Below are 72089 nucleotides of genomic sequence, written 5' to 3' on the forward strand. Positions count from 1 at the left end.
ACAAGTTGAAATAGAGTAAAGTGAGATGAGAAAGTAGAAACTGTACCGGGTGAAGAAATAAAATGATGTTCTGAAATCTCTTTCATGGTGTGGATATCACGCAAAAAAAAAAAATGGGGATGGAGAGTGCTAGAAACAAAACAATCTGAATGCCCATAATAATCAGTATACCAATAAGACATTCATAAAATGATGCAAGGCCTATGACCTTACTGTAGTTTAATCCGTTTTAGAAGGCTGAGAAATTTATGGCAGCATGGCAATTTAGGTATGTGGTTGACTTGATAAATATCTAAAGAAACATGCAAAAAGAAATCTCATGAATAGTTTCTTAAAGATTATTAGGTCCATATAACACTACCTAAATTCTGTATAGTACCCATAATATGCCAGCCTTTATTCAATCTACAAAATAGTTCTTTTTCTGCTTACCCTTCAGGGTCACCTACCGTGTTTTAAGTGTAGGGAGCTGTCCTAATTGGTTCTAAGGTGATATTCCAAAACAGGTTCTGTACACCAATCTAAAAACTATCTATGTATAATTTCCCAAAGAGATTAGAAACTAATCATAACACATTTTGAGTCTTATTTCATATAATTTTATAAAGATGCACACACACGTACATATACACACACATGTATTTATATCTCTTTCAATTCTTCATCCTCCATTAGGTCTGTCTCCTCTATGTTTCTTTCATATTCTCAATTATAACACTTACAATGGCATAATAATAATTTATATACATGGTTTTATTTTCTACCAGTCCATAAGCTTTTTTGAGAATCTGTTTTCTATTTATCTCTCTCATCCCAGGGCCTAAACTACATAACACAACACAACACAGCTCTATATAAAATAAACGAATGAATGAATGGTGTAACTAAGCTTTATGCTAGCACCAGTACTAGGAAATGTTAGGGTTGTAAAGATGAATAAAATCTAAATCATGCTCTGAATGAGGCTACAGAAATTATTATAACATAGAAAGTGATGAACACATCAATAAGAAATTATTATAAGGGTGTGATTAACAGCAAATTCATTTCCATCAGGTGGATATTAAAATCACAGGTTATCTGTATTGGTGAGGACAAGGATTTTTTATTTGACTTGGGTATGTTCACGTTTTAAAATCATACAGAAGTTTTCACATATTGTGAAAGGACTCCTAGTAATAAAAAAAAACAGTGCACATGGGCATGGTAAAATGAGGCAGGAAAGACAGATAGGGAAGCTCAGATTTAGTCTACCCTGTAATCCATATCAGCTCACTGGCAATCCTGAGTGAATGACCAACATCTGCCATTCACAGACAAATCAATCCCATCTGTTACGCCTCCTGTTTGGGTGCACCAATGCAATGATGTGTAGAATACCCTTTGGGATATAACTAGAATAAACATATGTTGAGAAAAGGCCTGAGGCTTGGGAGTAGTCATGGTACTTTGCAAATTATCCACCAAAATAAACAAAACTAGATGATCATAAATTTTCACATACATGATGTAACACGTCAGCGAAAATGCCTTAACTAATTACAAAGTGACTCAAAGCATAAAGAAGAAAATATTTCACAGGAAAGATGACTACATTTTTTACTGGCATCTTGAAATTTGCCTTTCAAAATCTACCCAGAAATCAAAAAAGTACATATGAACTTTATAATAATTTATGATAGATCTTGTTCTCAAATATTAATTACATTATTTATTCCTTACACTTAGCAAAAGCATGCTTTTAAAAAAATGTTGGATGATCTTAAAACTAAAGAACTACTGAAAGCAGTGGCTTATAACTGTGATTACAGTAGGCAGAATGGGCCCTCAAATAATGTCCTCAGACTTGTGAATTTGCTATGTTACATGTCAAAAAGGATTTTGCAAATATATTTAAGGTTATGGACATTAAATAGGGAGATTATCCTGAATTATCTGGGTGGGTTCAATCTAATAGATGAGCCCCTAAATGCAGAGCATTTTCTCTGGCTTGTGGTAGAGAGATGTGGCAGAAAGAAAAGTTAAAAAAATTCTAAGGATGAGAAGAACTCAACACATTGTTGCTGGAGCGGGGCTACATAGGAAGCATAACAAGGAAGTCAGGCCCTGTAGGAGTGAAGATGGCCCCCTGACAGCTAGTAAGGAAAGAGGTACCTCAGTTCTACAGGCACAAGGAACTGAATTCATCCAACATCTGAATGAGCTTCACAGCAGAATCTCTCCTAGAGACAGGAACACAGCCCAGGTGACACTCTGATTTCAGCCCTGCAAGACCTTCAGCAAGGAATACAGTTGAACCAGCTTTGCGTGGACTTCTGCCCCACAAAACTGTGAGATAATAAATGGATGTTATTTTAAGCCACGAAGATTGTGTTGTTACAGCAGCCACAGAAAACTAATGCAGAAGCCTTGTCTCTGAAATCAGAAAATTTACTAATTTTATACAAGTTGGTCAAATTTTACAGCTGAGTATAACGTTGAGAAAGTCAAGCTTCCACTTCAAGGTTTTGTAGTTTCACTTGGAAAGATGAATTAATAAAAGCAATATACCCCTCATAGCCTTTTGGGGGCTATCAGTGAGATACTGCAGGTAATGTGCTTTGCATAGTGCTTGGTATATGATATTTATAATAAATATAAACAAATATTAGCTATTTCTATTGAAAATCAAATGTATTTGTGGAAATATCTAGCTGGATGTATATTTTAGCTACTTTGCAATGTATTTTGCAATGTACCAAAAATAAGTGGATTGATTAATAGAAATAAAGTTAGTTAAATGAATAGATATGTGCAAGAGCAAGCATTATATAGTGTTAATGCCAGAATTGAGGCCATGGGTTTATGGATGTTCACTGTAACATTCTTTCAACATTTTTGTATGCTTGACAATTTTTACTATAAAACTATTGGAACAAAACAAAATTCATGAATACCAGGGACTTTAGGGCAAGGACACATGTTAAGGTGAAACATATTGTTGGCAAAATTGCAACTTTTGAGAGGAAACCTTGGTTGTAGTCATAGCTCCTTCTTTGGCTTTCTCTATCCCATCTTTCTCTGATTTGTTAAGAGAATCAAATTATATAGAGGATGCAAACTCTCAATACAAAATAAAGGGTTTTATGGTGTATTTTCTTACGTGATTAATAATTTTTCACAGTGACACATTTGTATGTCTTAAAATTGACTGATTAAATCAAATTTAAGTGATTCTATAATACTACTGAAGAAATGTAAATTGCATTTAATGACAGCTCCACTACTACTCCAGGTTCCCTACATTTCACTGGATTATCGTTGCTGCTCGACACTGCTTTCATTCATTCCTTACTGACTACCTCTCATCTTTACATTTACATCCTCTGGTTGATGAATTAGTGTGCAAGGTTGCTTCAAATCTTGAATCACTATAAATTCTGGATTACTAAAGACAGAAAAAGTTACTATAAAAATTGACGATAGACTTTATCAACTCTATTATACACCTAGTTTTTCTCCAGAAACCAAATATTTAATAATTATTTTAATAATTAGCTACTTGTAGAGAGTAGGGCAATAAAGAGAGTTTGGTTAATGGATTCAAGATACAGTTAGAAGCAATAAGATCTAGTGTTTGATAGCACAATGGGAAGACTATAGTTAACAATAGCTTATTGTATATTTCAAAATAGCTAAAAGGTTTGGAATATTCGCAACAAAAAAGATGATAAAATATTTGAGGTTATGGATTACCCAAATTTGATCATTACAAATTGTATGCTTGTAACAATGTATCACATATATCCCATAAATATATAAAACTATTATGTACCCATAAAAATTTTAAAAGGAAAACAATATTACAGAACTGAAAAAAAAAACAATTAGCTACCTATAACCAAGGATTTTAATTTAAATTTATTATAGATGGGTTAAGAATTTAGGAAAAACTTGGCAAGTGATTCCAATTATGTCAAATATCTTAGCATGATCCTGAACCCTCAAGTACAAACCATATATAAAATTTTTACTATTTAGCAGTGGCATTTCATAAGAGTGGCCTTACATGAATAAAATGGCAAAATTTAACTTTCAGATTTCACTAAGTCTGATAAAGTTTTTGAAATTTATTATATAAAAATATAGAATCTAGGCCTTATATGCAGATGCAATATATGTAATTCATTCTTTGATGAGATGGGAATTCATTCATTTAATGTCTTATAGAACATATATCCTGTGCAAACTGGGCTAGGCAGTAACAAGAGAGTGATGAAACAAACAGACATGGTCTTGCTTTAAATAGAATAACGGGGATGAACAGTTAATAAAGATACAAGAAAAAAAGATGAAGAAGGAAAAGAAAGAAAAAAGTGGCAACTGGTAGGGGTAGGAGGATATAAGAGAACATATCAGGAGGCATTGACTGATATTAATTCTACATTTCTCAAAATTGTATTGTGATATACAACATGTCTGAAAACATGAAACAAAACATGTCACACAAACGAAAAGCAATCTATCTATTATGGTATCCAGTGATAATTAAAATACAACTGGGCAAATGTCAGAGTCACCTGACAGGTCAGTTATTTTCCACTTAAATATGTATAGCTAAAATTAAAGCATAGTACTTAAAATATAATAAAAAAAGTAAAATTAAAGCATAGTGAACTGCCTATAATAGACATTAAGTGAATAGTTGTTGAATAGAATATTTTGATACTCCAAGGATATAATTATGTTGTGATTCTACTCATACTGTAAAAGCACATGATTAATACATATGTGCATGCTTCTTTATAACACAAAAGGCATCATATTTATCTCTGAAACAAAAACAATACAGTTCAATTGAACAGAAATTATTATTTTAAACATCATATTGAAATTTCAGGAAAATAAGCAGAGATATCTTTGTGATAAATTAAATTGATTAAGTGTGTAAGTTCAGTCCTGAAAGAAGTTTTGATATACCACTATCCTATCCACAGACCTACCAAAAAAAAAAAAGAAGTTATTATTCTCCTTTCATAGTTATATGAAATGTTGGGTTAGAGTTAGAGTGGATTCTGCAAGCCTCTAAGATAAAGAACGCTTTTAAAATAGTCTTCAGTCTTTCCGGAAATATCTATTCATAGATAATGAACTGACAAAATTATACTTAGAGTAAGTTTCTTAAAGCCTACTCTTAGAAAACACTTTCAGCCTAATATAAAATACAATGTGCATTTGCAAGTAATAAAATCATATTTGTTTTAAATGCTCTAAAATTCTGATTCATATTATGCTGCTCCATAGCTAGTCTGATTATCTCCATAGCTAGTCTGATTATCTCCATAGCTAGTCTGATTAAACAGGCTTTATATAATTATAATTACACTCACAGAAAGGAATGGCTTTTAGTAAACCCATTCATAATCAATATCAGATCATTTTTACTTTAAATAAATACAAAATATTTTCCTATTTATACTCTCAAATGTTACACAGCCCAAGTCACTAAGCCAAGATTTTATTGATTCTTATGGCCCAGGGTTACAAATTCCTGTTCCTTTCAGAATCCCTATCCACAGTTACATAGCAAATGTGAATAAGTTCAGGACAAAACAAATGGAGAATAGCAGGGTTCATTAGGCAACATTCCAAGTGTTTGTTTCGGCAAAAATGTAAAATAAAAAAAAATGCCACTGAATCCCTGACCGTCACACGTTCACAGCTCTGTGTGAATGCGATAATGATGGTAGTTAAATTAATGTGTCTCTCTTTGCTACAGGGCAGATCTGTGTTATTCCAGTTGTACATTCAAATATATACTGCATGCAGACTAAAAATCCAACTTTCCTAATATTAATGATGCCCTTAAATTATTTCTAGAGAAAATATAAGAGAGAGATAGATAAATAAATAAATGCTTATATTCAAACTTCAGACATTGTTTTGAAGACAAATATTTTTAGTCCAAGTAGGAATTTACAAACTAGTAGATAATATTGACGTTACAGCAAAATCTGATAATTCCAGAACTTTTAGTGAAAGCTTATTATTGACAATCAAAGATAGAAAGTATAAGAACATTCTACATTGGTTCTGTGAAAAATAGCCTTACCTCTTTGTTCCACACGTCATAGAACTGGTGACTATTACAATAGATTTGATCTCTACCCGCTCATTTCTTCATACCTATGCCCTAACTTAGACCTTTGTAATAACACAGTTTCATTATAAGTCAATATTTCTAATCTTTAATTGTGTGCTATGTATAATGTCACCCTACGTGTACCCAGAGCATGGCCATATTCTAATTTAGCATGGTTTTCCCCTTTGACAAGTCTGTAATCTACTGAGAAAGACCTGATGATTTTGTGTTATGCACACCACACTTACCAACTCCTTTTCTCTAACATCAGAGAAAAATTTCCCTCCACCTAAGACTAATATGTCAAACACTCAGCTCTATTATCCTTTTTTTCTTGGTATATTTAACCTTTCTGTCCACTATAACCTTTTCTACAGCCTACAATAATGCCAAATTTAAAAGATTTTCAAAATACATGAAAATAGAGACACAACATACCAAAACATCTGGGATACCACAAAAGCAGGGCTAAGAGGGAACATTACAGCATTAAATGCCTACATTTTCTAAAAAATCGAAAAATCAGAAATTAATAACCTAATACTGCACCTCAAGGAACTAGAAAAACAAGAACAACCTAAACCCAAAGCTAGTAGAAAAAAAGAAATAACAAAAATCAGAATAGAACTAAATGAAATTGAGACCAAGAAAAAGGATCAACAAAATAAAATTTGGTTCTTTGAAAAGATAAACAAAATTGATAGACCACTAGCTAGACTAACCAAGAAAAAAGATTCAAATAAACACAATCAGAAATGAAAAAGGAGAAATTACAATTGATACCACAGAAACACAAAAGATCATTCAGAGACTATTATGAACAACTATGCTCACCAGCTAGAAAGCCTAGAGGAAATGGACAAATTCCTGGAAACATACAGCCTCCCAAGATGAACCAGGAAGAACTATAAATCCTGAACAGACCAATAATGAGTAATGAGATAGAATCAGTAATAAAAATCTCCCAACAACAATAACAAAGGAAACCCAGGACCAGATGGATTCACAGCTGAGTTCTACCAGATGTACAAAGAAGAACTGGTACCAGTCCTACTGAAACCATTCCAACAAATCAAGGAGGAGGGAATCCTCCCTAACTAATTTTATGAAGCAGTATCACCCTGATACCAAAGCTAGACAAGGACTCAACAAAGTCCCTCCCATTCTTTAAAATGAAGCAATACCTTTGCTTTACTCTGCATGTTCCCACCACAACATTCCCAATCCATTGCCACACTCTCTCCTCTTTCCTTGTCAAATTTGCAATTATAACCTGCTCTATTTTCCTCTTATTCCTTCCCAACTCTTCTTCAACTCACTACAATCAGTACCTTTTGAAAATACCTTTGCCAAATCCACCAGTGACCATCTCTTGCAAAATCTAACACTTTTAGGGCTTCTCTTCTCTCTTCTCTTTGGCCCTCAAAATACTGTCTCAACTAGTTCTCTCCTACCTCATTGACATTTAAGTATGCATCAGTAGATGTTTTTGTCTTTTTGTCTTATAAATACCAACTCCTCAAGGATCTCATCCTCAACTCTTTTTTCTTTACACTCTGCTCTAAGAAATCTCATATAATCTACTGGTTTTAACTACCACCTATACACATAATAAATTCGTTTTACAACTGCATCTGTGTTCCTGGCTTCTTCCCAAAGTTCCAGGATTCTATGAACAGCTGCAAATACTGTATATATGTATACATATTTGTGTTTTCATCTGTCACATAACCAAATTCTTCATCAGACCATGGAAAACATGGACTAACAAAGATTTTTTAAAAAACAAAATGGTTAAAAGAAATAATGACATAATTGTCTGCCTCCTTAGCGCAGTAGAAATAATGACATAATCACATCCATTAAAAACAGCAATATCATAATTAATATTTTGCCCCAAAATATTATGTCCCAAATTATGCATGTGCATTGTCTGTACGTATATCTTAATGCCAAAACCTTTCTATACAGATCATTCATATTTCCGCATGAGAAAAGCTTTACATTCAACATGACCTTTAAAACAAAAAAAAATTATATAAGTAAAACATAAAGTCAGCTTAGATTCCCTTTCTCAGATTACATTTTCATTAAGAAACATTCATCACCATCAAATATTCTCAATTCTTCAGCCTGGGAAGGAATAGCGCATCAGTACCTCTGATTTAACCTTGATACAAAAGAAGTGTGCCTGTTAGCAGTTCACATTATTTTAATAGCTACCAAAATGAACATACAGCATTGAGTTCATTTCCTAAAGAGAAAAATCTAATTCATCAAGATTATGAGCATTTCTGAAAGCCCACCACGAGAATATAGTGGCTTCTTAGAGTGGATTGTCATTGATCAACAGTTACCCATGCTGTGCTCTCACATGGACTGACTCACTGACCTGGACATAAACAGAATCCTGCTAATTTCATTTTTAAAGTAATGTTTATTTTAAGAGGATTGCATATCTGAGGTATTTCTTGACGCCAGAGCACAGCAACTATCTGCATTTTTTGCTGTTGCATTTTGCTTTTGCCAATGGGAAAAAAATCCACTGTAAACAGAACCATTTGCTCATCTTGTACCCACTACAAAAAGCTCTACCACTGATTGTTCTCATGTTCTTAATCATCAGCCTTAAAATATCTTTTTATACATATGTGTTAATTAATAATACCAGTTGGAACAGGAGAACAATAATGCAAGTAGACCTGAGGTTACAAAGTGTTTTTAGACTACCTGTTTTCAGAATCACTTGAGTGCTTAAAGAACTAAAAATAAATATTTTTTAAAATAAATTTCTGGACACTCCAGGAAATTAATTTAATAGAATATTTATGGTAGAGCAAAAGTCCATATTTTAACAGCCTTCCAAGGTGACCCTTGTGTACACTAAAGTTTGAGAACAAGGTATGTTTTTATTGTATTTACTGAGTTGACTTTGGGCAAGAAATTAGAAGAAGGAATTGAAAGCAGAAGGGGTTGTCAAAGATGCTTTACCTATAAGAAAATGGGATTCTGCGCCGGACGCGGTGGCTCACGCTTGTAATCCCAGCACTTTGGAAGGCCGAGGCGGGCGGATCACGAGGTCAGGAAATCGAGACCATCCTGGTTAACACGGTGAAACCCCGTCTCTACTAAAAAATACAAAAAATTAGCCGGGCGTGGTGGCGGACGCCTGTAGTCCCAGCTACTCGGGAGGCTGAGGCAGGAGAAAGGCGTGAACCCGGGAGGCGGAGCTTGCAGTGAGCGGAGATCGCGCCACTGCACTCCAGCCTGGGCCACAGAGCGAGCCTCCGTGTCAAAAAAAAAAACAAAGAAAGAAAGAAAGAAAAAAAGGAAAAAGAAAATGAGATACCGGTTAGAGAAGGTGCTAGTAATACTCACCTGAGAAAATGCCGAAGAATTGAAGGCATTCTAGCATGAGGTCCTAGAGACCTCAGGGACCTAATAAATCACATTATTTACTGTCTACATCTTTAAGATTAGCCTGACTGCCTCTGCTCTCTTTCGAGTTAAAATAACCAACTCATTTCATTTCATTTTGCTGCACAAAAAAAGCAGTCACTTCAAGCATCCAGCTTGGCCCAGATATAATAATAAGGCCATGCCTTGGAAAGGAAGTGAAAAAGAATAAAACATGAACCAAAATTTTACCTCTTCTTCAATGGAAGCTGTGAATTATGGCTAAAGATAAGCCGATAAAACTGTGAGCGATGCTCTGCTTTAAAAACAGCAGCGAGTGAAATAACAATTTGGCAACCAGCATGAAGAATGCAAAATTTTCCCTGAAATGGAGATCACGTTTGAGGATGAAATTTTCTTATGTGAACAAGAATTTTTGAGTGAATTTAGTTCAATTCTAACTGCTTTTCCATATCCATAAATATTACCCTGACTCAGGCTTTCTCTGTCGTTCTCTAAATACATTTTCTGGTGGTAGCTATTATAACTCTTCCCTAGCACCAAGGAGATGTCTAAGCAGAAATATGCTAAAGCCATATTTTCAACCATAAAATAAAATAATATTTGACTTTGAAAGCATGATTTATAATTTTGTCTTTTTTTTAATTTCTGAAGAACCTTGTGACAACATTAATTATTAGACTTTGTTTTTCTTCTAAACCTGTCGGAGGGATTAATAAAGTATTGCAGCAGAAGAAAAACTAAGAGCAAGCATATATTTCAGCCATAAATTCCACATATGTAAAACTGAGGCAACAATATCTTCCTTAATTGCTTCATAGGCTTGATAGGGGCATCAAAGGGCAATATGTATGTCAGTTACTTATTGCTGCAATAACAAACCGCCCTAAAATATAGGCATCAGAATAAGAATCATGTATTAACTAGGGATTCTGCAATTTGGACAGTGTTTAGCTGAGAGATTCCCCTAATGGTCTCCCCTGTGGTCAGTCATGAGGGGGATCTACTGGGCTTGGTTGGGCACAGTGTTCTCATTTACATGTCTGGACTTTTTTTTCTGGGCACTTCTGTTCTTCACATAGCTTCTCCAGCCTACGTCAAGAGAGTAAGTCACATCATGTAAGAATCTATCAAGCCTCTCCTTGCATCAAATTTGCTAATATCCAACTGGCCAAAGTAAGTCGGATGGCCAAGTCGAGGATCATTAAGCAAGGAGATTACACAAAAATGTGGATAGATAGGTGTGATTTTTCAGGGACCATTATTATTACAATCTATCAAATGTGTATGATAATTATTTTGTACATGGCAAAGAATCATACAAATATAAGTAATTTAATAGTAAAAGTTAGAATAGTAAAGAATTATAAAAATAAATTTGAACTAAGTTGATCAATGTCTTCCCTCCCTCGAACATTGATCTTGTTTGCTACCATGTAATAAATTTGATTGATTTAAATTTTATCACGTTAAAAAATATCCTTCAAGGTTTATGTCTGTGGAAACACATTTAGGATACATGTCTACTCATGAATAAATGGAAAAACCAAAAGGCAGGCAGACAAAAAAGAATATCTGATACATAATGACCAAAAAAGAAAAAAAAAGAGAAGAACAATCATAGACTTCAGTGAATTAAAGATTAGAAGTGGAGATGCATAATTTATAAAACTTTTAATGTAATGATTAATGTCATAGACTCAGGAAGATGAAAAGAAATTGAGAGATTTTCTATTTCCTCCAGAACACCACTTAGTATCACGCCAAGAAAAAAAAAAAAAAAAACCTATGCTTTAAAAAAGTGAAGGAAAAAAAGAAAGCCATCTCTTCCATTATCACCACTTAGTAAACAATGATTCTCACTTTGGGAAATACCTTTCTTGTTTCTAACTTCCGCTACTCATGCTAAAACTTGGGCTCATTTTCTTTGCTCTTGTCCTTAGGCAAACTGAATGAAAACTGGTTACTCTCTTCACAAAATTGCATAACCCTGCATACACTTGAAGACTGTTCTTAGACATCTCTTATTTTTTTCTTCTTTGGGCTAAGTTGCAGTTTTCTAACCTGTCCCTCAAATGTTTTATTTTCAAACCCTTCAACCACTTTCACTGCACTCTTCTAAATTCTCTCAAAAATGTCAAAACCCATCTCTAGGGAGTGAGGCTTCTTTATCCTAGGTTGTGATTAACTGGAGAAAACTATAATGCAAAGTTAACCTCTGCAACATTAGATTGTCTTGAGGATTAAATAAATCGATAAAGTTTCTTTAAATGAGCTTAAAACAGTAACTAGTATAAAATAGCAAGTAGTAGTTACAGTAGTAGTGATAGTAATTATTTGACACTTTGATTTTAAATATTATGTGCTGGCACTTTTCCTAACAGAAACACATTTCTGACTAATATGTAGCTCTCTAACCCACACTGACTGCTAGCTCTTCTTCACCTTTATTCAGAAAGAATCAATGATTTCCCATTTAAGCATTCCGTTTTTAAAAATTTATTCATTTATCAAAATCATTCAGAATTTGAATCTATCTTCTTACTTTCAATGCGATGTTTCCATGTTTGAGTAATGTTGTGGCTAATATAAATTTAGTATAGTGTATTGGATAAGCCATGTGGTCCTGAGACTGGGTTGAGAGAAGAACAATACTCTTTAATGAGTATTGCTATGTACCAAAGTAGAAAATTATTACATGCTTTAAGCATCATCTAACGTCACTCAAACAATAAGCAACAGCTAACATGTATTGAGCATTTACCGTATGTCATCCTGTGCTAAGCAAATTATGTGTTATTTCTTTCATCCTCACAAAAATATACTGCCTTAGTATTCACTCATACTGTACTCATTTTATAAATGAGAAATTAGGTCTTAGAGAGGTTAAGTGACTTGCTTAGAGCTACGCAACTAGTAAGAGGGAATACCTGAATTCAAATTCAGGTCAGACTCTAGAAGCTGATTACCTAATCCTTAAATAAACTTCCTGTACAACTGTCACTAAAAATCCTGCAAAGGACTTATCAGCTTCATTTCATGGGTGAGAAAATTAAAGCAGAGAAAGATTAAATAATTTGTCCAAGATCCTACTTTAAATGGCTAACCTAAGACTTGAACACAGTCTGACTTCACGATTAAAAACAAACAAAACAAAAACATAAGACAACTGTGGTCCCAGAAAGGACAAATTTGTAAATGTGAATTTCTCATTATACTATTTAGACAGACTTGTCATTTACAAGTCAAAAATGAAGCTTTGAAAATAAAATAATAATAAAAACAATAAAATCTGTGTGCTAAACAGTTTTTGAAGCCCTCTTGAGTAAGTGGTCTCACTGATAACTATCATTGATTAAACAGGCACTCTACATCCAATATAGCAAACCACCTGCAAGACTTAGTGGCTTACAACAAATCATTTATTTTGCTCATAGATCTGTAGTTTGGGGAGGAACAGACCATTTCTGCTCCATGTGGCATTAGTTGTTGAAGGTTTGAATGGGGTTCCAGAAGATTCACTCATGACTTGAAGATAGGTTTAGATTGTCAGCTGGGAGTCAGCCAGGAATATTGGCTAAGGGCCTCAGCTCCTCTTTTCATGGGCCCCTACAAAGGTTGCTTGTGCTGTCTCACAGCGTGGTAGTTGGATCCAAAAAGTCGCATTCCAAGACAATATACATTAAAGCTAGATTGTCTTTTATGACCTAACCTGAGAAGTCACATAGTGACACCACTATAGCCACAAGTCCGCCTGCTGATATCCAAAGGAAGGGAACACAGACACTACCTGTTGAAGAGAGGAGTGTTAAAGTGATAAAGTATTTATTCCCTTGCACTCCTTTTACTTTAAAAGTTTCATAATTTAACACCAATTAATAATTTTAGGCCCATTCCCAACTCTCAAATTCGAGAGGATGTGGAAAGCCCTGATCAAGCAGTTCTGCATCCTCAGAATGAGTCTGTCTCAGAGGCCTTTAGAAATGATGATGTTAGTGAAAGAATATCATCCTGGAAGTTAGGAAATTCGAGATCTAATTCCAGGAGATTTAACCAATTTGTTATATAATTAAAGCCCCTACAAGTCTCACTTCCCTCATCTATGAAGTGAGGGAGTTGTTCTCGGCAATCTCCAAGGCCTCTGAGATTTATGATCAAAGTAACTTATTTCCTACCTATTCTCCTTTACTTATGTCTCAAACTTCATACTCTACTGCCCATCCAGAAACAGATTTTTTCTGCCCCTGAAAATACATCTCTGTTAGTAGGCACCTGCTGCTACAACCTCTCAGAGGACAACCTGCTTCCCAGAATTTCCATCAAGTGTACCTCTTTCATTCTGCTGCCACACCTGACTAGCAAGGTAGACACTACATTTGGTAACTGATCTGGATGTGGTTCTAGCTCCCTGCCTTTTCTGACTTATCTTCAGATTCAAGCCCTACATGCCTGTTATTAAAATAACAGGCTCTGTCCTTGATCTTGAGCTCTCCTTAACATTCATCTAATCAAAAAGGTTCTAATACAAATCCCAGATTTTATGACATAAAATTTCCCACTGTCATTTGATCCTGGATTCTCATGTTTATTCTTCATGCCTCTCCCTTTCTAGAACTGTATTTTTAAAAAACATCTAGTGAGTTATATTTTTCACTATGACTTTTTCTTCTATCTGCAAAAATAATAGAATACCTTACACAAAATCTTCCGTAACTCAGATTGAAAACTCATATTATGTATAATTTGTTTTGATGGGAGTTTTAATTAGACATGTAAAACTAATTTAAGTGTCAGCAATATTTTTTCTAATATGCATGCAGACATATCCTCCATCTGATAATAAAAATGATGCACAAAAGATAAAGATCATTTTATGGGAGTGAAGATTACCTAGGAAAACATCACCATTCATGGTGAACATCCATTTTTACATGACTGACATTGTATTAATAATTATGACAGTTTCACTTGCCACCAAAAGGGGAAAAAGCAGAATACTAGTTTTATTGTACAAAGATAGGTTCTTCATTTGTATTGCCTGATGAATATTAACAATTATTACTTTTTAAATTAATTATCTTTTCAAAAAATTAGTATGTCATAAGCATCCTCAGAGCACTAACTATTCTGAAATACAAGTTATTGGAAGACATGGGTATATTCCTTACATATCTTTAAAATGCAACATGGTAGGCTTATCATGCATTCACATCATGTGATAGAGCAAATATGATCAGTGAATTAGTAGAGTGTTGTCCCACTAGTACATTAATGTTTTATTCATTAAATTATTAAGTCGTTGGCTACTGCACTAAATTAGGGCCACTAGAACTCCAAAGTATGCTTGTATAGGCAAGTGCAGTGGCGTATGCTTGTAGTTCCAGCTACTTGGGGGGTTAAGGCAGGAAGATCAATTGAGCTCAAGAGTTTGAGACCAGCCTAGGAACCATAGGAAAAGTCTGTCTGTAAAATATATATATACACATTTTTGTGTATGTGGGTGTACTTGTGTGTGTGTGTGTGTGTATATATATATGTACAACACACCAAAAACACATTCCAGAGTTTCTTCACCATTTTAATTTGTCCTTATTTATAGCCTAACCTTATAAATACTTATACCTTGTAAATACTTTATTAACGTCACTGAGCCATCAAAATTCCAGTTGGTGTTCAAACTGAATTGTCTATGGTGAACGGTTTCTTTCTTTTGACATGGACATTATATCACCAAGACTCAGGAAGTAGAGTCTTTCCGTAATGGAAATAGTCAGAGTTCCTCACCAACTCCAAATCTCATTAAACTTATAGTCAAGTGGATGACAGAGTAAAAAAAAAGAAAAAAGGGATTATGCTTATAGAGCCAGCAATGTGATTCTCACAAACCCATTGAGGATATTTTAGACCTGCTCTGATCTTCTGTGTCTTTCTACTGGAAAAATTACTGAGCCAGAAGGCTAAAGCTTTGCAACATCTGTGTGCCGGTTATAAATTCAGAACCAAGTCATTTATCTGCCCACCTCAATTTTCCCGTTCCCAAGCTGAAAGGGTTGGTCTATGTCTTAACTTAGTAAAAACTTTGGATCCTCTCCAAAAAAAAAAGTACCTCAAACAATTTATGTATAAAATTTCAGGAGATTCAAGTGCTTCTTAACACTTCCCCATGTTCTCTTTAGCATAGCATTTTAAACAACCCCAAGTTTAAAATGCCTGGGCCAAATGATTTCTAACACTCTATGAATAAATAAATAAAGCTCTATAAATTTTACGTTGGCTTCTGTTTATTTACATGCTGGGTCTAAGCCAGCTACATTAAGCTCATATCCTATTTTCTTTTCTTTTGTTAAAAAAAAAAAAAAGACATTATCCTTGTAAGAATTGTATAATGATTACTTTCAAAGTCTTTCTACATTTTTCATCTTATTTTATATGACCCAGTTAATATACAGGTTCAACCATTCCTTGATCATCATCTGTTATTTTTTTCAATATTTATTTTCATATTGAGGCTAAAACTGGGGGTAATAATTTAAAATATTTAATCAGTGTCAAGGATAGTAGAAAGATAATTTCTAGTGTCTTCTTGTTGTATATTCTGGTAAATAGTGCTATGTGTATGTACTAAGATTTTTTGGGTGGGGAGGAGAATTAACTGAAATATTTTGAAAATATAGAAAAATATAGAATATGGTAAAATAAACACTTTCATGTCCATCTAGAATTAATATATATTACTGTTGTATTATATTTGTTTCAGATCTTTTTCTTTTGTTGTTTAAGAAATAAAATGTTACAGCTACAACTAAAGTCTTACAATCTTACCGATTTTTTTTTTGGGATGAAGTCTCCCTCTGTTGCCCAGGCTGGAGTGCAGTGGCGCGATCTCTGCTCGCTGCAGGTTCCGCCTCCCGGGGTTCACACCATTCTCTTGCCTCAGCCTCCCTAGCAGCCGGGACTACAGGCGCCCACCACCACGCCTGGCTAATATTTTGCATTTCTAGTAGAGACGAGGTTTCACCGTGTTAGCCAGGATGGTCTCGATCTCCTGACCTCATGATCTGCCTGCCTCGGCCTCCCAAAGTGTTGAGATTACAGGCAACAACCTTACTGACTTTTATTTTTCATCAGAGATAATCACTATACTGTATTTGGTTTATTTCATTCCCATGCAGAGATTTTTAACACGTAGATATACTTACCAAAAAAAGAGATACAATATGTATTACAGTTTTGTGTGACTTAAATAATTTATATAAGTGACATCTCTGGCTGCTCATTTGAATATTACTTTTATGGAACATTTTGATTTTGAGATGTATACATGTTATTAAAAGTAGATCTGGTTTATTAATTTTAACTGCTGTGGAATAGTTTAGTATATGTGTAAACCACACTTTATTTCTTTAATCCATCTGAAATAGATTGGTTCATATTTTTGCTATTAAAAATAGTGCAACAATCACCATGCTTGTGCAAGTGCATGAATTTCTCAAGGATACACACCTAGAAATAGAAATAGAATTGCTAAGTCATAAGATATGTGCCTCCTGAACTTCAATGATTTCTGATAAATTGATCTGCGTAGCAACTGTAACAATTTTAACTTCCACCAGCAGTATGTAAGAATCTCCATTTCCTCACATCTTAGCAACTATTAGTGCCATTAGATGTATTAATCATTTTATGTGTACATAATGTAACCAATGATTGGTTTAATGTGATTCCTGAGGAAACACTTTTCACTGAGCCTTTGAACAATTGTGCTGAGATCTGAGGGAGAAAAATGAGAAAATAAATATAAGCAAAACAAGAAGTACCAAGGATCTGAAAGAAAAATAAAAACCTTAATATTTACACATCATAAGACCTTATACTTAGAAAATACAGGAGAATCCACACAATTTTAGGTGTAATAAGAGAGTTTAGCAAGTTTGCTAGCTATGTGATCAATACTCAAAAATTCTTACCATCCCTTTAAAAATGAAACATTTTCATTTTATTGTGACATTTTTAAATAAATAATTACATTTTGTTGACAATAGCAATAAAAACAATAAGATGCCTAGAGATAAACAAAATGTGTGCAAGATATTTACGGACAGAAACATGAAATTTTATACATTATAAAAAATGACCCAAATAAATGGAGAATTTTTTTTCATGGGAAAGAAGACAATCCTCCTCATACTAATCTATTATTTCAATGAAGCTCTGATTATTAACCAGACAACGTTTTCTTAAAAGTTCACTTTCTTACCATCATATTCACACTGAATATTAGGCTTTTCACTAGACCAACCTATGACCTAATTGACTTAAAGTCAGTTGAATGTGAAAATAAAATTAAAACAATACAAGAAGTGATAGGTTTTAAAAGAATAGGAAAACAAATAAAAACTATAATCATCATCTAAGGTGGTCAGAAACGATGTTTACATAATTAAATTTGGACCTGGAATTTTAGTTAAAACTTAAATAAATAGGATAGGGAAAGTGTCATTCCTGCGAGATGAAATTTTCTGAGCAAAGCACAGACATGACACATGGCTTGGCCAAGACCACAAACCTAGTATTTACGGAAAAAGACATGGATAGATCCTAGGGCTTCTTTCACCACACTCAGACGTTACAGTTTCCAAGCTCTAGCCATGAAGAGACCAAAGTAACCTAGTTTTCAGATATCTAATGTACACAGCAATTAGTGATCTGGAAGATATTTCTGGGGCAGACATTCAAAGTTTAGAGTTTGAAAGGCAACGAGTAAATATAAAAAGTATTATAGTCCAAGCTACAAATACATTTAAATATCAGACTTAGGAGTTTGGACTTCATTATAAAAGCTAAAATTAGCAAAACTTTATTGTGTAAAAACTAAGTAAGGAACATGGGCTATTGATTAAAATTTATAGCATCCAAATTGTAAATAAAAGACAGTACATCTCTCTTTTCCCCATCCACTTTTCTCTACAATGTATACATATATCAGAACATTGCATTGTAGCCCACAAATATATGTAATTATCATTTATCAATCAAAATAAAGTAAAATTTTAAAAGACAGCACTATGTCCTCCAAAGTATACAGTCTATGATTCATTGTCACATGGTCCTAATCTTATCCTTTACATCACTAGTGAAAGAATAAATGAGATAACCTCCACTGAAACTGACAACCATAAGCTCTTCCATGGCTGACATGGGAGCTGTGACAACTATTCATTCAAAATGAGCTCTCAGGAAATATTATCCGCCTTGATTTTCTTTTAATCTAAGCATCCTTAGATCAGGAGGTCTGCCTGCCCCTAGCTGTATAAATGATAAGCTGGAAATATTTTGTTTTCTTTTGTTTTTTCTTCAGCTTATGTCTTCCTATTTATTTTCTTCTTATTTTAAAATAAGAAAGGCTTAAAACTTATTTAAAACAAGAAAGGCTAGCTTAGTGACTATGATATTTCAATATTTCCTTTTGAAAGATTAAAAGAAGATATATGCTGTGTATTTCATGTTATATTTTATAGGTAAAATAAAATTACATTACTTTTTTGTTAACCAAAAACATAAATCAATGCCTATTACTAAGCATTGTTGTGGTTTTATTGCTTCTCATCAAACTTTGGCCAATTTCTTTAAAGAACATTGAAACTTTTTTGGCTTCATATTCCCTAATATCTTTCTAGAAAAGAAGTAATTAGTCAATATTCTGAATTCAGTTTTGTTTTATTTTATTTCTTGTTTTATCTTTGCCTCAATTTCAGCTCAACAATTTGAGGATTTCCCCACCTGGAAATGCAAACCTTTTTTAAAATGGCATTATTTCTTATGTTTTCATGTCACATTGCATTTCTTGATGTAAATGAGTGTGAGCATCATTTTGGTGACTGATGTACAAAAAAAAAGAATCATAGAGGAAATTGAAAACTGATATCATCTCATCACTATCTACCAGAATATTAGAATGTGAAACCCAAGTGATGAATGGTCAATTCCCAATAACTCAATTAATCAAGGCTGAATTTTGGAAATCTCTATCCAGTCATTTAAAAAGTTAATGGTATGGAAAAGTTGGAGGAACTCTGTATTTGTGTCTCTGTGTGTGTGTGTGTAAAGTATGTAATTTATTTTGTAGTTTTCCCACTTATTCTACCTCTTGTAGCAGTAATATTAATATTAATGTGCAAAAGTTAGTGAATCCTGTGTCCACAAATTTCCATTCATGATTCAAGGCTGCATATTAGCCATCTCATTATTTTTTAGTCTTCTGAAGACTACGTATTTGCCTTCCATACAAAAAATGTTAAGTAACATGATGAAAATCAAGAAAATGTATACCATTTTAAATGTGAATAAAATTCCAGGTTAAGCTGAAATCTTCATCTGTAGAAAACGGTTTTCTTGCCAGTCCTCTAAGAAGCCACACTAATGAAAGAAATGATCAGTGGATGCAGTATGTCTGTCCACAAACATTTTAGTTCAAATATTATATTGAGCATTTTTAATCTTCATTACTGCTCAACATTTATACATTAAATAGCCAATATTTGTTTTAATTTATCTTTTGAATTGTGTCCCAGAATTTAAAGTAACACTGGAAGGATCTTAATTACCTGCTTTGAAAAAAAAAGTCTAGTATAATTATCTGATAATATAAAAGGAGGATAACAAATAAAAATACGTAAATATAATTATTAAATTTAGACTGAAAAAATTCAATATCTTCTTACTCAAATCTTGGGGACTTAGCTAAGGGCTGCAATGGAGGATTATTGAGACAAATTCAGTAAAAATTTCCATTTTATTCAACCAACAGAGTCAGTGCTTTTAAAATACTAAATTTGAACATGCTTAGGTTAGGCATGGACATTTTAATTGGCCAAAGTGTCCAGAACTCTTTGGTATTTTGCAATAAGCCATTGCCTGTGACTCCTGAAGTCATTTGATTATACAACCTTGAATATAAACTGACATTCTGCACCTCTATCCAGAGCCTGCTATAACTCATTTCTACTAAATACATATTCCTATGCAAGCTTTACTCATAGGACACAAAAAATTCCTTTATTACCACAAAAATTCAGAAACCTATTTATTCTCAATAATTTGGATGACTCAGAAAAATAAAATAACCTCAATGATCTCTGCTTAACAGTTTACTTTTCACCACACCCTCATCCGTTACACTAACGCACTTTATCTTTTTCAATAATAGTGAGCTCATAGTTCTGTGAAATATATCACACTACCATCCCTGTAGAAAGTCTAGCCTCCAGACTAGAACCATCATCACCACCAGTCCTGATTTATTTACTTGGTGAATGCCTATCAATACACAAATTTCAAGACCACTCTTCTTTTTCTTTCTTTAATCATGAGCACTTTTGCTTAAAAAGTCCACTCTCAAGAGTTCCTTGACTCCCACAGGCAGACTAAGTTGATCTTTCCTATAAGCACCATCAATACTTCCTTGGCATTATATTGTTTTTTATTGCATAGCTATCCATTGCTAGACTGTGAGCACCATCAAAGCAAGAACATCTCAAACATATATCAGCCTATACTATGAAATACAGTCTACAGAAATTAAATATTACATGATTCTAATCAAGATTTTATAGTTATGTTTAATACAAATTGGCAATATTTTATATATTTATTTTTAATAAATAATGCTCTTCTGAATATCAACAATACTTTTGTAACTAGATTTTTCTTTATATGGTTGCAAGAATAAAATGAATGTTATTATAAGAACTCAGCTATGTAAAACGTAACCTTCAAAACCCTAAAGTAAAATTGAGAGATAGATTCCATTTTCTATGCACTCATCGTTCTTGAATTAACACTTAAGATACCTGTTTCCATTAGTATGGTGGATTATATGCCCTACATAAAATCTGGAAGAGGAATAAATATCAAAAAGATTTTTATCTTGACAGTTTTTGCCTGAAGTCAAAAGATTTTGAATTTCCATTTTGTTAACTGGACGGGCTCGGAGATACAAGCTCACCAAAGCCCAAGGCCTTCACGACGCAAGAAAGCTAATAGAAAAACCTTGCATAGAAAATTAAATATAGGAGAGAAACAAATCCTTTATTTGTAAATGAAACCCTTCCATATCGAACAAACATACTGTCTAGATTCTGATTGTGGGTGAAGAGAAAAATAAAGTCCTCCCCTAAGAATCTGTAACCACAGAATAGTCTTCACACAAGTTTGAAGTTGGAATTCACACTACCTGTACAGTATCAAGGTCTTCATTCAGAGAATTTAATCTAAAGCTAAATTGGGTTGGCCCACTGCCAATTGTCTGGCGAAGAAAAAAATGCAAATCCTCTTTGAAGCAGCTCAACTTTAAAACAGACTCCAAAGAATTCTCAAAGATAAAAATTTTAAGAGAAATGAATAGCTCACAATCAAATTTCACAACCTGAATAAAAACTAAGTCATCATAAATGAGAACCAGAAGAATGAAGAATGTAGGATAGTGATTGACATGTACGTGTGTGAGAGAGAGAATATAGATAATACAAAAATTTTAAAAGACAGAAATTATTGGAATTATCATCTACTTCTTTGCTACATTTAAAGCAGTTAGATTTGTAGGCAACATTTGGTATTATCAAGAGTCAACCAGATTTGAAAAAGAACCAAACAGAACTGATAGAAATTTAAAAATATAATGAAATTTAAATTTATTTTAAAGGGAAACTAAAAACATCAGTTTAAGAGAAAATTAGTGAACTGGAATAAACATCTGAGATATTACCTAGAATGTAGTAGAAAGGGTCAAAGAGAAAGTCTAATATATATATATATATAAAATATATTATATATATAATATATTTTATATTATATATTATACATTTTTATATATATAATTATAGGTTAAGAAAGTATTCAATATTGCTGTGAACCTATAATTAATTGCTACAAATAAAAAACACCAAAGTTTTAAAAAGTGCCCAGTAAAAAGAAAGGAGAGCAAATGCTATTCAAAGAAATACAGTAAGGCCAATGACATTTCCAGGAGAAGATCTGAATGACTCAATCCTCAGATTGAGGAAGTTCTACGAATCTCAAGCAGAATTAATAAAAATAAATACATACTTAAACATATCATAAGAAAAAACAAAGAGTATCAAAATGAATAAAAATATCTTAAAATCAACGAAAAAGAAAACACAAAAAATAAACAAACAAAAACAGGTTATTAAAACAACTGGTTTCCAAATAATAATAGAAACCAAAAAAGAATGGTTCCCTTGGTTTACTGAGAGAAAATAATTGTCAACATACAATTCCATGTGTATATTTGGAGCATTTGTATGTTTCAGTCATTTTTCCACAGGTGATTATTAAGAGTTAATGAAAAACATTCTCACTAAAGGAAATTTTTATTTATATCCTTCAAGGCAAAGGAAAATTATTCCAGATATAAGATTGAAGATGGAAAAAAAGTAAGAACATTGGTAAATATGTAGGTAAATCTAAACAAACATTAATCATATGAATTACCAGTAAAAATGATTAATTGTATGTTCATTTGGGGTGGGAAGTAAACAGCTAGAATTAAAGTTCTCAAAAATAATAATACATAAGTTGTTGGAAGGGCCATAGAGTTGGAGAATTCTAAGGTATTTGATTTGTTTCAGGGAGAAGACTCGATGCAATAAATTATGACTCAGTAATTTGGAAGCCTCAAGTAAGGTATGCATATGATGTGTGTAAAGGTAATCACTAGAAAAACAGTTGTAGTACATACAACATTCAAAAATTAGAGGTGAATTATACAATGAAAACATAAATTTAAAAACTCAATTCACCCAAAATGACTGGGTTGGGGGCGACGTGAAAAGCACAAGGGGAGACAGTGGGAAAAGTGGCAACAATAAACATGGATGAATTTTTAGGTATCGTGAAGTAAATTCAGAGAAAAAAATACTGTACTACTTAGTTAACTTAAAGTCCACAAAAAGTCAACACTAAACCATATATTGTTTAGGATTGCCATTTGGAATAATAGAATAAGAGATGGCTATATGTGATTGGGAAGAAGACATGGTGTGTTCCTAAGGTACATGTAATGTTCTATTTCACAGTCTGAGGGAGGTAGCAATGATGTTTAATTTATCATTTTTCTTAAAGTATGTGTATACAGCAGACCCTTGAACAATCCAGGAGTTATAGTTGCCAATCTCCCATGCAGTTGGAAATTTACATATAACATTTGACTCCCCCAAATACTGCATATTCAGACTTGTAAGTGGGAGCTAAATAATGTGTACACATGGATAGAGAGAGTGGAATAGCAGACACAGGAAACTTGGAAGGGTGGGAGGGTGAGAAGGGGATGAAAGATAAGAATTCGCTTAATGGGTACAAGGTATAAAACTTAGTGATAGCTACACTAAAAGCCCAGTCGTCACCACTATGCAATATATCCATTAACAAAACTGCACTTTGTATCCCCTAAATCTATAATAATAATAATAATTTTTAAATATGTTTTTGCAAAAAAAATGAATAGCCTACTGTTGACTGGAAGCCTTACTGATAACAACACATATTTTATAAATGTATTATATACTGTATCCTTACAATAAAGCAAGCCAAAAAAAAGAAATGTTATTAAGAAAAACGTGAAGAAGAGAAAATATATTTATTATTCACTAAGTAGAAGGGGATCATCATAAATGTCTTCATCCTCATCTTCACATTGAGTAGGCTGAGGAGGAGGCAGAAGACAAGGGGTTGGTCTTGTCTCAGGGATGGCAGAGGCAGAAGAGGTGGAGGAGTTGGAAGGGGAGGCAGGAGAGGCAGGCACATTCAGTGTACTTATTGAAAAAAAACTATGTATAAGTGGACCTGCACAGTTCAAACTAACATTGTTCAAGAGTCAACTATAATTTTACACACTCTTATTAGTATAATATATCTCCCAATAAAATTTTACTATCAGGACTCTAAAAAAGAAATATATTTCTATTCCATTGAGTGCTTTCATGATAGGACTGACTAGATAGAGCATGCTGAAGTAGATGACTCCTAGGGGGTCCCTCCTGTCTCTGATATTTATTTATTTAGCAAAACATGCAACTATCACATTTGTTGTATCAGGAGAAATGGTTATGGAAGATTTGGATGACAGCATTTGAAATACTGGCATCTCAAACAAGCAATATTTTTGATACAAAACTGGCTTTATAGAACGAGCAGCTGAGATTTAGGAAACCTTAGTTGAGTTCTCCTTTCCAGGGATCATCACACCTGTCCTCGAAGTTGTCTATTTCTAGACTCCCAGCCTGATGGCCTCATGGAGGTTCAGCAGATTTCATTTTATGCAGTCTTTACACCTTGGCAAATGTCAGGCATCTAGGACTCATCCCCACTGGCATTTGTAGCAAGTAAAAGATAAGCTACAATAAATCAGACTGACTAAATTCCCCAATACCATCTGTGCTGCTACAGCATACATAGATGCCATCATATTTTAAAAAAGAAATCTGACTGGCAATGAAGTGTTTTGAGTCATGAAATGTGTGAGCTGGTCACCCAAATAAGTAGGAAAGGAAAATCACATGAAGCTTTTATAATTCTGAGCTATTTTCATTTGATGTCATTTTATAAATCATATGGTACTGGTGCTATAAAACTAAATACACAGCATATAAATAGATAATATAAAAGTCGTGTGGCTTTCTACAATAGCTACAACACAGCAACTGCCATGCAAGATTTCTTTTACATTTTTGGACATTTTGAAAAACTAATTTTTTTTCTGTCACTGTTCTGTCTTTATTGAGCCTATAAAAAAGTATTTTTCAAGTTTCAACACACTTTTTTACTGATATACTGTGCTACCTGCTTAGTATGAAGAGGACTCCATGACTATCACCAAACAGTTTGGTGCTCACAGAAATACAGGGAAAATAAAAAATTCTAGATTCAATCTCGTCTGTCAACCCTCTCTCCCAAGAAAAAAAAAAGCCCCTCTTTACCATGCCTGCACAAATTTGTGGCTCAAATATTGCAATATAGCCATCAATGCATAAATTGGATGTGCAAATTGGATTAGGGCCTGATTTTATAAACTGAGTAAATTGTATTCTACGATGCCTGTGATGAGTTCAAGTTTTTTCAAGCACTAGACTATTTAAAAGCTAACCTGGAGGCAGTGAAACAAAGCAGAAACAAAGAAAACTAAAAATAGGAATTTTTTCCCCAAAAGTTAGTCTCAAAACAAGCTGTAAACAAATGTCAGGAACAAGTAAGAAGAAAAATAAACTTGCAATCATTCAAGAGAATGAAGTCAGTACAAGCATGATTGTACTGAGTTTCAACCAATTAATGCATATTTCCTTAAAAATCAGTTTGTGAATCAAGAATAGGACAAAATGAAGATAATTTGACTTTATGTTGGCAAAAATTAATATATAATCTTTATTAGAGTTCATGTACTACGTTTGCCCACTGATAATAGAAAATGAGAAGGCTTGTTAAGTCTACAGGTGGCCCTAACTAGAAAGGGTGCTTAGCAAGAGAAAGAACAGAAGATGAATTAATGAATTAGACATTGATCAAGCAGCTGAAGAGCAGCAGAGCACAGTTCACTAATGACAAGGTTAAGGAAGTGCAAAATACTGAACTAAATGCTTTAGATACAGTTTATCAGTTTGTCTCACAATAAGGCTTCAAAGTGGGTATTATTTACAGGGGATGACAATTTGAAATCCCAAAGAAATGGGACTATTCATGAAGAGAGAGAAAACACTGTCATATAGAAGCATAAACAAAAGACAAGTGCCTACAATGAGGCACAGTTTCTTTAAAGGAAGTGGAGTTGGGCTTCATTGTTTAGAAATAATTTTCCAACAGTCTGATTTCAGGTCACCAGGAGAGAAAGTTGTCTATTTCTACCTCAGAGCTTTTAAGAGTAGAGGTATCACAGCCCAAAGAGTGCAGACATCCTGGAAATGTCAGCTTGATGTGTCTATAGTAGCTAGATATAGTACCAAGGTCAAACACATAGGACTTAGAGCAGGAGTCAGCACACTATGACTCATGGGCCAAATCTGACTCTCTGACCATTTTTTTTTGTACAGTTTATAGATAAGAATTATGTATACATTTTAAATGGTTGAAAAAATATCAGAAAAATATTTTATGACACAGAAAAAGGACATGAAATTCTACTGAAATTGAATTTTCAGTGCCCATAAATAAAGTTTTATTGGTTTGCAGTCACACTCATTCTTTTACACAATGCCCATGGCTACTTTCAAGCTAATAGAATTGCATATGCCCCTCACAGCCTAAAATGTTTACTATCTGGCCCATTACACAAAAAGTGTATTGACCCTGCTTTAAAGTCAATAGGTATTAAATTCAAATCTTGATTTTTTTCTAGCTATGTGATCTTAAGGAAGACAATTTCTTTCAACCTCAGTGTGCTTATTTTTAAATGATGCCTACCCTTGAAGGTTTATTGCAAGACAAAACAATAAACTATCTAAAGCACTTAACCTACTGTCTTTCACACAATAAATACTCTAATATAGCTACAGATATTCTACCCAGATAACTCTAACTCCCTATTTAAGTTTGCAGCCTACCATTTCTATAATATGTTTGGGGCTCCAGAAATTCATTTAGAATTTCTTTATATCATTATCATACCCAAATAATATCACACCTAAATAATTCATTGTAGTATCATTTTCCTGTAAAGAAGCTAGTGTACTTATGAGCCAGAGGGTAGCATTGACAAAACTAACACAGTGTAAAGTATTGACTATGCGCTATAAACCAACTAACTTCAAGAAATATTTAGAGACCCCACCATAATCTGGGAACAATCCCAAGTACTGCTCTGGCTTCCCTCTGTGAAGAGCCTGATGTTGCTTACAAATAGTCATTCTCCCTTCTTCCTCACTGACAGAACGTCAGTTTTGTTAGGAGCAACAATGTCAAGGACAGCAAACAAAGCAAAACTCTACATTTTGTAATTGCCTTAAAGTTGGGGATGATTTTGGTAATAAGAAAGTAAATGAAATTCAGTGGGCAAGCTTTCCATTTTTTGTTGGATTGTCCCTTCTGCATTTTGTCCTTAGTCCTTGCCCTTCCTTCTTGCTTAACTTTGTATATCATGGGTGGAACTCTAGCAGTCATTTTGTGGTTATGAGGAAAAGGCTAAAAGAATCACAGAAACCTAAGCTTTGACATCCTTGAGCTGCTGAACCAGCAATTATCTACCTCAGAGTTTCTTGATGAATCAGACAAAAGAAAGCCCTTGCTTTGTCTTTTGGTTTCTTGTAACAAAATTCAATCTCTAACTAATAGATTTATCCTCAAGAAGTTATTTGATCCACATACTTCCTTGGACCTGTGCATCTTTAAACATCGAGACCACAGTTTAGCAATTTTAATGAGTTTGTTTGAGTCATTTGTGCCTGAGTAACATCATATAATCAACTGGTTTTCATGTGAGCAAGGTCATCAAAAGTCCCCATGTGATGGAAAAAGCTTTAAAAATAAGACATGTCATTCCTCAGAGAAAAGGAATTTAAGATGCTAAACTCTGAATGAGACTCTGAATGACTACTGACAGTGATTATTTTAATTAGCAGCATCTCTGATCTGGGAGCTTGAACTCCATGCCACAGATGAAAATACAATGACATTATCACTTAAATATATTTTAAATGGAAACTTCAAACTTTATAAACCTTTAGTTCATCCATTCCTCTGAAAACTTTTTCCCTTAGAACGGTTAAATTAAATGGCCGGGAGTCTTTATTGATGTCAAGGCCATTTAAGTCATTTGCGGCAGGTCACTGATTTAGTTGCATTTGTATTTGGCAAAATTTTATCATTAATCTAATCTTAAAGCCCTTATTTACACAATTTACATTTGAAGTCAATAGAAGTCAGTAGGAGGCTTATTTGTGTTGTCTCATAGCATTTAGTATTGATAAATTTTATCACTCTTTTAGTTTATTAATTTGTTTTCTGAATAAGGCTTTCATCCACCAAACTCAAGTTGTGAAATATAACAGTAATAAAATCAGCATCATTACTTCATAAGCCAAAAAATGTTGTTCTAATTTTCAGAACCAATAGAATCTAACTTCTAACCACGAGTGGGAGGAAAACAGTTATCTGCACAGCTTTATGGACAACTTTAATAAGAATTAAACCATACATATATTTGGAAATCATTAATTAAATTACTGGAGATTATATTTTTAGATACACTTCAGAGAAAAAAGAAAACAGCTGCAACTTTTTAGTTAATAACCAAAACAAAGTAACAGCCTACATTCTCTTGCCTTTACATTGGGTGTAATTTTGGTTTTTCCTACCAAGAGGGCCTGGTGTTTTGAAATCAAAAGCAAGGTTTTTTCATGGTTATGACATTTCCCATGACATTTATTCAAAAAAATCAATCTGGCTTTTAAAGCACTGGAAACAGGGTCTTGTGAAAGGAGGAAACCATAACAAGGCTTCATCCAACAAAGTTACTTTGATTTCTTTTTCCCAAAAAACCTTCTGAGAAGCTTTATCTGAAAATGGATCTGGGTAGTTACACTTCAAAGGGAAAGGCCATCTAAGAGGCTTTTTATTAACAGCAGGGTTATCTTCTACAGATTTTATTTTAGTCCCTTGAGACTTTGAATATAATCAAGTTATAGAGTCGATACTGAACAAAATTTAATTTGGTCTTGTCCTAATCAGGCTCAAGTTATGCAACAGGGATGACAAAAACGTCTTTACAAAGGGCCTGGAAGTGTGGGGTAAATATAAGTCTTTGGTAGGGGTAGAAGGAGTAGCTAAATAGGTGTGTAACACTGTTAAGAAATATCTGAGAACACCTCATGTTCTCACTGGTAAGTGGGAGCTGAACAATGAGAACACATGGACACAGGGAGGGGAACATCACACACCGGGGCCTGTCAGGGGATGGGGGGAAAGGGGAGGGATAGTACTGGGAGAAATATCTAATGTAGATGACGGGCTGATGGGTGCAGCAAACCACCATGGCACATGTATACCTATGTAACAAACCTGCACATTCTGCACATGTATCCCAGAGTTTAAAGTATAATAAAAATAAAATATAATTAAATTTAAAAAAATGTTTAAAAAGAAATATCTGAGCTGTAAGCTGCAAAACAGTGTGGATCTTGTTTCAGTTTTTGCTTTTCCCCCAAAAAAAGTTCCTTAAGTTAAGATAAAACTTAGGAAATATTCTACTGACAGCTTTGGAAACAGTGTATGACTGCCTGTTGCATTCAGAACCTTAGGGACTCAAGTCAAGTGATTTAAGGTTATATCAGTAAATAATTAAATATTTATCAGTGTGGGGGAAATGCAATAAGAAGGCTCAGCCCCACCTTTTACTCAAACCAGCTGTGCTCATCTTGGACTAAGCACTTGAAACTCTCTTAAACTCAATTTCTAACATCACTGGACTAAGAGATTTAACAAACACAAAAGAGCTAAACTATCTAAAAAGCAGCTTACATACATGGCTAGTATTTTCCATTTAATCAGAGGTGTTCAAACCACCATTTCCTTCAGGGAGTTTTTTGTAACTACATATTGCAAGTTCACTCTGAGAGATTCTGACACACTCAGGAGTCTGTATATTTTAAAGTGCTTTAGGTCATTCTGTAGTTCAGCCAAGTTTGCAAATCACTGCAACTATACTACGAGTTAATTGAGGATAGGGACAGTGATTGACCATCTTTGAATCCTCTGTACCTGGCACAAGTGTCTGTCCCAGAGTAGGTTCTATAAAAGTGAGTGCTAACTGAAAAATATATAAATGAATGAATAAATGATAAACACTTTTAGTTACCACTATAGGCTGAGTTGTGTCCTCACAAAATCCATTTGTTGAAGGCCTAACCTCCCCAGTACCACAGAATGTGACTGTATTTGGAGATAGGACCTTTAAGGAGGTAATTAAGTTCAAACAGAATTGTAAGGCTAGGCCCTAATCCCATATGATTGCCACCCTTATAAGAAGCAGAAATTTGGACACAGACACCAGAAATGGACATGTACAGAGGGAAGACCCTATGAGAACACTGCAAGCCAAAGATAGAGGCCTCAGAAGAAACCAGACCTGTCAACACCTTAATTTTGGACTTCTAGTCTCCAGACCTGTGAAAAAAATAATTTATGTTATTTGATCTATCAAGTCTATTTTGTTATGGCACCACTAGCAAACTAATACAGTTAGAAAAAGAAGTATTTGAATTTGCTAGAAACAGGCAATGATGTCAATACTTTGCCCAACATCATACAGCCAGTAAGTTCCCAGGCCAGGGTTCAAACACAGGTTTACTAGTTCTATAACTCGAAAGATTTCTCCACAAATTGCTTTCTATACCACAGTACTGAAATGTATGACTTATAGTAATAAATCCAGAATTATACTTGCCTTCTAAAACAGGATCCCATCTGTAAAATGATGAAGGTGGTTTGTTTAAAAAAGTATGCTTTTCTGGTAACAATGTTGTGAATGTGCATTGATATCCTCTGTATTCAGATTCTCATTCGCTACATCATGAGATAAATATACTCAAGGCTCAATTAAGATCTAAGAGAAATACAAGTATCTAACAGTTAAGTGCATTATCACAGCTTCACAAATAATATGTATGGTAGTTCTTAATGACCAAAAAAAGTTTTAAAACATAATTTTCAAGCATATTATTGATCTTAAATTTTCAAAATCTCGTGAAAAGCAAATTAGACAAAAACAAATTGAAAAGATTATGTGTTTTGTGTGTATACTTAAAGAGAAACTACAATAAAAATAAACCAGAACAGAACGTTGTATTTGCATTTATTACTAGGTTATGTGAAGTGTAAACCTACATATTTGGGTTTTAATTAGCCCATATAACTCAAGGTTGTAGGCACTTTCATAAATTAGGTCTCATGTTGCAAAAATTAATGGATGTTTAGATATCCTAATATATAAACTCAGGAGTGTTTTTTCTTTCAAAAGGTGTCATGAAAGCAATAATAATTATTATGTGGAACTTAGGATTTTCAGAAATAAACTAAAGTATTAAATCTAAAATATTTTTGTAAACATCTGTACATATGTTACTAGAAATACACTTTTAAAATATAAATGATATCTAGTCAAGCATAAACTGATTTTACTCATAGCAGCATGGGAAGCTACTTTCAAGTTGTAGTCCAAAAGCAGAGTTCAAAGAAATGTAAAAATGTTCTGTCAAATGTTGCACTCTGACTGATACCTTTTAAATGAGGAATTCACTTTACCCAGCACCAGGGGCTTTTACAAAATAAGATTCTAAAGTTTTAACAACATGAAATTAAACCATCCCAGCTTCATCTTAATAGAGAACTTTATTGCCATCTTCTCCTCTAGGAACATAAATTTTAAGAAAAGAATTACTCTAATCACCTTGGTAAAATTTGTGGCTCAGTAAGTTTTACAATCTAGAGCACAGCTTGGCCCATTTATAGAAAATGTCGTCTGCATACACTGGAATGTGAATTTCTCCCCTTCAGAGTCACACAACACTGCTTTTAACTAGGAAATATATATTTACTCTCAATTTTCTCACTAAGAAAAAATAGCCTTATTCTCCTATCCATGAAGAATTCCTATGAGACATTAAAGTGTGACAAAAAGCAACAGCAATTAAATAATATATAGGCAGAAATAGGAAGACACATTGAGGAAGAAAGATGCTCTCAGTAACATAACTGAAAGCAACTTAAATTCCTTCAAAGATGTGAATTCTGTGCTTATATTCCCAACATATATACTACCCATTCAATCAACCAATAATACTTGGACCCACCAAGAGCCAAGTGTTAAGTGAGGTTCTATTTGGGATTATAAACAAATAAACAAAGACATTGTAGTCACATTCTCATTTTCTCCCTCCTCTCTTTCCTCTCATCCCTCTCAACTTTAGTGAGCATTTCTGTATGGCAAGCCTTCCATTGAGCCAGGAGTTTACTGTCTCAAGATGTTTTTTTTTTAATTGAAATGTAGTATAAATATCTTCCTGAAATTTATTGAAAACTCAGTTTCTTTGATGGAATATTCAGTCTTAGTTTCTTTATTTATAAATGATTTAGGCTATATGGATTTCAAGGTCTGCTTTTTAAGTGTTTCTAAATGGGCAGGGTTGTTGCTTTCAACCTAATCACGATTTCATTCTATGACACACTGAGTCATCAGCTCAGGGTCTCCTCAGGTTTGTGGGACTCTTTGCCAACACACAACATGGCACCTGATAGATACGGCTTTGGGATTAATAGATTACATCTGTAGTTTTGTTCTTTCTTCTATTACTGTCAGACTGTCAGAGGCTGTGTCTTGATATTTGGACCATCATGACATCCTTTTGCCCTGACCGATGTCACATCTTAAATCACATGCAAATTTAAAATCAGACAACCAAGCCTGCTAAAGCTACATAAAAAGAGGCTTGCCCTGTGAAGAATAAGATTTTGAAGAGAGAAAACAGACTCTTTGCTGCCTACTTATCCTCAAAAAAACCTCTATTTTTCCCTTTCTTGTGGTTGCATTCTTTGGGAGAGGTAACTTAACCCCTCTCCCTACCTGCATGTTAGTGGAAGGTAATATTTTCAGCTCCTTTGAGCAGCATCTATCTGGGACATTCACATGGTCAGTCTATTGACTAGAGATCTAAAAGTCTTAGACCATGACCTGCTTCCTCTTTATTTCCTGTACTTTAAAGTAGGATGCCCTTTCTTTTTGTAAGTTGCCCTCACTAAGCAGACCTATTTGGCTGATTGTAGAAGTGGATCTGCAGATCCAGATCTGTCTCTCCTCGTGCAGACAAGCCTGACCATGTGAGTCAGTATTTGGTTCAGGGGAAGATGGCATGCTCTATTTGCTCTAAGGCCTAAGGCCAGTGATACCGCTTCCCAGCAAAGCCTTGTAAGGGGAGAGAGAGGGAGATTGGGAGGAGAGATGGTTCCAAGAATAAAAGGGTGTGTTGCTGCTATCACGTGTTTTTATGTTAATTAATAAAGCTGATATTTTATTTCCTTAATCTCTGTCATTTTTTGTATATCTAGTTCCGTTGGCCAAAAACTCCAGAGGGAAAATGATTGATTAGGTTATCTCCAGGTAAAAGAGATATTATTGTGGAATCATTATGGAGAATAAATAAAATTGTTGAGAGAAACTTATTATTTAAATGGGATTCGTAAACTTAAAGTCAACCAGATGGTGAAGAACTCTTTTCATTTGGAACAAATGCATTTAAGTTTCTGCACGCTAATAATTTGTTTCCACACCAGCCACTTAACAGTTAAAGACTGCTAAGCACTAAACACAACATTAAGCACACACATATTCCTGTAGAATGCTAAATTTCAAAACTATGAGACAGATATATAAAAAACGTAAAAAATACCTATTGCTACTTACGCACGCCAATCATTTTTGGGTTTCTTTCTAAAGAAGCTGGTGACGTAATCTCCAACGCAATGTAGAAAATCTCAACACTATACTTGGAGACTGATTTCAATGTTTTGAAACATATAGATTATGTAAAAGAGAAGATTAGTGATTTTCCTGAAACCTAAAAACTTGAAATGCTAAGTGTTTATCTTAAAACACTTACAGTCTTGCTAAACTTTCTGTTAAGTAGGCTTGAAATAGGGTCTGTGACCCATTTTGAAACTGCCATGAGACTTGCTGCAAAGTTTGCTGCTGTTACTGTGAAACAAACCCCAGGTGTTCTCAAACTACCTTGGGGAAAATCCTACACTCTCCTTTTTTGGAACTTGCAGGGAACAATATGAAAAAAAGAACCAGAATGGTTCCTGGATTCAGGAGCTCTCAAAGCTCTTTTCAAAGAGTTACCTTTAATAAATACATGACTTAAGCTCCCTGTTCCATGACTAGCTTCACTTTGGTCATTTGAGAAGAATACAGACTCAGGATCCGAGCATCATTAGCCTCTTACGTCTTTTTTGGTTATATATTTTCCTATACATTTTCAGTAGGAGTAATGTTTTGGACTCAGGGCAGTTCTCAAGTGTATGTGTCGGCTTTGCCCATGTTCACTCTGCCAGCCTAACACACCCTAACCTAAAATTGAATTTGATTAACTGCGTTTTGTTCACAATAAATCATCATACACTTTGAAGACTCTGGTTTCATTATCATATGAATATCCCAGGATGTCACAAGTCAATTTGTGACCTCAGCTCCATACATAGTCTAACACATTCTACTGTGCACATTAACTGGAAATTTCCAATTTCTAGAAAACATTCATATTTCTGATACTTTGCCAGTAGCCACTATTCTTGCAGGCTTTCACTTAATGCATTTGGGCACAAGTATTGATCCTCAGCTGGAGTGCATTCTTCTGGACTAAACTGTTGCCAGGTAGAATTCTGGTAACAAACACATTGGGCATCTTCAAGGCGGACATGAATGTTCTCTGGATAAGTAAATTCCAGTCCCTGAAACACTAACCTGTAACAACTGCTATTTCATTTCTTTCCAAATCTATTTTATCTATGAGAATAGCCAATGGAAAGGTACCTGGAGTTTTCTATGTATTATTCATAAATCAAAAATGGTTGAACTAAAACTTTCTGCATTTGCATAAATTATTCAAAATAGAATTAATATTTATTGAATATTCATTATTACTTCAAAAGCCTGTTTAACAAAATCTGTCAATTTTCCAAGTGTGTGCTTCCCTAACATTAGCACCAAAGCATCCGTCAACCTATGCCAGTTATAACCATTGTTTAAGAAGTCAATCCATGGCTGCTGTACATACTTCAATTCCTATTTTATTTCTTAGTGCTTCCAACTTGTTGATGTCAAGAGAGTGATCACCTACAGTTCCTTAGTAATGTCTCACAAATCCATCATACCTATCCATGAAAAATTCTAAGGAGAACTGATAGAGGCAATTTTTATTTTAGAGTATGATTAGAAGTGTTTACAATACCTAATTATTTAATGCTCTTTTGTGTATTTTATGTAAGCATACAAGTGTATAACTTTATGTAAATACATAAAATGCACAAAAGAGCATTAAATAATTAGATATTGTAAACAGACTGTATAGACTAAATAGAGTGGACTTTTTAATCATACACTTAAAGAAATATGCTGTCCCTCAACTCTGCTCTTACTAATCCAAAACATTCTATTTTCATATGTTATCTCAGAGTCACTGCTATATGTATTAGGCAATTAATTGCAGTTAGTCATGAGTTATGAATGATAACTAATTTATACAATAAGATAAATTAGTGAATTGTAATTGTGTGTAGATTCTTATTGATAAATTTAGTTTCTCATTTAATAAGTTATTTTTCTATTATTTTAGCAAATTCAAATGTACATATTTATTTTTCTAATATATTCTACCTCTTCTAAATATAGAGAACAATGATTCAAGATAATGTTAAGTGTTAGGCCCATCAAAATTACATACTACAGAAAGTGGAAAGATATAGTACTTGAAATTTCTAATTGTAGATTATTCAGTTAAGCCTATTTTTCTTAACAGTAAATTATATATATATAGATGTTGATATCTATGTACATTTGCCTAAGTGTTTCATCTATAACAACATACTAATATTTCAAGTAACAGATATCTGGAAGCCCTACATAAATCCAACAGGCTAGCCATTCCATATTTGGGAGGAAACTGATATAAAGATTTGGTTTGTCTGTAAATAAAAACTATATTAAAGTTGATTGAACACTTCAACCAAAAGACAGAGATTGACAGAATGAGTTTAAGGAATGACATAATTCAACTACAAAAGATATTCATATCCAAAGATGCCAAAAAGTTGAAAGTAAAGAATGGAAAAAATATATACCACATACCATGCCAATAGTAATCGAAAGACAGCTGTAGAGGCTCTATGAATATCAGACAAAATAGACTTTAAGGCAAAAATTGGTATGAGAGAAATAAACATTTATAACTGTATCAAATAAAATGATTTATAAATTTATATAATTTTATATATCTAGTGCAGGGATTTTTTAAAGTCAATCCATCAGGAAAATATAAGTAGAAACATATATGCACCTGAACCTGAACCCCAGAATACAGAAGCAAAAACTGACAGAATTAAAGGAAGAAATAGATAATTCAACAATTTCAGTTAGTGACTTCGATATCATACTTAAATAATGGATAGGACATCTAGGCAGAAGATCAAAATGGAAAGAGAAAACTCGAATGGTCTAAAAAAAAAATGTTAGACCTAATAGATGTCTATAAAACATTCCACCAACATCAGCAGAATACACATTTGTGTCAAATGCACATGAAACATTCTCCAGGTTATATCATATGGTAGAGGAAATATAAGTCTTAATAAATCTATAAGTATTAAAATTATACAAACTACGTTCTGCGATCACAAGCAATTAACATGGAAGTGTATAATAGAGGCAAATTTGAAGAGTTCACAAATAGTCAGAAATTAAACAACACATTCCTAAGTAACCAATGGATCAAAAAAGATGTTATAAAAGAAATTAGAAAATACCTTGCAACAAATGAAAACAAAAAAATACACTAAAACTTTTTAGATAAAGCTACAGCACTCCCCAAAGAAACATTTATAGCTCTGAATACATATATTGAAAAAGAAGCTCTCAAATAAATAACTTTCCACCCTAAGAATTAGGAAAAGAAGAGCAAATAAGTCCAAAGCAGGCAGAAGAAAGAAATTAATACATATTAGAGTAAAAATAAAGAACTCTAAAAAAGAGAAAATCAACAAAATCAAAATTCAGTTTTTTCAAAAGATTAACAAAACACACAAACCTATCTGAACTTACTAAAAGAAAAGAAAGAAAGGAGACAGAAATTACTAAACTTAGGAATGAGAGGGTATCACTAGCAACCTCAAACAAACAAAATGAATTATAAGAGAATACTATGAACAACTATATACTAACAAATAACTTCACTGAAATAGACAAACTACCAAAACTGATTTAAGCAAACATATGGATGACCTTTTACTTTCTTTTTTATTATCTGTAATTTTATTTTGTCATTTTGGTTTCTATCTAATGACAAGTGTGGGTTACTTATTTATTTTTTCATTTGTAAAATAAAATTCCTTTTGTAAATACTTCAAAGAGAACATAGATGGATTAAAAAATAATCTAGCATTTTTCTCAAAAATATAAAATAAAAGCTTCTTATGAATCACAGTTTTCTGTTTAGAAATAGTAATAACTACAAGGTAGGAATCACTTATAGATGTAATACATGAAAAGAAAATCATAGATAAACACATAATAACAGAGAAAGAAAACTGCACAAAGAAAATAACTTGGAGTTTAATGTTTATAAAATCCAAAAATTAAGAATAAATACATAAAGGCTAATAACCAGAGCTGACTTGGCAGGGAAGGCTTTCTTCCACCAATCTGAGTTGTAACTGATCCATTGTGTTTGAAGAGCTCTGTGTTTATGGCTCTTGTGTTTTCTCAAAAGTACAGCTAAGAAAGATTGAGTTATTAAATCTTAATTCAACCCAATAATTTTTTTATTATTTGCATTTTTTTTCTTTTCATATAACCCCTATTTTATAATAAAATTGAATCACGGTTGTATATAGGCCAGTGTCTCAAGATTTTCTGACTCCTTGATAGCCTTTGATCTATAATGCATTAAAAAGTTAACTTAAATCTTCAATCATCATTTCTAATTTTGTCTCAATCTCTGCATTTTATCTTCTATATTTGAATGACAACTCTGCTTAAAATGTATAATATGAGATTGCCAGAGACTAAAATGAGCTCAATATCCAAGTAATTTGGAATTGCTATCTTTAAATATCTAATCTCATCTTGCTATTCATCATTTGCCCTCCTAAAACTGACAAAATAAACGCAACTTTTTAAAAAATGAATGATTTGAGAAAAACCGAAATACATTACTATGTTGGGCAAAGCAATTAAGCCGTGGAAAAAACTCTATAATGACTTTTAAATACCTTTTTTTTGAGTATTTACTATGTTTCAGTCTAGTAGGTATATACAATAATCTATAAAAATATAACAATAAGGAATATTTATTAAACACTTGTCTATATGCTAGTTATTGTATTTAGTTCTTTACTAAACATCTATCCCAGCCCCATTTTGAAAATAGGGAGCTGAGTCAGAGAAGTTAATTGCCCAAGGCCATAAAGAAGCTGGAAAGTAGTGCTGCCAGGCTGCAGATTCAAAGTTAGTGTCTAGACTGAGCTCCCAACTACAAAGCTATAATTATCAATTGCATAGTTTCTATATGCCAATAAATTTCACATAAATTTACCAGAGAAAATATAATTAAGTAAGAATTAAACAAAGTCCATTAGTTTTGAGAACCACAAATGGTGAAAACAACTTAAAAAATTTTTTTTGACAACCGCATTCTATTTCTTACCATACCAAAACTGGCAGAGGGAGAATTGCTCAAATATGTTTTTAAATTTATTTATTTGTCAAATTTAACCCCAATTATTTTGCTGTCTGTGAAAGTTGTAAATAACATATCAGTCTATTAAAGTGAGTTGGAAACTAGAATCTGGTCAAATATATTTAATTTTAACAAAATGAATATTAGAAATCTGCTTCAATATTTTTGGAAGCAAAGTTTACTCCAACTTTAAAGACTCTCTTCCTTAGTTTAGGCCATAGCTATGATTATTTACACAATTTTTCTCACAAGTACAATCCAAATGATAATACTAAGAGAAAGATTTTCCTTTCTGAAAGCCAGACAGATGATGTTTTTAATCATCAGTCTTCAGTTTAGACAGGTGCCAAAAGGAAAGGACAAACATTTTTTGTCAGTCATCCCTCCACTAAGTAATTTATTACAGGGAGCCTTCTTTTCTGAGGCACAGAAACTAATACAAACATTAGATCATAGTAATTAAATAATCACTTTCAAACATAAAGCTAGTTGAGATTGCCTTTGTCTGAGGCCTTGAGATTCTTTCCCAGGTAAAACTTCTATCTTAGCACATAGAGCAGTACCTGGCACATAATGAGCATGGAACAAAAACATTTTTTAATCATTGACTATCACAAAATAGATATAAAGTTACAGCAATTCTGAAACTAGTTGAATTAACAATATTCAATGAAATAGCACAAGTTACTCAAAGTTTATAAGATCTTCAGTGATGTTCCATTACTAGTGACAATGTCATTTAAGGGTGCAAAATGATAATTTATTATTTTAAAATTTATGAAATCAAAAGAGATATAGGAAGATGGTTGTATAATAAGATTACTATGTCCCTCAGGAAAATTCTCTTTAGCTCCTACGAAAGTAAAATGGAATGTAATTTACTTTTTCACTTTTGGTAATGTATAATGTCCTATGTATTCTATTTTAAAACAAAGTAAATTTTAAAAATCTATTTCAAAAATGTAATTCTTATAATTATTATGATTGTTGTATTATTTCTTTTCTTTCCTTCTCTTTTTCTTAGAGAAATTTGACAAATAAAGGGGGAAAATAGACTCAGAGAACAAAAGCTATTAAAAAAAAGATAAAGTGAATTCTTTGCAAACAAGCATCTACATCTTTTTCTCTGCTACAGTGACTTGGAATCTTTTATCCTTTCACAGGTATCAATGTTATGAGAATGTCATTAACTGCTGTTAAAATCAGAAGATTTTTAAACCAAGGACCTGATTGCTTGTGATCACTTGTTCCCTAGGCCTGCAAAAGAAAGGCAACATAACATTAGCAATAAAATTTGAAAATGGGGGAAATTGTTTATTTTAATCTTTTCATATATTGTTTTAATCTATGACTAAGTAAAAGAAAAACAAGTTCCAGACCATTTCAATGTTTTAAAATTATAACTACCTTTTTCTTTTCTTAAGGTGAAGTTACTAGAATTCCAAGCTCAGAATATAACTAAAAGGTAGATGATAATGGCTTAAAAATAATTAGCACTTCATGATTTTACAAAGCTCTTCCTCGTACATTCTCACATATGATTTCAGTAATCCTTTAAGATAGCAAAATGGAGGCTTAAAGGGAGTAAGTGATTTGCTCAGGGCCACAGAAATAGCAGAGTGGCCCAGACAAAAATCTAGCTCTTCAGATGCTTTTTCAAATGTACCAAGAGGAAGACAGCCGTCCCTGGTTTCAAGCTATCGTTCAAAACTTTGGGATTCAGGACTCCTCTGAATCAAAAATCATGGAATTCTAGATACAGAGGAATACAGATAGGTTATCTAACTCAAATCACTCAATTTACAGATGAAAAACCTGAATACCTGAAGTATTCACTCAACTGAATATGTTTGACTTCTTAGAAAAACCCAAAAAAAGTTCTTTAGAGTCCATATATTAGTTTTTGTTCTCCAATGTTGTCATTACTTAACTGTATGTGAATCAGTAAGACTAGCATGTCACAATGATGTAATTTCTTTCTTTAATGTGCCGTTGATGTTCAACTTTTTTTCTTTCCAGGAAGAGAGTTCTCTGCCAAGAGATGTTAACTTTTGTCAGCAGCTCCCATATTTGAACTTGTCCACGTTTCAGGGCAACACCCAGTAGTTATCTCAAAGCTTCTGCAAGTTAAAAGTTCTGGCACAGCGTAGCTCAGAATCTCACAAGGCTGTATCAAGAGGCTGGCTGGGCTGCATACTCATTTGGGGGCGGGTGTACTCTTCCATGCTTATTCAGATTGTTGTCAGAATTTTGTTCCTTGAAGTTCCTGTATTCTTGCTAGCTGTCAGCTTGACGTTACTCTCAGTTCCTAGAGGCCACTCTTGGGTCTTAACCACCTGAGTCTCTCACAATATGGCAGCTTACTCCTTCAAAGCCAGCAGGAGGATCTTACTAAATTTGAATATCTCTGACCTTTTCTGTATCTGACCTCTAGACTCTTTTTTAAAGGGATCACCTGATTAGGACAGGTATACCCTGGATAATCTCCTTTTTTATTAAGTTAAACTCAACTGATTAGGGGCCTTAGTTACTTCAGCAAAATCCCTTCACCTTTGCCAGGTAATGTAACCTAATTACAGAAATATCCCTTCCCATTGACAGCCCTCAACCATGCTGAAGGGAAAGAGATTGTATCCGCTGTGTACACTAGGATTGGGAAGAAATTATATAGCCTGTGTACACTAGGATTGGGAAACCTGGAGGCTATCTTAGAAATCTGCCTACCACAAGTCTTCGTAATTGCAAATCATGCTTTTCTCAGTCATATTTACAGGATAAGAATAAATGTATGTCACTTGCAACTACATGGATGAAACTGGAGGACATTCTGTTAAGTGAAATAAGTCAGACAAAGCAAGACAAATATCATCATATGTGAAAGCTAAAGAAATTAATATCTTGAAGGTAGTGAGTAAAATGATGGATATCAGAGGCAAGTGGGGAGGGAGGGATGAAGAAAGCTTGGTACAAAAATACAGTTAGGTGGAATAAGTTCTAGTGTTTGATAGCGCAGCAGAATGACTATAGTTAATAAGAATTTATTGCATATTTAAAAATAACTAGAAGAGAAGATTTAGAATGTTCCCAATACAAAGAAATAATAAATACTTGCGTGTTGGATATCTCAATTAACCTGATTTGATCATTACACTTTGTGTGCAAGTATCAGTATCCCATAAATAGTCACAGCTGTTGTGTATCAACAAAAAATAATAAAACACTAAAAAAAGGGTTTTTTAAATTATCTTTGTCATTTGTTCTCTTCTATTAAGGATGTTATCTGCAAACCTGCATATACTGCACATATACCCCTGAACTTAAAAGCTGAAGAAAAATAAAATAAATAGTCATCACCATACCCACCCTCACCCCCCAAAGAAAGGATGTCACATTGCTCAAATGAAGAGAATAAGCCTGTTTCAGGCTTCCATCTACATAGCTCATACATAATTTGTGGTACTCAAATTTGTATTCTTTGGCATCCTGACATTAATGGAGTTGGAAGTCATTATCCTCAGCAAACCAACGCAGGAACAGAAAACCAAAGACAGCATATTCTCACTTATAAGTGGGAGCTGAATGATGAGAACACATGGGAAGATGGCGGGGAGCGACACACACTGGTGCATGTTGGAGGCGGGTGTTGGAGAAGGGGGAGCATCAGGAGGACTAACTAATGGATGCTGGGCTTAAAACCTAGGTGATGGATGATCTGTGCAGCAAACCACCACCATGGCACACATTTACCTATGTAAGAAATTTGCACACCCTGCACATATAACCCTCAACTTAAAAGTTGAAGAAAAAAAAAAAATACATCCACCTTTGCCCTGTACTTTCATTCTTATAGCTGCTAAGAAAGAGCTTTAGTCTATTTCTAAATCAGCCCATGCATCTCTCACAAGCTAGCGATAAGTCAGTTCATAAAGGATCATCAACCGGGAAAGCTTTTCAATTTAAAATTGATCAAAACATTCTATGCTAGCTATATTCTTTATACTGGGAGCTTAGAAAGAGCTAGCCTTTTACATCCTTTCTTAACACTTAAGTGAATATGCCTCAACCAAGTTCAAGCTTCCTCTCTGATAGGCTACAACCGCAAGGCTACAATTCTATAAGATCACAACTTGGCCTTGTTCCCCATGTGCCGGCTGTTTCCTTCTAAACCCCCAAAGCACCAATTCAGGGCTGTCTAACTTCCTGATGGGAACCAGCTTTAACAAGGTAAAATTATTATAACCAGAGAGCCAGATAGAATTCTGAGAAAAGCAAAGCTGGCAATTGTAAAATCTTTTCAGAGATCCCAGATCAAAGAGAAATCCATTTTATGATCAAACTCAAATATTCTATAATTACTATTATATACCCTCATGGTAATAATTACCATCCCTTTGAATATTGGCATAGACACAATTTTAACATTTGCCTATGAAATTATTTACTAGTTCTACTCCATAATCACCATTTACATCTTCTCCCTTTCGCTATATCAATAGCAAAAAATTCAGAAGTCAAACTAGAAATAAGCATTTTTCTTCAAGATTGTATTGGATTAGTTAAATCCAAGTCAATTCTAGTTCTAAAATTCTTTGGTTCTGAATTTCTAAGTCTGATATAGAGATATAGAAGAATCACATCAGAGTAGAGTGGTTCTGAGAGCTAATCTAAAGATACAGTTGAAATTATCTTACAATAATTTAAATGGAAAATAGAAGAACTACACATGAATCATTTCTTCTTCCAGATTTGGGCCTGTAAACTACACTTTCCACTACTCTATAGTTCCTCATTTCTCACAAACAAAAGGAAAAAACAAAAGTGGGTATAAAGAATATTATATTCTTCACTGAAGCACTTCCTATTTTTCATATTGTCACAAACTCAGCTTTCCTCACCAGAGAAATCCATGCCAATGTTTGCCATCTTTATTAAAATTCTATATAATTACATATCCTTTTGGAAACATAAACATTCTAAATTAGGATTTAGAGGGTAAAATTTAAAACTAATTTTCAACAGAAAGTTTATAATAATAAAGGAGTTTCACAAAATGCAAAAATAGATTTGAATCAGGATGCAAAAAAATTCACAAAGTCATTACTGCAATACTCTTCACGTTATTTGAATAGCGAATTACTTCCAAACCTTTGGAATTCAAGTATGCATAAAAATCGGCTCCTTGATTTGATCTTAAAACACTATATAGATTTCTTAACCGATGAAACTTCATTTGTACTTTCTTTTCACTGACCATCAAGGTAAAAATCAGTTTTAAAAGATTTTTTCCAACACAATCTATTTCAGGGCATGTCATTTCTTCATCTTCTGATTTTTTTCATATTTACTATAATACTTTATCCTTCCCAACAAAAAAGTCATTTTAAACAGAGTAATTTCTTTCATATGAATTTTGATTTAATTTAAATTAAATACTGTTCTTCACAGTTCTTTTTTTTTTTTCAAACTGGCTCCTTAATTTACAATCATGGTGTACTTTTTACACCGTGTATTTTTTACACAGTGATTGTAAAATATTTGTTTGTTATTTTTTTAAATAAACTTGAACATTCTGGATCATTAATTAAACTTGATCAGAATTATTGAATTTACTAAATATGTGGCTAAAATGTCATAAAATGAATGCTGATATATACAACTCATTTTCAAATGTTCTTAGATAAAGTAATTGAATGGGCATCTTAATCACTCTTGGTGTTCTCTATGACACATAGATTCCCCTATGAATATAAAATAGTAGCAAATGCCTATTTTACCTTGCCTCTCTTCACCTATGACAGAGATGGAAATGTTGCAGTCATATTATATAGTCTGAAAATGTTCCATATTTAACACATGAATTTTATTTGACATAGAGCACATATTGTCTCTGATCCACTCCTTTTCAGATATCAAAGTAGTCATTTAATCCAGCCTTTACTTGGAGTTCAAAAGTCCTTCCATTCCCCAACTACTGGTACTTATTAAAATGTGTCTTCTGAGTTGTAAGAAGAAATGAAGTCTACATCTGGTAGAAACCCCCCAAAGTTATGTTATTCATACAAAATAGACTCAAAAGAAGCCTCCCATTAGAGTTGCCAACGTATTTCATTACATGTTCTATTGAATTAACCATGGTTTTAATGCATGTGCTTATCTGAGCAAACATCTATTTATCTGACATGGTTGAAAGGATAGCAGAAAACAAAAAGGCTAAGAGAAAGAAATTAATACAACAAGAATTCCTCCAAGCTGGTGATAGCAGTAATAGAGAGGTGCAGAGAACAGAGAAACTGTAGTGTCCAGATGCCAAGGAATCTGCTTCCTGCCTGCTCTATAGAACTTCCAGAGAAAAAGCAGGAGGGACAGCTAGGCTAGAGAGAAGCAGAAGACAGCCTGTGTACCTGAAGGATCAATACAGACCACAACAGTAAACTTCCAAAAGCACCCCTAAGACAAAATCACTCAGTCACACTGGACCAGAATTAGAATGAGGTGAGAGAGGCATTAGCCTCCAGCCCAAACTGTGACTGTGGGTCCGCTTTATCTAAAAAAAATTCTGGGACATGCCTTTCAAGCTTCTTATCCCAAATGGATTAAATAAGTAGAAAGTGGTTAAGTGTGTAAGTTAAAATGAGATAAATATCATTAGGGAATGGCAAATCAATTCCTATGGGAGCTCAAGAAACTAGAGATTATATATGTGGGGAATTACATTAAAGATTGCATCATTGGTACTGTTCTCTACATAGCTCCAATCCCCATCTTGCCCAGGACATGACAGAATTGTACATTTGGTTTTAGTTGATGGGTCCAAGGGACTATTTCTGGTCAATGAATTGCAAGCAGCAGTCATGTTTGTCATTTTCAGGCTACAGCATTTAATTGCTAAAGTGAGACTGCAGAGCTCTCTTTTTTCCCCTCTGGCATAGTAAGGAGTTAAGTTTGAAACATAGTTTCTGAAGAGCTATAATTAATAGGCCTTCTCTGCTGTCCCACAAAACACATGTAGTAAAAGCAGGAAATAAAACTTTCTTATCTTAGGCCACTAACACTTTGGAGTTTCATTTCACTGCAGCATAACACAACCTATCCTAACTGAAATAACATCAAAGTCAAGTATTCAATAATAGTCCAAGAACAGGATGCCAGATAATTATGGTATGTCCAGTTAAATCTGAATTTCAGGTAAATAGTGAAAACGATAGCATAACATTCAATATTTGGAACATACTTATCCTAAAAATTTATTTATTATCTATCTGAAATTCAAATTTAACTAGATGTACTATATTTTTGTTTGCAGTGGTATCTGAGATGGATTTTAAATTATTAGTAGAATTTGACAGATAAAAAAGGCAAGCAAATGCTCAGGCAATGGGCCAAAGACCAAAAAGTACAGAAGAATGTTCAAAGATCAGGAAGTGTAACTTAACTGAAACACTGTGTACCTGGAATGTCAGGTACCTGTACATTTAGCTATTTCCTATGGTTCCATCCTGGTATACTATTCTCATTACTCTACATATTGCCCTAAGCACTGTCATCCACTCCAGCCCTTCTTCTCTCCTGAGCTGAAATGGGGACTAGAGAGGCAGTTTGGGCTTAACTCACCTCCACAACGTCCTCCCTCGTGTGGGCTACTATCTTAAAACAGAAGCCAGATCATGCAATTCCTCTGCTCAAAACCTTTCCATGGCTTCCACCTAAATCAGAGTAAAAGTTGAAGTCCTTGCAATGGACTACAAGCCCCGTAAGATCTAGTGCTCTACAGATTTTCTGATTTAATTCACTACTCTTCCCCTCTGCTCACCCTGTACCAGCCAAATGGCCTCACAGTTCCTCAAATGAACTAGACACTCTCCCAGCATGGAAATTTTGCTATGGTTCTTCTCTCCACCTGAAAATTATCTACCCCTAGTCTTCTATGATTGAACTGCATTTTTTCTCTCTTTCAGTTAATAATACATGTCTGCCACCTAAGCTTAAGAACATATAGAATAATTCATTTCTAATGATATTGTAATTTATGTAATCTCTTTGGAGGTGAATATAGCATTATTATTAAAGGCCATTAAAATATCTGTGACCTTTGAAACAGTAATCCAGGTCCTGGGAATTTGTCCAACAAAAAAACCTCAAAAAGAGAGCATATGTGTATTTTCAAATACGTTCTTATCATTAACATTTCAATAGCGTTCTCAATAATTTAATTTATAGTAGTAAAAAACAGAAATATATGAATGGACTATTGTGTCTTGTTAAAATGTGTAAAGAAGACTGTGTCAACATGAAACTGGTAAGTGAAGTGATGCTGCAAGTTTTATATATATACACACACTGTACTTCAACTCTGTATATTGGAAAATGGGAAGAAATAAAACAACTGTTTTAGAGAGTATTAGTTTGCTAAGGCTGCAATAACAAAATACTAGATAATTAGTGGAATAAAGTGAAACTTAATGGGAAGATTTACATTAATGAATTTAATAAAATCTGATCCATTCCCTCTACTTTCTCAGCAAAAAGAACAATGAAGAAACACCAGGAAGAGGTAATGCTATTTTTATGAACAAACAGAGTTCAGGAAATATGACTAAAATTCTGTATAAATTACTGTAGAATCTCAATAGTTTTAAATTGTTTAAGTAGAAGATACATTTTTCTAGGAATTTCTGAATTGGAAGGAACATTTGGAATTGTGTCAGGTAAGATGCTTTCAGCTACAATAAACAAGAACTACTGACTCAAAGTAGGTTAAAATATGATTTTTTTTTCAAATTTTATGAAAATCAGAGAATAAAGGAGCTGTTAGATTGATTAACTTATCGGCTCAGATAGGTCAGCAAGTGGCCAGTTCATTCAATTGTTCTTCTCTAACACTCTGTGTTTATTTCATCCTTAGTCAAACAATAGTCTTAGTTATTACATCCAGATATAATGTCATACACAGAAAGAAAATTAAATTCTCTTCTTGAGAACTTCAGAAGAGTGCTTTCTTCAAAAATTTTCATGGATTCTTGCCCTGAAATTTTATTGTTTAAATTGAACAATTTACCTACAAGACAAATGGGATTTTTCTTGGACGAATCAGGCCTACCATTGTACATGGGTTGGGGTGAGCATAATTTAAGACATACATCTGTGTAAAAAGAATGGTGGAAACTTCAACAAAGTTGGAGATTCTCTTAAAAAGAAGAAAAGTGGAAAATAATAACAATCTTCCTTACTTTACTTATTAACACCCAACAGATGATATTTAGAGACATTAAATACCTTCTCCAAGAATTTGAGTGGCCAGGCCTACAATTGATGCCTATCTCTTTTTGAATATGGAATGGCCAGTGAGAATATTGGTTAATCCTCTCAACCTGCACATTATAATTTACCCCCAGGAAAATACTGAAGGCATGTTCTGGCATGAAATACTAATGAAATAGTCAAGAGACTCTTCTACTTTCATCACAACCAGTGAGTCATTGTCTGACTCACAGTAAGACATGTACATCTGTGCTTAGTAATACAATTCCACTGTACCAAAGAAATTAGCACTGATGCATAGATTTACTAGCTGTCATTAGAAAATAGACCTATTATAATATAAATAAGGTGGTGGGTAAGAATTAGACTGGAAAGCTGGAAAATTGATTCACACAGATGGCAATATGATTTTTGAAGCTCTTAATATAATTGACTTCAAATTCATTTATCAGAGTCACTGTTGATGCTGAAGGCAGTGTGTAAAGTTTGTTTCTTAAAATTGTGTTTTGTTTACTATTAACAATTTTGCGAAGACTTCATCGTAGAGTGAAACATACCCTAGATTTGGAGTCAAAACTCCAAATTTGGAAACTGGATTTGTAGCTTACCAACTGTGTAAACTACAACTATTCAGACCCTTGTAACCCTCAAATGGGGATTAAATCAAAACAATAACAAAAGTACACCCCCAATTTTTAAAGATTCGCAGGAATGCAGTGAAAAGAAATGAGATAATACACATGAGAACATTCAAAACATAGATTAGCACAAAATACTTCTGTCTTTGATACAGAAAAATCCGTGCTTGCCAGTGTGGAGCAAGTAGTTCAGGGTTAAGATTGCCATTTCGTAATGGTGCAAGTATTTAAGCCCTCCTTGTTCAGAGAGGTGGGGGAATCATGCATAGAAAAGTTTTGGGACCCATGAGCTAATAAATCAGGTAATAACTACCCAGTAGATGACTGTTCTATCTTTGAGCTTGAATGTTTTTTCCCTATAGAAAACAAACAAACAAACAAAATAGTAGAAGGAAATCTCATTTCAAGGTTCATAGGAAAAACAGAAACATACTAAAAGAAAAAAGATAATGAAATAAAAGTTAAATCTCATGATTCTAAAAAGTTTCACCCACATGTTCCAAAAATATTTGCTACATATAAAACTATGTAATTAAACAGTTCAAATGCAAGTTTGAATCAGAACACTAGTAAAAATTAGGCTTTCTGCAGGAAATGATACAGTATTTTATTTGTCTTTAAACATTCAGGGGGCAAAATTTTTTTTAACTGAAAATCAGTTGCACCTTGGAAAGAGACTATCATCTTCATCAATCTCAATTTTCTTTTCTTTTTTTTTCATTTTGGCAAAAATATATAAGGAGTGAGTTTGATAGATACTTAAAGAAGTATGCCTTAAATCAGATAACAAAAAAGAAATGAACAAAGTCTCTTGAAAAATCTCATGTGATTGGATATCAACCCTAATTATATGAGAAAAATAAAGTCAACATGTTTTTTTATTTCCTAAACCTACTGATGTATTTTGGCAAATTTATGCATGTTAGACTCCATATTTTCATGAAAACAAAGTTATAGAATGAAGGCATCTATCTGTGTTTTATAAAAGATAGTTTTTATTACTACTGTCATGGAAAAATATATTAACTATTGATTTTTCTAATGATATTTCTGCTACTATTTCACTGACACAGTCTCTTCAACTTAGCATTCCATACAATTCTAAAACTACAAATTGCACTGTATCTTAATCATCTAAAAAAGCATTTACTGAATATCATCTATTTGTAGACTGTATGCTAAACACGAAAAATAGAAAATTACATAAAGCCATAAGTTAACAACACCAAAATTTATTATTTTCTTTCCTGTGTTGTTCTTTATTATCAAAGGAATATATTGTCAACATAGTAATTTTAAATACAGACATTTCAAAGTGTTAAATGCTCAATGTTTTGTGTGTTAATAATTTGGCACATATCTATCCTATTTTTAAACAATAATTATGTCATATAGTTAGTATCACACAATTTTCTGCTTCTAATACTACAAATTTTATGAGAAGACTACATCTGGTTTTGTTAATTCTGTATAAATCAAATTCTTATTACATACTAAGACCTCAGAAATGTTTGTTGAATGGGTGCCATTAGTTTCCAAATATATGGAGCCTTCTATTAGATTTGTGTTAAAAGTATGTCTTTTTATCACCAATTATTTCTGACATAAAGAAAACAAATGAGTTTGATATACACAATTTATTGTGAAACACTTTTAGTTCCAATGAAGTTTTATTGTTTTTTCTTTTAATTTCATGGTGCAAACATTGTGTATTCCTTATGATGTATATTCATTTTATTTGTTTCAATAATAATTTTCTAATATTAAATTATGTCTAACAGCTAGGTTAAATCCTACTTGATTTTGGTAGATCAATATTTTAATAAATTCTTGAATTCAATTTGCAAATATTCCATTTAGTGATATAGCATACTATATTTATAAGTGAGTTTGCTATATAATTTTTACTTTCAGATTCAAGACAAGTAGATTTTCATAAAATTTACTTAATAGCTTTTGGAAAGAATCTTCTCCTACAGTGTGAAATAAATGATACATATTTAAAGTTATCCTTCTTTGATATTTAAAAGAACCCACTATAAAACTAAGTAGGTTAAAATAATTCTTGGTGTAATTTTTGGTAACTTTCAATGTCTTCCATAGTTAGTATTTTTGATAACTTATACCTTTTCGAAAAAAAATCAATTTCTTCACAACTTTCTGATTTACTCACACATAGTAGAAAGTAGAATTGTTCTCAAACTTTTTGTCCTTCTAACATGTTGAGTAAAGTGTTCAAAATACATGCTTAAAAGAGAGTCTTAATGGACAATCTTCAATCTCTAAGCAGAGAAAAGTAAGAAGGTTGACAAACTAGTTTCTAGGATTCTCATGGAAATGGAAGAAAAAAACTAAAAGGTCAATTAATTTAAAATGCAGCTGAGTTAGATTCCAGGTACAAAGTTGAGAGCTTCGTTGAAGTGAAAGGAAAAAAAAACAGTAATTTTCCATTCTTATTTTAATAATTAACTCTTGTCACAAAATAAACTGCTTTCCAACTTCTCATATTATCTTTCGGCTTTTTTCAATGCTTAAATCATCATTTTTTAAAAGCTCTTTCTGTCTGTATGAGACATATCTGCATATCTACAGCCATGAAGACAGAATCAATTCTAAGCAATGCTGCAGAGTAGCAAAAGTTATACTTATTACTCTTAGCTTTGCCTTTGATTTCTTCCTCCTACTACTAAGTACACCACACCTTCCCCTTCAAGACTGCTGAGGGTTCCCTAATGGACAGTGTCTACTGCCTGACCTTCCTCCAACAGCCTCTCATTTTCTCAACCTTTTTATTCAAACTAGTTCATTAAAGCTCTCCCTTCTATAGAAAACTAATGGAGTATAATGTCCAAAATTGCTGATTTGGCAAACTCACAGATATGAACTCAAATTCTTCTCAATGATTTTCCAGCTATGTGAACATGTGTATTTAAATTAACCTCAACAGATCTCAATTTCTTCATTTATAAAATGAGGATCACTGTGCCAATGTCACAGTTTTACCACAATAATTAACAATAATAAGCCTGTAAAAGCATAGGTATAAGTGCTTCACATCTCTTGAATCATTTAATCATTACTACCAGTCTACTAAAGAAACATTATTACCTATTAATATCTTCCATTTTTAGATAAGAGAACTGAGGGAAAGAGAGGGAAAGGTGCATGTCCAGGGGCACATAGGTAGTTAAGTGATAGAGCTGGAATTTCAACCCAGGTAGTCTGGCTTTCAAAGCCCTGCCCTGTCCACTCCACGACAACTGCCTCTGCATGAATGCTTCAATAAGGTAATGTGCATAAAGTGCATACCCTGCCTGTCACTTAGAAAGCACTGACGACGGCCGGGCGTGGTGACTCACGCCTGTAATCCCAGCACTTTGGGAGGCCGAGGGGGGAGTATCACAAGATCAGAAGATGGAGATCATCCTGGCTAACACGGTGAAACCCCGTATCTACTAAAAATACAAAAATTAGCGGGGAGTGGTGGCGGGTGCCTGTAGTCCCAGCTACTCGGGAGGCTAAGGCAGGAGAATGGCGTGAATCCGGGAGGCGGAGCTTGCAGTGAGCCAAGATCATGCCACTGCACTCCAGCCTGGGCGACAGAGCGAGACTCCGTCTCAAAAAAAAACAAAAAAACAAACAAAAAAAAAACAAAAAAAATCCAGAAACCACCGACTGACTATATGGTACTCTCTAAGGTTTTCAATCTCTTACTCAAAACCTTGAGGGCCAGATGTATTTCAGAATTCTGAATTTTTTAGATTTTTAGAAAGGCAATATGGTATCCTGAACATGTGCATATGCTATGTAACACCTCCAGCAGGGTTTGGGGCCGCACCCCATAATCAAGCACGTTAATATTTCTGTAGCAATCAAAACATTCACACTAAGTGGGATAAAGAAAACTATAAATAGCCTCACCTCACTTCAGTTTTGCTGCAAATTAGTTACCAAAATTCTGCTGTTCCTAGAGCTTTTTCAATTTTGGAATTGAGGACAAGAGATTGCGGGCTGTTTTATGCCATGCAGTGTACTGAGATGGTGCTGGGGACATGAGATGAATGAAGCACAGTGAGCCTAACAGCAGAACAGGGAAGACAGATGAATACATGACCATCCGGCCCTTCTGTCCCCAAACTGATGGAGTGGTTAGCAATCTGATCACTAATTCATAGTAGTGTTCATGGCTGAGAAGAGCTCAAAAGGTTATCCTTTTCAGGAAACTTACTTGTATGCTAAGAGAGGCATTTGGAAATCATAGTGCATTAATTGAAAGGAGTCACTCCACTACTAGAATTTCCCGGCATTGTAGCAAAGTAACACAGTGCGAAAATTTTGTTGCCCCCCAAGCTCAACTATTCTCCACAAAGAGACTACCCATGCAGAAAGCTCAAACCTGAAATTTGACCACTCCTTTGTGCTAAGCAAAGAGGTGCTTCTACAACCAGATCATTTCTAAAACAAATTGTAGTCTATTATAGAAGATCACCACCATGATAAAAACATTAAACTTGCTTTTCAATGTACAAGCACAACAACAACAACAAAACAGAAAACGTTGTGCCTAATGAACCAAAATTATCAACCATATTCAGGAGTCAAATAACCAGTACCCAGAAAGTCCTGGGAATGACAATACCCTGGAAACGAAAGCAAACTTTACATTCAAAATTTTTGTAAGATCTTATGCATCTTTGAAATATTATCCACATATGTTAAAAATTTTAACATAATCATTATGACTCTTTTCAAGTCCAACTAAATGATACCTCTGTCTTCTTGCAAGAAAAAGGACATAAAAATATGAAGCAAGTTTCCTCTGAAATGGTCCCACATCTTTAACAATAAAAATCTGTTTTACCCTAGAATATGAAAATAAAATTGAATAATATTCATGAGTTAGAATATTGCCCTTAGGATAAGCCCAAATTCCTCAATGTGGCTCACCGGGTCCTCCACAATCTCCATCTGCCTTTGCCAACATGCCACTTCTCTTTCCATTCCACCTCTCAGATTCTTGGAGTTCCAGCATTACTTAACTTTATATGTTTCCCAAGGAGTATCATACCACTGGCCCACTTGATACCCTTCATCTCACAGCTCACACACATTCTCACCCCCACCTACTTATCCATCCTATTCCCTACTCTTTCTTCAAGAATCTCTATAAACTTCACTTCTCGATCTCCTCCGCTTGATTAGATTCACTTTCCATGTCTCCTGTAGACTGCCTATTATAACATTTATATTTGATAGTAATGCTTAGCTCAGCTTTTCTAGATGCAAGTTTTATAAGATTTGTGTAGTCTCTGTGTGGCATCATTAACTAACACAGAGTCTTCCGTTTTGTAGAAACTCAAAGAACAAATTAATTTTGACAATTATATATGCTTTTATAGGCTCTGAATATTTTTTATACTATTTAAGAGCATATGCATATTTTTCCCAGGTTAATCATCTAGTTCAGAGTCTCCATAGATGTGGGTTGGCTAGATAAGTAAACTTAAGATAATACACTGAATTTAATCACTAATGATAACATCAACCACTGGATTATGTTCTTCTATGCCTTCTATGTGAAGTTGATTTATATATTTTTTCCACTTAAACCTTATTACATCTCCCTTTTCAGCAAGGAAAGGGAGAACTTCCTGGAAGTCATTAACTTAATTGACAGAGCTGGTATGTGAACTCAGATCTAATTTCCCCCAGGTACTTTTTCTTTTTACTACCTTACGTTGCTTGATAAAAAATGCTGCCACACATATATTTCTTTTCTGAATTAAGGAAAGGTAGGGGTCACCAAGCACAGTGTTCTCTTTTAATTATCTCATAGCACCTGGGAAAGATTATATGCAAAATATTCATCCAGTTCTGTATGATGCATTGACTGAAGAGCCACTTACGTACTTAAGAGCCTGCTTGTGAAATGATCTGTGAATCCACAGAGATAGAACAAAGATTAAATAATTATGGTGGTTACGTGCCTACTCCTCACTATTCAGAACCAGAGATAAGCACGATTGTGACAGTTGATATCTTCATAAGAGATTTTAAGTATGTAAGTATTCATTTGTGGACACATGAATGCAGGCTGTATCTGAAGGGAGCACAAGCATAAAGCCAGAAGAAAACGCAGAAATTTAAAATGATAATAGATTTTATACCTGAAATGATTTAAGATATGTTGTATTTTCTCATAGAAGAAAGTGTAAGAAAGAGTTTAAAAAGAACTTAACTTGCAATCCTTAATAGAAATAGTAACAGATACTATATTTAATCAGGTAATAGAGTATGGAATTATGAACATCTTTGGGCTATAACAGTGATAACGCATGCTACTAAGGTTATGTGATTGATTAGTTTCAGTTATTATTCAATTTCTCTGTATTTTGGAAAACAAAATGCTATAATGCTATGGTTTGAAAGTGCCCCTCAAAGTTCATGTGTTGGAAACTTGATTCCCCGTGCAATGGTATTGGGAGGTGGAGCCTCATAGGAAGTGTTTGGGTCATGGGCGCATGACCTGCATGAATAGATTAATGCTATTATTGCAGGAGCAGTTTCCTTATTAAAGATCGAGTTTTGCCCACTCTCTCTTTCTTATCCTCTTCCTTCTCTTTTCCCTTATGTTATGGGATGACACAATAAGAAGGCCCACACTAGATGCTGGCACCATGATCTTGGACTTCTCAGCCTCCAGAACCATGATCCAATAAAATTTTGTTCTCTATAAATTACCCAGTCTGTGATATTCTGCTATAGCAACACAAAACTAACCTCACACTAGAATAGACTGAAACAACTTGGATTTGGTGATTCTGATGCTTATCAGGAAGGTCTCTGTTCTTTTATAGGAGGAAAAACATATTTATTTTTCTTTTATGATACAAATGTATGCTTTCTATGCAAGCTGGATACCAGACCAAGAATAATAAATCACAATTTCATAAGGTAAAAAAAAAAAAAACTAAAGCATATGAAATTTCAAGTCTACTAAATAAATGTACTATCGTCATTTCTTGTATGTGTTAATTTAATTATAAATTTTATTGTAGGCTGGCTGTGGTGGCTCATGCCTGTAATCCCAGCATTTTGGGAGGCTGAGGCAGGTGGATCACCTGAGGTCAGGAATTCAAGACTAGCCTGGTCAACATGGTGAAACTCTGTCTGTACTAAAAATACAAAAATTAGCCGGTCATGGTGGCAGGCACCTGTAATACCAGCTACTTAGGAGGCTGAGACAGGAGACTCACTTGAATCCAGGAGGTGGAAGTTACAGTGAGCCGAGATTGCACCATTGCACTCCAGCCTGGGTGACAAGAGTGAAACGCTGTCTCAAAAATAAATAAATAAATAAATAAAAATTTTATTGTAATTAAATAAAGAAAATAGAGGTATAATTCTAGTGAAGTTACATAATACGAACGAATCTACAAATCGTATACCTTGGGAAATTTTCTTCTGGCTTCTCTGAGGAGCCTTCCTGGAGTTCTTGAAACATCTGGTGCATTTTGAAGAAATACACAAGGCTCTCCCTTCCATGCATCTTGTGCCTCTGCACACCACTCCAGTCAAAATAATCGACTCATGGAGCATGCACAAACTCAAGGCATTCCCAGTGTTGCCCTCTAACAGGAACAAATTTCTATGATAAGATTTTAGAATATGCATTTTTCCATGTTACTAATATTCTTTTCATAAATATTTTTCAAAATAGAATATTCTATCACGTGGATTGTTATAGTTTACATACATCCCATCTCCTTCTGTTGTAAAATAATGTTATTTTTATAAAATGTTCACTACTATGAAACAATTATTCAAAGGGTACTTTTATGCAACAATTAGTTTCCTCATATTTAATAAACTTTCTTTCAATTATTTCCTGAAAGTAAGATTATTATATTGAGAAACAATTTTGCCAATTACAAAGGCAACAGCATTTCAGTAGACTTCCCCTTGATTGAAAGGAAAACTGCCATTAACTTTCATGAAGACATTCTTATTTTCATGATACTTTATTTTTTAGTTGTTGATACCTTAGTACATTAGGATGTCATGTAATCAAAACTCTCAAATGTTGTCTTAAATAATGGCCAAGCTCAAAAACATACAATGTTGAGCTAAATCCTTATTTCACCAAATTGATATCTTACATCTCAGTCCTTCAGTTTTACATGGAAAAGTAAATCCAAGTATAATTTTCCTTTTATTAGCCATCTTAACACAGTTACTGTGTTATATTACTCTAAAGTAATGACTTTAAAAATACACATATCAAAATTCATATAAACAATAAAATGACCTCTTCCTTTTTTTAAAAAAATGCCCTAAGAACAGTACTTTACCAAACATATTCCATGAAACTGGATGTTTTCAGAATACTGACAAATTTGAAAGATAAGCACTTTCCCTTTTTGTTTTAAATGAAATTTGTAAGAGGCTTTAATACACAATGTGCATTGTAAATTTACAAGTGGAGGTAGTGTGTGTGACTCAGTGCCCAAATGGAATTTGTTTTTTATGAGCAATATCTCAAAGGACTTGTGTACTGAAGAACACATTTCTGCTTTAGGAGAGTACAACTTTAATATGATATTGCCATTATTTAAAACATGTTTGGAAGTCCTCTGTTGGAACTTACTTCAAAAGACAATTTACCAAACACTGGAAAATCAGTCTCATTGAATTACAGTTATAGGATATGCTCTTTTGTTCCAACCTTTTTCTTTGTCCCAATATTCTCAGATATCTTCCTTCAACTGTTTGTTCCTCACTTACTGAATTATGGGGAGTTTACAGTAGTGCAGGCTGGCACTGCTAGGGAGGAGAATTATTTGCAGAAGAGATATAGTGAAGGCCAAAGAGAGTGATTGTAGGACCCAGTTAAATGTGGTGGCCAGAAGCAACCTTACTTGGAGTGTATTATAGAGCAGACTGTTATTTAAGTTTAATTGCCCATTTACTATTGCCTGTCTGAAAATATCACAAGTCACACCATAAATATAATAACCCGACGACTATAAATGAAAATTATGAGAACTCAAATTGCCAGGAGAATGCATACACACATGCATTTAAAAATACACCTGTAACAGAAAGATAGATTTCTATACAGCACATAAGTAGTTACTGAGTTTTCCTCAGAGTATTGCCTTTGTGTATAATTATTTAGTAATAATTAAAAGCCCTCTTTTTGTCATAGTCATACCTCGTTTCATTAAAATATACTAGGAACAGACTATCAACATGCAAACAATAGAAGTTGTATAAGCAACAGTAAAAATAGAAATAGAAGGTAATTTGAAGTATGTTGGTCCAATAATGTTTTGATGAAAATGCTATGAAATTTCACCCTTTCTTAACCCTAGGACCACAGAAATCACCTCTGGCAAGGACCCAGCCATGTCTGCTTTGTTCTGTCAGTGTGCTACTGGATGGCCAGAGGAGTTATCTGTCTTTATTTGAGCACTAACTGTTTAAAAAATTAGAATTAGAGTTACAGTAGACTCTCTACAGCACCATAAATACATCTAGTTGGAAATTTTTGTGTATAGGACTAATGCTAAAACAGTGAGAAAGACTGCAATGTAAAACCACCAAAGCTTCTTTCTGAATTCATCTTAAAACACAATGTAGAGTTGTTGGATTTAGCAAATAAAAATATAAGATCCTTATTTAACATTGGGAATTTCAGATAAGGAACAATTTTTAGCATAAATGTGAACCAAAATTTAGTATAGATTCTTATATTAAAAATATTTATTTACTATATATCTGAAATTGAAAGTTAATCTGGTATCATACTTTATCTGGCAATATATCCATAAAAAAAAACAAGGTGGCCGGGAGCAGTGGCTCACGCCTATAATCCCAGCACTTTGGGAGGCTGAGGCGGGTGGATCATGAGGTCAGGAGATCAAGACCAGCCTGGTCAACATGTGAAATCCTGTCTCTACTAAAAATACAAAAAATTAGCTGGGCGTGGTGGTGCACGCCTGTAATCCCAGCTACTCGGGAGGCTGAGGCAGGAGAATCACTTGAACCCGGAGTCGGAGGATGCAGTGACCCGAGATCATGCCACTGCACTCACTCCAGCCTGGTGACAGAGTGAGACTCCATCTCAAAAAATAAATAAATAAATAAATAAATAAATAAATAAATAAATAACAAGGTGACACACTATAATAGCCCAGGAAATTTAGGACAACAGTAAACTACATGGCAAAATCCAGAAGGGTTTGTATTAGTCAAAATAACTATTGAGAATAGTTAAGAGTTGATGATCATAGTAAATTGTGCTCAGGCTCTTGAAATGAAAATATTGAATATTGACAGGATTAGGGAAATTTTAAAACTCCCTTCAGCTTGGAAGTTAGTTGGTGCAGGCATTGTCTCTGACTAGGGAAATAACATTAGCCAAGAATCAGTCCACCCACAATGTTTTGAAGACTGGGAGCTACTTTGTAAGAGGGATGAACCCTACTTCTGCAACAATATTATTTTTCAGTCATTAGTGTTTTGATAGTTCAGGAGGTGAAGAAAGTTACCACCATGGTCACGTTCTCTACAACCAGCGGTGTAACAGAGGACAAGGGGTACTCCTGTGCATTGTTCCTTATCATCTGACAACCATTTCAAGGAGTCACAGAACTGAGGGAAGAAAGGGGATTACAGTTGCTTCCCTTGGAGATGCATTTGTAAGTTGAAGCAGTAGAAGCCTTTGGGGTCTGGCTTACTGAAAAGTGTACTTTTCCACCTAAAAGGCAGTCAATCCACCAGTCTGTTAGGAAAACACTTCTGTAAGTACCTACTGTGTACCAACATGTGCTAGGCATCAGTAATTAATTAAACTTGTGCTAGGCATCAGTAATTAAACCTGTGCTAGGCACCAGAATTCATTAAACCTGTGCCAGGCTTCAGTAATTCATTATTTGTCTCCTCTGTACCACTTGATCTTTCATTCCCTACACCGCATTCAGAGAGAAGGAGGCAACGGTATCAGGAATGTTGTCTACCTTCATTCTACACAGGGTTCATACCTAATGCAATTACAGTCAAAGCAGCAATAGAGGGTTGTCAGCTGTGCTCTGCAACCTATTGGCAAAAAATACAATTATCTTCAAAACTGTCTTCTATAACCTCGTGGATTTTCTACCTATGAGTCGATGAAAAAGAGACTCTTCTGTCCCCACCTCTCGCCAATACAAAAATCACTTGATAAATACCACCAGTTATTAGACTAAAGATTTTTAGCATTAGCCTACCATTAAGATTGATATAGTAATAGCTATGATTTATAGAATGTTCACTTTATGTCAGGCAGTCCGCTATGCACATTAAATATGTTATCTCATTTAATTCTCATAATACCCATTTATGAGGAGGTTTTATTACAAAACTGAAAAAGAAACTTAAATTATCCATGGTTATACAACTACTATGTTGTAGGGTCAGATCCTTTGATTGTCCCATAACTACCTCTCTAGGCCCTCTTTCAACAGCTCCCAGTAGCCCTCTACCTCTGCTCATGCCTATCTTCTTTCAGTTCGTTTAATTTTCTTTGCTCTCATCTCTAAGACCTCTATCCCACTAATTTCTATTTCTTAACACCCCTTATCTCCTTTGGCTAAATTCTGTTCCTTTATATTTTAGTGTTTTCATAGTTCAGGAGGTGATGCTCTCAATCAAAGGTTATGCTTTCCTTGGGGCCTTTCCAGATCCAAGATTTTGTTTTGGGGTCTTGTCTGTGCTCACAGCATAGAAATGTTTCTATCCTCTTTGTTTGCCTACACTTTATTATTTCTAAATATTAGATAGCAGGTTTTAATAAACAAAATTGCACATCAAAAACTTGTGTACTAAGCTAAGATAACTTTCATATGTGAATACAAGAGAAAGATATCCTCGGATATATGAAGACACACAAAAATATATCATATTCAAGCTATTTCTTAGTTCCATAAAGAAATTGGAAAATACATAGCATATCACAAAGAGATGTTTCCAAATTGACTCCAGAGAAAATAATTTCAGAAAAGCAGTAGTAGTAATTAAACAGGTACAAATATGACTGAAAATTATGACCACAAAAGTAATTACAAATTATATGTATATAGTATAAATTAAAAGATACAAGATGTAGACTAGTAATAACTATTATAAATTATAAACTGAATTATCATTTATATATGGCATATCCACAAATAAACTAAGACAATAAGTTTAAATAATATTTCAATCAATAAGAATTCAGTAAGATAACTATACCTATGATTAATGTACTAAAAGTAGTAGCTTACTCATATGCCATCAATGACTAATTAAAGTGTAATGGACTGCAAGATACCATTCACAATAACAACCAGGCATAAAATATTTAGGAATAACATTTAAAATGAACATGTAGGACCTATATAAAGTAAGCTACGAAATTACTTTTTGAGATCCAAAACCAGATTTAAACAAATGAAAAGGTACTATGTTCTTGCCTGTGAAGGTTAAATTAAAAAAAAAATCCTATATATGCCCTCATGGATATAATTATCTTAGAGAAAATGAAATAACTAAACTAAATTTTTAATAGTCTTTGGGGAAAAAAAGACCATTTTCTTCCTCAGGCTATTCAATATTTTCTCAATTTTCCATTGTAAGAACATTTAAATTTATGATTTAAGAAAACTTTTTGTTTTAAAAATAAATAATTTAACTAAAAAGACACCTCATCTTAAAACCACAAATTCATTCTAATACTTTGTTCTGAATATTATAATCTGTTTTATAAATTTATTTCATCTACTATCTCACAATGGTTTTTCCTCAAACAATACAGTTTTACCTAATCTCTATAATATTATAAATGAAGACTTTTTTCATTCTGTCTATTTACATGACCGCTATAATGTACCTATGCTTCTTTAAACACTTTTCTCAGTCCTGCTATTTGCCACAGCTCAGATGGACTATCTGGGCGTAATTCAGTTTTACATGTAATAGTCTACAGCAGTTGTTTGATGAAGCATATTCTAGATAGAATGTGGAAAATTTCACCTTTGGATATTTCTAATTTATTAAATGAAACAAAATAACAACAGTGCAATAAATAGGAATTCTTTCTTTTTCCTGCGCTCCTTGTCTAATTTCCTTGCTGCCGCAACATCCATTCTTCAGCATCTTTTCCTAGGACACGGCGTCCTTCCGTGAAGGCCTCGTTCCCTGTAATTAGCAGGACAATCAGTGCCATCTATTATTGTTAGTCAGAAGCTTCTCTACATAATGGGGACTTAGCATTTGGTCCCACTGGTGATGTTTCTGTGTAAAAATTTAAAGTACACTAATATGTAAATGTTATTCCAACTTAATGGTGTACTTTCTATGGAGACTCAGAGACATTTGTTAAGCCATCAAAGTGCATGGTTCTTACAAATGTATTCTCAGTGGGTAGATAACAAATTAAGTGTCACCGTCGTCCGAGTGATCCTTTTCAAGAATTTTTCTTTTACTGTTAGTCTAAAAAGCTTCTTAGGGCAATGAGAAAATCACACATTATGGCTAGGCTTCTAATTTTCTCAGTAGGATTGTATATGTATTTGGGGACCAGAATAAATTAAAAAGTGGGAAAAGAAGGTGAGCTCAAAGAAAAGAAGAAGAAACATTGCCTTTGTGTGGAAGAATCATAGAGAAATACATCATTGTAGGCAAGGAAAATCACAGAATTATTCGGATGGTGATAAAAACCTAAGCTTTAGTAATCTATCGCACAAAATGGTGACCATTTATTATCATAATTTATTATTAATAATAATAAATTTATTAATTTATTATTAATAAATAATAATGCATTATATATTTTGAAATTGCTAAAAGAGTACATTTTAAGCATTTTCACCACAAAAAAAGTATGTGAGGTGAGAAATTTATTAGCCAGATTTGTTATTTTACGTTGTAAATATATATCAAAATATCACATTGTACCCTATAAATATCTACAATTTTTTTAAAACCTAGTGAGAAAATAACCAGACACTGTTCATAACTCTGGGTAAAAACAACAACAACAACAACAAAACAGGGTTTCTATACACAAGTTATAACTAGTATGAGCAAGAAGCCTATACACATATAGTCAAACTCTAGTTGAAGATAGTAAACTTATCTTCTTACCCAAATTTTATTTAAAATGGTGAAAAATAATCACAGAGATGAAAAACAGGAAAAGTTATTATTATTGGAGTAGAATACTGAGATATAAAGCAAGTAGGATGAAAATAATGAATACATAGGTTGGAAGTGGAGTAATGTAATTCAATATAGGTACAGGAGAGAGCATTTCTTGGGGTTGGTCCTTTTCTTCCCAAGGAAATCCAGAGGAACCTCAAATTCAGAGGCAACACATACTAGGAGAGGGAGCTGGCTATGGGACAACTGCTCAGAAGGTCTGGAATTTCTTTCAGTGTCTGGCTATGGAATTTGCCCTTAGAATATAGCTAGCAAGAACAGCTCTATAAATAGAGTAGGGAATCAACAGAAGAGAAGACAGTTCTAAATTAGGTATGTTGGTGTGATAAAGAAAAGTGGAGCAAACTCTAAGGTACCTTCATATTTCCTCAAAGTGCATGGAGAAAAAGAAAAAGGAAAGATAACCCTATATTGCTTGAAATGCTCTAAAGTTCTATCTCCAAATAAAACTTCCTTTTTTAGACCTCCACAGTACCCCAATTTGCCGACCTGCTCCTATCCACCCACCCTGAAGGGAATCCTGTGTTCTGCACAATCCTGCCAACCTACCCACAACACACTATATTCACCCAACTCTCTTTCAGAGTAAAAGATATCTGAAGAGATTCAATAGTATAAAATGCAACAACCAAGACAAACAAATGAAAAAGAAATTCCATAGAGGGACTAGAGTTAATGCCAGAAATAAAATAGAATTTAAAGAATTTTCTAATTAGTATCTTCAGAAAGATTCACAAAGACATTATAGTCATTTAGTTACGACATGCAGATATGAAAAAAAGAGTAAACAGAAAATAAGAAAGATTTCCTGAATATTGCAAATGTGTTCTCAAAATGGAAAAATTAGGGTACTGGGTTCAATAGTGTCCCTCAAAATTCATGTCTACCCCAAACCTCAGAATTAAATTTTAGCTAATTTAACAATTAGTTAAATCAAAATGGAGCCATGCTGGGCTAGAGTGGACCATAATCCAATTGACTACTGTCCTGATAAGAAGAGAAAACAGAGACCCATAGGCTGAGGGCAAGGCAAGGCTAGGGGAAGGGGATCATCATGTGAAGATGGAGATGCATCTACAGCCAAGAAACACAAAGAAACTCCAAGAACTGCAACCACCAGAAGCTAGCAATGAGTCATGAAACATTATCTTTTAGAACCAATAGAAGAAACCAAGCCTGCCAAACTAGCTTCTAGCCTCCAAAACTGTAAGAAGATAGGTGTCTGTTGTTTTAAGTCACCCCTTTGAAGTCATTTGGTTGTGGTGATTTGTTATGGAAGCCTTAGGAAATTAATACAGTTTAGTTAAGCGCTATAATACAATGTCTATGAAGTGATGTGGAAACTTAGGGAAAGAAATTAACTGCTTTGGAAGAGGTGTTTAAAAATATTTGATAACTAGAGAATACATGTCTTATATCCAGGAAGGGCAAAAACTGTGATTTGAACATAACTACACTTTTGTCCGTGGAGTTGTAAGGAAAATGACTAGGAACATAGGTAGTAACAAGATTCTGAAGAGCCATTCTATGGAATCTTAGTATGTAGTCAAGGAAAACGGATAAAGTTCTTTTAAAACAAGAAAATGGTGTCTTCCTTGGAAGGAATGACTGCCTTGTTTCTGAAGTCACCATCTTCCCAGTTTAACTCTAATACCTGTTTTCATTTTTATTTTTCTTTTTATTTTCATTTTATTTTTCTTCCTCACTACCTTTGCTCTTTCCTCTACTTTTCTACAGTGAGTTTTATGTAAAGCAATTTTCCAAAGAGTATTTTGAACTTCAGAATCACATCATCATTTTCCTTTAATCCTAGTTCAATTCAAATTTCTAGCTTTGGAATCCACATGGACTTCTACATGGGACAGGCAGTTCTGTTTCATAGAAACTGTGCAAAAACTAATATTTTCTTGGGCTTTAAATAAAGTAGTAGCAATATAAAGCCTGTATTTCTTGTACGGAGGATTGCTTATCTCACTAACTTGTTATGGTGGTGGGTGAATTACAATAACCAAAAATCTTAACTGGCATACTCAGCATCTAATTTCATAACCATAAAACCTATGAAGTAGCCTTCTATATTTAGGTAGTTTATACAGAAATATAAAAGGAAAAAATCACAAAATATAATACCAAATATTATAGTGTTAAATCTTGTAAAAGAACAACTAACTACTCATGAGCCAGATACCCAAATCGTAACCATTGAATCTTGAATGAGAAAGAAGTCATAAAGTTTCTCTTGTCCCATAACACAAAGAGAAACTAAGGGAACATTCTTGACTTTTCTTGTTGCCTCATTCACTCCTACCTAATTAGTCAAAACTCCTCTTCAACTGTGTCCATTTTACCATTTTACTTCATTCCTCTTGCTACTGTCTTATTTCAAGGTTCAATGTTGTCTCCTACCACCTGTGTTACTTCAATAACACACTAAACTGTAGTCCTCTTGAACACTCACCCTCTCCAACCCAATCCCCTCTTCAGCTACAAAGGTTTCAGAATGATATTCCCGATTACAAATTTGTTTGCTGCTGCTCTTAAAATCCTTCAAAATCTCTCCCTTACCAGCAGAGAAAGACCAGAACTTCTCAAGAGAACTTATCAAGCATTCCCAGCCAACCTCAGGGTCTGTCTCCTGGTGTACCTCCCCACCCCTTGCTCAATGCTCCAGTGGTATTTAATTATTCACAGTATCTCAAACAGGACAAACAGTCCATGCCTTCCTTTCCTGTTGAAACTATTTAGGCTCTTCCCACTGTCTGAAAAATCTATTTCCTCTTCATCCTGTGGTACCAACAAAGACTGGAAAATTTTTCCAATGCTAGCAAAGCTGTGTTAACCTCCAAATCACCCTGTGCTCACTTCTACTGCAGGTATGACATTGCACTATCATCATCCTTTGGTTGTTTTCTTACAATAGACTACAAGTGTGTTAAAGGCTGGGAATATGCCTTCACCTTGCTGCTTGCAATATGCCTGATTTATAATATGTATATTGGATATTATTTTAATTAATTACCATTTAATCATAAATGAAATAATTACTTCTACAACTGCCCAGACAGATAGTCATTTAGAATCCACACAAAAAATCTCAGGGAGAGACAACTTATTTCTTCATGAACATTCTAAACACCAGAAAGCCTTCTTAAAGTAGGCTACTATAAACACCTCACCTCCAGAAATGAGCAATGCTTGCCTCAAGGAATAATAGCAATGATAATGTTAACAGTAATAATAATACAAACAACATTTCTAGAATCAGGTCTGGATTCTTAACATAAATGTGCTCAGTCTTTCCTCGTAGCACTCTACTGAGTCAGACACTATTATTTTCTCCCTGGTCCAGATGAGAAAAAAGGAGGCTTAGAGAATTCCCTGAAGAAAAGACAGCAAGCAAGTTGTTGAGTCAGAATTCATATTTAGCGTATTCAGTCAAGTCCTTAACACTAATATACTAATTAGCTTCCATCTCAAAATCAACTATCAGAAGTCAGCCAGTTAGTTACTTAACTCCTTGACTCTAAGAAGACATGCAATTAAAAAAACTATATAATTTTATTTTTAACTTTTTTCCAAATTCTTCCATCCATGAAAGTCTTTTGAGAGAAAACACCTGTTAACATCCTACTGAACTACAGGTAATCAGTTCTAATACTGGTCTAAGCTTGATTTGTCTCTTAATTCATTGTTGAATTGTATTTGTTTTTTCTGCAGTCATAGCACAGTACTGGCACATAGTGAGCAAGTAGCCAACTGCGCTCAAAATGCATTCACCTGATATGAATCATACCCAAATCCCACTGAATTAGGATCTCTGGGGTGAGACCCGATTTGCACAATTTTAGTCATCATCTTAGGTGATTCATAGGCACATTCAAATTTGTTAACTGCAAATTTTAAGTAAACTGATAAAACAGTGTCCATTGCTGCCCTGGACTGAGAGTCTTACATCTAAGCAGGATATCTTACATATAAGCCCAGTGGTCCCCTCCTTCCCAATTTCCACCCTCCCTGTTCTCTCAAGCCTGTTATTCTGTCTTTGCCATGTTCCATGCCTTCAGATCTTTTTATTATTCAATGTTACATGACATGATATTCCCCGTTAAGCCTTCATGTTTGCTCACTATTCCACTGACATTCCCCTTGATTTTTGGAAAATGCCTACTTATCTTCTGGGAGTTAACCAAAATGTCATCTTTGTTTCCTCCTTAACCTGTGCATCTACACTATATCAATGTCTCTACTATATCACATAGTGCACTATAACTGTGAATTTATAGTTCTTCTTTTCCTACTGAATACAAGTGTTGCGAAGGCAAGTGCTAAATTTTAATCCATTTTGCATTCTTAGAACATAACCTAGGTCTGGCCAACAGTTGAAATTCAATAGTTGTCAACTAAGAGATTCAAAAGCATTAGAAACTTTGATGTTTTTTCTCTCCCAGTTTGTTTAGTTAAAGGAGAATGTACAAATCCTGACAACAACATGCTACTTTATCATCCAATCAGTGCGGCCAAAGTAGAGGAAACCCAAAAGGCTATAGTGATAAAGAAACCCAGCATTGAAGTACAATGTCAAGTACTCTGACAACTGCACTTACATCTAAAAAACAAACGTTACTAAGAAATCACCTAAGATAGATAAATCAGAGACGAATTGAATCAACGATGAAAAAAATTGAAAAAGAATCAGATCTTTTAAAACACTAAATTAAAAAAATCTTGCAACTGATAGCAAGTACATACTACAATTAAGAATTAAACAGTAAATTTATAGAAAACATGAGGCAATTAAAGACAACCCTGCTTTTGCATCAAGTCTAATCATTTTTTAATGTCATTAAAGCCTAATAATACATTAAAATATGTTTGATCTTATTAGTTTGCTTAAATTCTATATTTCTAGCATTGCACTCTAAGTATCAAGTTGCAGTCAACATTATGTGCCTGGGAATTAAGCATAAGCATACAGCATACACAAATGATACAAATATGAAAGTTGCTCAACTTTGATGCATCCACTAATTATTTTAGATGATGGTGATAGGTTCACTCAGGCCTAATTATAAAGTTATAATATATTTAAAAAATTAAAGATAACCGCTATTTTTGATTCTGTTTGTACAGACAAAGGTCAGTTAAGGTTCTATTCTGCTCATTTCCTACTCAGTCTACTTGGCTGCATTAAGAGCATTCTAGTAACTTTCATAATATTCCTCTCATTGCTCCTACAAGAAGCCTAAAAGAGAGAAGCAGAACAACTTAAATGATAAGTCAAACTGTAATAACTATTGTTATGTTTTCCTAAATACCAATTTTACTACTTTTATCTAAAAATTAATACGTCAACATCAGTAAGGAAGTTTGTTACTGCAATGATTATTATGCCATCATTTCTGGTACAATTATTATACAATATTCACTTTTAGCAAATAGCATTTAATCCTACGTCAATAAACTTTAAAATTACCGAAATCAAGAGCCCCATATCTGAATGTCTATTCTATAATTTGCAAGCATAGACACAAATTTTACATAAATTCTGAATAATGTCTGGCCTTTTCATGGAGCCCAAAATGACAAAAAACTCAAAAAAAAAATTTATAATGGTCCAAATAGTTTTTGCTTAAACATAATTCATAAACATGTAATCATATATTTAGAGTCAATTAATAATATTTGAATATATGGGCAATATTATTTAAATCACTACATTTTATAAAAGATGTCTTTGCATTTTATTATTTACTAAACAATTTTAAAATCCTGGATAAAATATTGGTGTAAAATAAGAGAATTTATGCAACCAAAAGTTGATTATTTTTTCTTTCTAGGTCTTTCATCGTAGAGACAACTCAAAGGAAAACACCTTTCACTGCTAAGACTAAATTACAGTAAAAACTGTCAAGAAAGACTATTTTGGCCTTTGCTCCAATTTTTAAAGATGTCTACAGCACAGTCAGATATTGTTGAAGAATGGCAAAGCTCTAAGATTTGATAGCACACCAACCAGGGGCTTCAAACAAAGAATGAAGGAGACACTACTGAAGTGTCTGCATGAGATTTTCTGGACACATACAGCATTGAGGAAATGTCAGTTTAGCAAGATGTTGGTATTATTATCAACTTTCAGGAAAAAAGGCCAGTCAAGTAATTGCAGTAATCATGGAGTATCTTTGCCCGACATTACCCATAACATTTTGCCCCAAGTTCTTCTGCTTTGATTTCTATAAAATGTATTTTCTAGGACACTCCCAAATTATAACACTGCTTTACATTCCCATCACATCATCTTTGGCTTACTGTTCATTAAAGAATATTCCGGGAAATTGTTTTTTCTGTATTGTATTTACTGACCTTACAACAACATTTAACTTTGTTTGCAGATCTCCAATAGCTCTAAATGCTTTTCTCTTCAATTCACCAGTTATCCCTGGGAAAACCCACCATGACCTGGTTATTTACATTTGAGAAGATGATGTTCTATTGCCTATAGGTTGAACCAGTGTTGCATTAAAAATAAATAAATCAAACAAAAGTAGAAAAACATATTATAAAAGACATATACACAAAAGGGTCAAAGGAAAAATAGGTATCATTTCTTAATTATCTAAATATATTCTGGTTCAGCTTGGGAGGTAAGCTCCTGCAGGTCTTCTCATAGGTGTTACGAGCTGAAGGGAAAAAAAGTGGTTAAGTGCATAAGCAGGCTAGTTTTAAGGCTTTTTAGGAAGTAAGACAATAACATGTAAAACTAGTGGGGAAGGCAGCAATGGAAGACTGCAACTGGAAGGGAATCTTGAAAATAAGGCAAATCCCTAAAATAATGACAAATTTCTGATATTGTTGAACAATAAGACACGGAAGGGGTCAGAGCTTATCCTTCCTAACAGTCTTGCTGCTTCCCGACAGCTAAAATTTGTGCATTTAGTGTTAAACACAGTATAAACTAAGCAATCAAAATTGAATAGAATGAACTCTTAATCAGAAGTCACAAGATCTAAATACTAGCCCTGCCATTGTCGTTAACTTGTCATGGCTGAAACATGTCAGTTGTCTTCTCTGTGAATTCAGGCAGTTGTGCCAGATGATTGCCAATTTTCTTCCAGTTCTAATCAGCATAAACACCAGAAGTCTATCACATATTTATTCACCAATTTCACTAATATAATATATATTTTGGACACATACAATAACATGCACACACGTACTTCTCAATCAAAACTTAAAGCCATATTCCCACAAGTCGATTCTATCTCTTACCCACATACAAATTTTACAAACATATTCCCTGAGTATGTGTCTGTATTATAACAGTGAATATATATTTGAATATATATTCTTTTTATGTAGATACATATACCCTAAAAATAGAAAAATTATTTTCTCAAAACAGAAATATGGAGCACTATACACTATACATGCACATTCATTTTAAAATAATATCACTAGTGAGCACATTCAAATATATCTTAATGAACATTATGAACAAAATATAATTTTAACTTATGAAGTGTGCTAGACAGCACACTATTTTCTATGTCTATTCTGATAGAATGGGTTATGAAAGAGATTAGAATTGAATAATTTGACACTATTTTGTAAATACTTAAATATGTTAGTCGTAGTGTAAGTCCTCAAGACAATAAGACTGTCCCTTTTATATAAAATATGAAAAGGGGAAAAACATGGTGTTGTTGATAAGATACTTTTCAAGTAAAAATGAGACTGAGATTATCTCATCGGTTACCATTGCAGGTGGATGGATATACACCTGCACTGAATCTTAGACCTAAGAAATGACAGAGCTGAACATTTTTATGGGTTTCATGACAGAGCCACAGCAAAATGATTTCCTGAGATCAATATGTGGTTGAGAGAAAGCTGTTTTCAATGGAAACAGGAAGCTGGGAGCCAACCTGTTTCTATGGTAACCACAGCAGTAGCTACCCAACAGCTGTAGGGAAAAAAAAAGGGCAGAAAGTTACAAATGAAATTGAAAAAAAAAAAAAAAAAAAAAAAAACCAGATTCTGGTTTACTTTATTAGTGTGATGGTCCTTGGAGTTCAATCTGAATGGGCATGAACACGTCCCTTCCTCTCTCCCCCAGTATCTTTAGCAATAATTATCCTACAAATCTCAAAATTTTAGAGCTGAAAAGAAGTTTAGATACTATCTAGTCCAATGTGTCATCTCAATGTTTGGGTTTTATTTTTCAGAATAAAGCAAAGGAAATCAAGATTCAGGAAGATGAAGTAAATTCTCCAAGGTCACACAACTAGTGTTGAAATCAAGGCTGGAGCGTAGGTCTCGTAGGTCTCAATTCAGGCATTTTTCAATTCTTTTTCCATATAATATCCAGTTCTGCTCTGTTCTCCTCCCAACACTCATGTTCTATTCACTTTCTATGAAAATATTGACTACACAGTGTTAGGATTATTACCATCCCTCAACCTGCACGGAAGGCAAAAAAGCAGTGCTTTTCTGTCTTGAAATAATATCTTGACTGCTCTTCTAGAAGAAAAGCCCTCCATATTTCAACCAGAATTGAATTAAGTTTATGGAATATATTGAAGGTTATTTTTTAGACTATTTTTCCACTATATATTTTCTTCTACAGGTCTGTGTTTATCTTTAATGCCCTTTACTATTTTATTTAGACACATTTCTAAAGGTTCCCACAATAAAAATAATACATGGCTCAGAAGTTCAGAGAATACAAGACTTGAAAATCACATTTACTTTATTTGTAGTAGTAAAAATTGATGGCAATGATAAACATTTTCAAATGGAAAATCTACAAAAAGTTTGCTCTATGTCTTCCTTTTCAGTTGCTTTGAAAATTAGCTTACTGACAAAGATAAAAAACTTTCCTTGTCTTTTATTTAATTTTGTCAACTCAGATCT

The sequence above is a fragment of the Pongo abelii genome, chromosome 10 (genome assembly GCF_028885655.2).
Source record: "Pongo abelii isolate AG06213 chromosome 10, NHGRI_mPonAbe1-v2.0_pri, whole genome shotgun sequence".
Taxonomy (NCBI): Eukaryota; Metazoa; Chordata; class Mammalia; order Primates; family Hominidae; genus Pongo; species Pongo abelii.